Source organism: Plecotus auritus (genome assembly GCF_963455305.1).
Source record: "Plecotus auritus genome assembly, chromosome: 15".
Lineage (NCBI taxonomy): Eukaryota > Metazoa > Chordata > Mammalia > Chiroptera > Vespertilionidae > Plecotus > Plecotus auritus.
In genome coordinates this window covers 7,332,365-7,403,017 of record NC_137781.1, presented here as the reverse complement: position 1 = coordinate 7,403,017, position 70,653 = coordinate 7,332,365, and the positions used below count along the sequence as shown (strand labels likewise).

At 52.4% G+C, this 70,653-nt stretch overlaps 1 protein-coding gene across 1 annotated transcript; it reads right to left on the bottom strand.

Moving 5' to 3' along the window:
* Positions 1–17,871: 17,871 nt before the first annotated feature.
* Positions 17,872–60,164, bottom strand: ST8SIA2 (ST8 alpha-N-acetyl-neuraminide alpha-2,8-sialyltransferase 2). Its single transcript, XM_080651569.1, has 6 exons — positions 59,884–60,164; positions 36,930–36,992; positions 32,899–33,027; positions 30,086–30,343; positions 26,677–26,970; positions 17,872–18,311 (listed from the first exon to the last, which is right to left on the bottom strand). Exons 1-6 carry the CDS (start codon positions 59,979–59,981, stop codon positions 18,026–18,028), a joined length of 1,128 nt encoding a protein of 375 aa, XP_080507695.1. The 5' UTR covers positions 59,982–60,164; the 3' UTR covers positions 17,872–18,025.
* Between the last annotated feature and the right edge of the window lie 10,489 nt (positions 60,165–70,653).

Here is a 70,653-nt window from a genome sequence, read left to right as displayed (position 1 = left end):
GGAGGAGGGAGGGTGTCTTGGAGAGCCCTGTCCAGGAAGTGGGCTGTGGTGAGGCTAGTAGTTGTGAAGATGGAATTAGCTGAAATCGCTGCATCATCACCTCTCCCCACGCACCAGACACGATGGTGAGAATCTCACAGATATTCTTGTCCAATTCTTATAGGCCCTTGTGAGTGTACACATCGATAAATGGGAGCTTCCCAGAGACCTAGGTCACGCTACTAGGTGGAGTCATAACAAGAATTTGAACCTCGATGGCCTGACTCCAAAACTCGCCCTCTCAGTGACTCTGGCCCTCAGGTTCCGCTCTGTCCCGCAGTGGGCAGGACAAGAATGCATAAAAACTCATCTGTTCACTGTTTATTTTTACTCCTGCCTGTGTACCAGACCATGTGCAAGGTGGCCAGACTACAGGGTGAAGAAAACAGTTGGCACTCCCTGTCCTGCGTGGGTTTGGAAAGCTCACACCAGAAAGGTGAAGACTGAAAGATTTAAAAAAAAAAAAGGCTTTATTGAGTAACAGCCGTGACCTCAACTCCCCGAGTCACTGGAAGGACCCCAGGGGTCTCGGGGCGTCCATTCTGAGCACATGGTGTGTGTTGTGTCAGATGAAGGAAGGCGCCAGCTGCAACGGTTACAGCTTCCTTAGGAGCTTGACATGCACGTGGCCAGGGACTCTGAAGAAGACCAGCTCCATCTGCACGGGCCACATTCTTTCCAGAAATATCCTGCTGCCTTCCAGCTCACGCCCTGCCCCCCAGGGAGAGGGTCTTGGGCTGTCCTCACCATGACCACAGATGGATTGCCTTGTCTCCAGCCCTCTTAAGCTTGGATCACCTTCTAAACAAGGTGGAAAAGAAACCACACCCCGGCTGCTGCTGTGTGGTCACCGGAAGGGTGGGGCCGTTTTTGAAGAGATGTTACCTGTTTTGGTCCCTTGATAATTCCAGTCCTTGCCTCCCCTCCTCCACCTTGATTATTGTGCAGCCCCTGGAAGCAAGTAATGTCAAAGGAAACAAACCTACGGAGTCTAACAGGCAGCTGCCCTTCAGGGAGGGCAAGAACCCTAAGCAAGTGGTGGTGTTCATGGAGACATCAAGGGTAGAAGCTGGACTCTGGGTGGCCATCCTCAGCCCCACCTCGAGGGCCGAAAGAGCAGAACCATTCCTGAACCTTCCAATGGGCCTGGGTGGAGGGGAGAGCTAGCCCTAAGGGCATCAAGGCAAGGAATGGAGGTGCTGTTGGCAGATGCCTCAGTTGACAGCTGACATGAAGGCGCAGATGGCACCCCTTCCCTCATGCCGTGGCACCAGATGAGCCCCCAAGATTGGGGCACAGTCTCGGAGGGGAGGAAATTCTGAGTTGACAGAGTTAGAGTTTCCCCCCAGCCCTGTGGCAGAGTAATGGCTCAAAATAGATATAAGCTTGAGTTATGGAAAGATGAAGCAAGTTTTAATACTTGCACACCAAACGGGGGACTATGATGTGTTTACAGCACATGTTACAAGATCTCAAGGCCCTTTGTTCAGGTGGCAGAACTGCGGGCTTGTTTACAGATTGGCTGCTGCAGAAGGCAGGAGGGGCCCGTCCTGAATGAGGAAGTAGGGAGGCACAAGTGTATATGGGTAGGGCAGAGTAGGGACGGGGAGGGGGTACCTGGCAGGGGGGATGCTGTTGGATTTCTTTGTCCCAGGGGAGGGAGTGAGGAGGCAGGGACCAATCTCTCAGCATAACATAACTTAGCCAGGATATGGGCTCCAGAGGGAATTTTCTTTTTGAAGCAGGAGATGGCTACCAGCTGAGGAGCCAGGCCATCTTCCCGGGCCCGAGGTCAGCTCGGCGCATCCGCTGCTTCTCACCATCTCTTTACCCGCACAACCAACGCCTGTGAAGCTCACCTCCGCTGGCAGCCGCTGACAAATAGCTTCTCGGGGGAGAACTCTGCTGGGCGTGCTCTGCGATAGGGGGACCGGAACTAAATTGTGCAAAGCCTCCCAGTGGGTGTCGGAATGAAGACAGTGCCGGAATAAAAAACAAGAGAGGAAAAGAACCTTTACGATTTTCTGGCAAAGAAAGTCCCCGACCCACCTGTTTCAGAAGTCCACATTTTATTCCTTTAAAATAAATACTTTCAGGATGGAGACTGAAGAACTAAAACCATCTCCTTTTAATTTCTTTATACCTTTTGCTCCCATCTGAAAAGCACTAGAATGCACCTAACAGATGCAACAGCTTCCACGATCTTTAAATTAAGCCACAAACGAGGCACAGTCGCCTTGCACGCACCACGTGGCCTGCTACAAAAGAAAGGCTGCTCCAGACCAAAGGGTTCCAGTCGCACTTTCCCTTGGCAATGACTTAGGCTGGGGTTTCCTGGAACCCCACCTTCCGTCGTGGGATACATCACATAATGCATGCAGTTATGCAAATGGCTCTTGTTCACAACAAGCCTGGCTGCTTCCCACCACAATTCTGCATCCTCACAGGCAGCTGAAGGATGTGCCCATGACTCCAGGTCAACCAGGACCCTTACAGGTAGAAGAAAAATGAGTCTAAACTGTGGCTTTCCAGTGGTGATGCGTGGACCCTTTAAATTCCTTTGAGCCTTTGTGGCTTGTCCTTTGGAAGGACACGAGCCTTGAGAAAAGCAAGCCACAAGTTTCCTAGTTTCCCTTCAGACGGGGGGGTTCTGTTTGCCACTGTCACTTGGGGGAGAAAAGGTCTAGATTGCTGAAACTGGTTTGAAAACCAGGTGACGAGAGACAGCTCCGAAGCCGGGCGGACAGAACCTACCTCATGAAGTTACTGTCACAGTGGAATGAGATAACTCACATGTCATGCGCGGCGTGATGCCTGGCACGGAGCAGGCTCTCATCATCGTTATCCCAGAAGCGGATGGACCACAGGTCACGGACAGAGCAGTGCGGGAGCCGCACGCGAGCTCTTTGAGACATTCCAGTGGAGCGGGTGACACAGGAGCACAGTACAATCATTCAAGTCTGAGCTCCAAGTTCTCTCCCGCTGGGTCTGCTGATGACAAGTGGTCCTTGGGGATTTTACTGGCGGGGCATGAACAAGACGACTCCATCAGACAGCTTTTAAAAGAGCGTCTTCTTAAATTCTCCCTCCCAACCTGATCTTGGGGGGTTGGAAGTGGGATTAGCTGTGCCCAGTGTGGTGAACTTTGTGAAATCTGTCCCATTCTAGAAGCCAAAATGCTTAAGAGAGATTTCCTTGGGGGGAAATGGCACAAAATAAGTTAACAGAGAGTGGCTTGAGAGAAGGAAAAAAGGCATTTTGTTCTCTCAAGAAGAATGTTGAACACTTAGTCCAAACACCCCCGTAACTAATTCATTACTTTACACTAAGCAGACATCTTTTAAATTAGGCGGAATACAAATGAGTCTTGTTCTGTGCCATTAATTTCAACAACATTTGAATCACTGGCTTTCCTTGTCCTTTGGAGGCAGACCAAATCAGGCTGAGTCTACGTGCATTAAAAGCCATTCATGGGACCCAGCCAACCCCATCTTGCAGATGGCGCGCCATATGCTTTGCCTCACCCCTCCCATATGGAATAGTAATATGCAGTCCAAGAATAGAACACACCATTTCTCTACATCTGCATTTCCGGTCACCTCTAACCCACAAGCACTTTCCCCTCTGGACAGAGGTAGGCAAGTTCATCTGGCAAAGATTCAGAAAGATGCCGAGGTTCCGAAGGAATGGTGTTTGTTTGCTCTCGCCCCTTGCCAGACTTCAGACCTCAAATGCAACCAGTTCCAAGAGTTTAGTGCATCCATAACTTGGCACTTGGAAATATTCCATTTTCACTTTTCCAAGAATATGTTAGGCCCTTTAACTTGAAAACATAGCATTTGATTTTTTTGTTAAGGTCAGAAGGCTCTATAAATAATGACTTAAGTGGTTCTGCTCCATTAAAAACCATTTAAATTGAATTTGATGCTTCTTGGGGGGAACTCAGAATGGAAAAGCACGAGTACTGTGGCTCAGAAGAGGCGGATAAGTACGGCATGTGGATCACATTTAAAACTAGAATAAGCTTTGAGTGTTTGGAGAGACTTGATGGGAGGGATTAACCAAAGATAAATAAGAGGGAACGGTTCATTTTCCCATCTATCCAGATTGGGGTGGTTGAAAGAACATTGAGCAGGGAGTTGACTCTCTTCTCTGCTATTGACTAGCCCTCGGACCTTGAGCAGACGCTAGGATGATGTTCCTCATCTGTAAAATAAGGAGATTGAGTAGAACTTGGATTGGCAAATGGAGTTCATCTCTCATGCCACCTTGCACTGATAAGTATTTTCCCAGGCTGGGCTGAGTGGGCAGGGCAGTGAAATATATTATATGTGAGCCCAGGATCCGAGCGAGAGTGTGCTCACGACTTATTTGATTCAGACTTGAACGTCTCCACCGTTCCTTCCAGCAATGACATTGTGTAACTGGGGTTCAGTCTGTTCAACCATTGACCTTAAGGAGCCCGAGCACCATTTGGAAACCTGTTGGAGACGGAAGGAAGGCACTTCAGCTTCAAAACCATTCTCGGACACCAGGGGGGCCTCCGTCCAGACGCCCGTGTCCATCTGCCATCGCCGGGAAGTTTTACATCCTGGCTAGGGAACTGTTCTAGCAACACACCATTTGATGCCATGGAAACACAGATCCAGCTGATCTGGAATTCTGGTTTTGATGTGATTGTAAACCAGAAGCAAGGGGCAGATAATGGAATTTCATCGTGCTTTAGATTGCAGTTCTGTACGTTCCAGTTAGCCACAATCACGGCCCTTCAGTTACCAGATGTCTATTTTCTAGGTCCTTAGAGATGGAGCTCTCAGAATCTAGGGCTCTGAAATTGCCTGCCCCTGTAGGATGGCCTGTCCAGCCGCCTGGACCATTACCTGTCACAGCGTATGAGGACAGGACTTTCTGCTTTTTTTTTTTTTTTTTGGCTGAAATATTGAAGGTCAAGAACAAAACACAAGCAGACAAGCACCTTCACATTCCAAAGCCAGGAGCTGGACATCCATGCAGTATCTGCCAAGGGGGTAGACCTACACCCTGTGTGCTGACCTATAGCCCATCACCTGTCTCAGGTATAAAATCATTGAGACTGGCAATTGGACAGACTGGTGTTTTGGTGGAGAGTTGTTGGTATGTGATGTGACCTTCTTCATACCCAGGGCACATGCTGTAGGGGAGGGGAGGCGGAAGAAGTGAGAGAAGTCATCCGGAGGACCGCCTGCAAAGCTGTTCTTCCCTGGAATTGGGGGACCCAGTGGCCTGAGGCCTGAAATACATCTGAGTTAGAAATTAAGGCACCAGCCCTTACTGGTGTGGCTCAGTGGATAGAGCGACGGGCTGCGGACTGAAAGGTCCCAGGTTCGATTCCGGTCGAGGGCATGTACCTTGGTTGCAGGCTCAATCCCCAGTAGGGGGCATGCAGGAGGCAGCTGATCGATGTTTCTCTCTCATCGATGTTTCTAACTCTCTATCCCTCTCCTTTCCTCTCTGTAAAAAAAAAAAAAGAAAAGAAATTAAGGCACCAGAGCTGGGAATACCAGGGCTGCTGGGAGGCAATGTTTGAATTTCCCATGAGTCAAATGAACATAAGGAGGAGATTTGACCTGGGGATTCCTTAAAAGGGATTTTGCCTGAGATGTACAATTGGAAGGGTGATGAACCAGATGTCTGGTTACTCTTGAGTGCTCACATTTTAGCACTGTACCTCAAAATGGTGTGTGAAATCTGTGTGTATGTCTTTGTGTTAGAAGAGACTAGACTTAATGTGTTTTTTAAAATAATATATATATTTGCCCTGACTGGTTTGGCTCAGTGGATAGAAGAGTCCGCCTGCGGATTGAAGGGTCCCGGGTTCGATTCCGGTCAAGGGCATGTACCTTGGTTGCGGGCACATCCCCCCTTGGGGGTGTACAGGAGGCAGCTGATCGGTTTCTCTCTCATCGATGTTTCTAACTCTCTATCCTCCTCCCTTCCTCTCTTTAAAAAAGACAAATCAATAAAATATATTAAAAAATATATATATATTTTATTGATTTCAGAGAGGAAGGGAGAAGGAGAGATAGATAGAAACGTCAATGATGAGAGAGAATCATTGATTGGCTGCCTCCTGAACACCCCCTATTGGGAATCAAGCCTGCAACATGGGTATGTGCCCTGTCCGGGAATCAAATCATGACCTCCTGGTTCATAGGTCGATGCTCAGCCACTGAGCCACACGGGCCAGGCTGGACTTAATGTTTTGAAACAATCTCCAACGCTCAGTGGCTTCACACATAAAGGTCGATTTTGCACGCAGCATACGCCATAAGGTTGCTGTAGAACTCTGCTCCGTCCTCAGGGTCCCAGGTTGATGGCAGTTCCATCATCACTCTGTAGTTGTTTTATCTGGATCATGCTATCTCTTTGGGTACCTCAGTAGGGGACTAGATAGCCAGATGATTGTGTGCTGGTTCTTACATGTTTAATTCCGGAAGTATCTTGATACTTCTGCCTATAGCCCATTGCCCAGATCTAGGACCTGGAAGGGGTTGGGAAGTGTCGGAGAGTAGATGGAATACTTGTTGACCATGGCTGCCTTTGACAGCGTTTTGACTGTGGGCTTTGGTGGACAGTGATCGGGCTGGCTCTTGGTGTCAGTATCTTTTCGGTTTTTTCTCTTGAGCTGGTCAGATTCCAAAATAAGTCTCTTCTAACCCCTTACCTAGAGAGTGAGTCCTAGTAGCCAATGCTCTGGGAGAGGGAAGAAGGCTGCAGAGGGCTAGGGGTAGAAGCATAGAGTCTCCGTCCGTCTGTCTTATCCTTGTGCTTGGTGCCCACAGTTCTTCGGTTTTATCCTCTCCAGGATGAGGTGGGTGAGGAGCCATCATCCACTTCCCCAGAAGGGAGAGGGAATCGGAGGATCTTATCACTTCTTTAAAGTCCTTTCATCAGTTTTCCGGTGTTTAGTCTCACCTTTATTCCCTCATTCATGGGCACCCGGTGCCCCCTCTCCTGCAGCCGCTCACAATGTAGCCGAGTCACTCCCATGCATCCGTGTGCCTTTCATCTTCCAATTTTCTCTTGCTTCCCCGTTCCCCTCCTTTCTTTATGTGCCAGTGGATTTGTATCCCTTTTTATCACTTCAATAGGGTTTCTGAAGGAAGTAGAGGTAAATGGACTCTTTTAACTCCCATCTTGATGCAGGAGACCCGTTCTCACAATTTTTCGAAGCACTCTTGCTTGTTGGCTGACGTTGTGGGTGTCTTACACACATCTTTTCATTTCAAATTGCTTTCCTTAGAACCTGGGGCAGCTCTGTCCCACTGCCGTTCACAAAGCACAAAAGGGCGTTGTACACACCTTGCCTTCCTCCTCCTCTGCAGCAAGGGAGAGAAGTAGAATTCTTAGCCTTGGAGCATTTTTGTAGATGACAGACCATGGCTAGTTCCAGGGAGTTCAGTAGAGTAGGACCATTGACTGCAGAAGGAGCCTTTCTTTCTCATCATCCGGGACACAGTTCTTCTGCTAAGCGTCTTCAGGACCTAACTGTTGTGCTGTGACTGTTTCCATGAACCGTCAGCGGGGAAGACTAGATGCTATGGCTTTCCCGTGAGCTTTTTCAACCCGGAAGAGGAATAGTGTCTTTTAATGTTTTGAGAGTTTAATGGTTTATTTAAAGCTTGATGAGAGCGTACTGTGTTTTCTTTATAGAGAGTCATAAAAGACCTGAAATCCAGAAACACAGTGTAATTTAGCTGTTTTATAATTTATTTATTTTATTCTTGGTGAACATGGCAGAATAAAGGAGACTTGGTGGGGCATGCATGAGGGACATGGGGACAGTATGTCAACGTTGTGGCCTGGAATGGGCTTGTACAGGCTTTATTCTGTTTCCAGCAGAAACGGGCCGTTGTCTGCGCTTCAGAAGGGAGGACAGACAAATGCTTTGTGTTTGGGATTTGGCTTCTGATCCCTGGGATCGGTGTGCCTTTCATCTGGGATAGTGTTGGTAAGATTATGGGGCTCAGGTAATCAACACTGCTTTTCCGTTTACTCTGAGTCACCACACACAGACTTACATGGGACACTGTGCAGTCCCCTGGAGCAGGGCTAAGGCCCTTCTGAATTAAGCTCTGGTGGCAGCTGCCTAGGGTCATGCATCGGAGCCACGGGCTAGAGTTTCAGAGCCGGACAGTCTCCTCCCTGCCACCCAGGCCCGCTTCCTGCCGCTGGCACACAGAGGAGGAAGCTCTTGGTTTGCATCTAGCCTCTGCTTTCGTGTTTCCCTGGAAAACCTCATTTCAATTCTGTAATGAAAGTCACACTGTTCTTCAAATTCTCTCTCAGGGCTGGCAGCGACAACGCCTGAATCCATAGCAGGCAGGGCTTCTCTCTGTGCGCCAGCCTGGACTCCGCAGTGTGCGTGCTGCTCCGAAACAGACCGAGTTCAAAGCCACCATCTGGTGTAGAGAAGGGAAGCTTGTGTCTCCACTCGGGCGTGACTCAGGCATACACTCCGTTGGCATACACGTGGTTGGGTGAGGTTAGAGCCCCCGTAAAACACTACCACTTAGCTCTGTCATGATTACACCTTGCTTCCTCTAACATCTTCTCATCAGTTTTAGTGATTGTCATGTCAATTTAATACCTTAAATATTTAAAAAAAATTTTTTATTGATTTTACAGAGAAGAAGGGAAAGGGATAGAGAGTTAGAAACATTGAAGAGAAACATCGATCAGCTGCCTCCTGCACACCCCCTGCTGGGGATCGAGCCCAAAACCAAGGAACATGTCCTTGACTGGAATTGAATCCAGGGCCCTTTAGTCCACGGACCAATGCTTCAGGGGTGGGCAAACTTTTTGACTCGAGGGCCACAATGGGTTCTTAAACTGGACCGGAGGGCCAGAACAAAAGCATGGATAGAGTGTTTGTGTGAACTAATATAAATTCAAAGTAAAGGAGCGGAGGGGAGAGCAAGAGAACCCTCCGCTCTTTCGGCTCCGCGGGCCGGATAGAACAGCCGAACGGGCCGGATCTGGCCCACGGGCCATAGTTTGTCCACGGCTGCTCTATCCACTAAGCCAAACCGGTTAGGACTAAATGTTTTTGAAAAGGTACCACTTTGTAAAATGGACTTCTCCTCTGTCCTCTAGCCCCACCTTTAGAAATGGTTCAGGGTAGATCCTCTTGTTAGTTTCCCCCCTTTCTCTTTAATTGAGGAAGGACATTGTGAGGCACCCCACTATTTACCATGTTGCATTTACGCCTGCCGTCTTCCTCTTGTAAGTGGGGATGGGATGAGTGTTCTGACTTAGTACCTCGTCACACGTTCCTTCTGCCCTTGGACAGGGTAAGGATCATGCCTTGTTCAGGATGGGAAACAGGTTCTCCGGAAGACTATGGCAACCTGAGTGGGACCCTCACTGATGCACCATTGGGTACTGAGGCCTTTGCTCCTCATCTATAGGAAAGATCCTTTTCCTTCCCGGGCAGAAGAAAAGTACAGGGTCCTGCCAACCCATCCCAATGATGTGTGGAGCTGTTCCTTCTTTCCTTCTCAACTCCCCATCTCTGTCCAGTTTGGGTCGCACTAGAAGGTGCAAGGAATGTCCATTGTCCCCGGGAAAGACCAGGAGAAAGCGGAGCTGCCCTGAACGGTCTGAGCAGTTGACAGTACTCCTGGGCAACTCCGTAGTGTTTCCCGAAAGACGACTGCAGAGCAGGAGACCGTAGAGACCATCCCGAGCAGAAATCACCACAAACTAGTCTTTGTCCCTTGGCCTGGCAGAGTGGTCCAGAGAAGAGGGCAGTGAGTTGCCATGTGTCGAACGCCATCTGTGGGTGAAGGACTCAAGGTGGGTGCCTTCTCAGGTTTAACGACACGTGTCCCAGCCAGACAGGTTTTCTTTCTTCAGCCAGCGGATGGGAAACAGAGATGGAGGTGATGTGGCTGGGCCGGTGCTGCTGGGGAAAAGGTTAGGGTCTGGGTCATCTGGGGTCCCTGGGGTCCCCAATGCTGCAAAGGTGGGCTGGGGGCCACTTCTCTGCTGTAGCCCAGCCTGGTGTGAGTGCCGAATTTTCAGGCAGCCTGCTGGAGCCAGGCTTGGGACCGGGACAGCTGGTGACATCTTCAGGGTCCCCAGGAAAGCACGCTGACCCTGGGAACGTTCCCACCCTGTGTCTCGTACGCGCTCGCTGTTCTTTCATTCTGTGCTCCGTTGGTTTCAATTCCCATTTCCAGGCTGGCCTCTGCCAGAGGGCGACTCCACGTTTCTCTAGCAGCCTGTGGTTTGGCTGTCCCCATGTCATCCCCAGACACTGGGACAAGAGGCCCGGCGTGTGCAGAGGGAAATGTCTCGTCCTAATTTCCCACCGAGTTCCAAAGGCAGAAGCTGCATCCACAGGGCCCGAGGCTGCGGAGCCAGAGCCTGTCACTACACGAATGAGCGTTTCCACTCCATGGGCGTGCGGGTGGGGAGGGGCTGTCGGCTGAGGCTGGTGTGGGAACAGCACCCACGGGACCCAGCTGGGTCACTCGCCCGCAAGGCTCATACAGTCCCCAGGGCCTTGGGGCTACTGATCAAGGTGAAGCTCGGGGCTTCCTGTGCCGCATTGAGACCTGAGGACTAGCTCAACCACTTCCTAGTTCTTAAACATTTGGCAAGTTCATGAACCTCTTCTTTGCCTCGGTTTCCTCATCTGTGAAGTGGAATAATGATAGCATCAAAGGGCGTGCTGCGAGGATTAAATGAATGAACCCAGGTAAAGCATTGAGCTGGTGCTCAAGAAATGTTACCAGCTCTTTTATGGTCCTCTGCCAAGCCCTCCGTTCCCCATCTCCCTCCCACTCGTCACCTGTGCCTCACAGGTGCCGTTCAAGGCCATCACTCCCCACTGCCATCTCTGCTGACTTCCCTAAGATACTGTATGTGGTGCTAGGTGAGTACTTGAATTATCGGGAGGGAACACTTTGCAAAGTATATGATTGTCTAACCACTATGCTGTACACCTGAAACTCAAACCAAATAATATCGAATGTCAACTGCAATTGAAAAGAAAAAAAAATGTTCTCCCAGTGCCTCTGCGTAGTCAGCAGTCTTTGGGGTGGGGCTGAGGTGCTAATGCCTGCTCAGGCCGGGGCTGAGCCTCCCGTCCAGGGCGGGAGTCATGAGGCGTTCTGAGTAGGTGAAAGGGCAACTGGAAAATCGGCTTCCACCAGCTCAGCCGAAGGGGTAACACGCTGGCCATCCACCTGGGCTGCAGGGGCAAAGTATGACCCGTGACAGTTCAGAGCTGGTCCGTGCCTCCCGAGAGTGCCAGGGAAGCGGTCCCATCGCCAGCCTGTGGCCAGCACCCCAAGCAAAGACATTGGCCGCCATCCAGGAGGCTGGTCACTCCTGCCACCAGGGCCCAGGGTACTGCTGTGGAACGTAAGTCTCCACTCCACAGCCCAGCAGGGCAGACAGACAGTAGACCAGGGAGCACCCATGTCAGTGTTTTCCATGAGATCCTGGCTGTGCTTAAAAAAACACTGCTGTCCTTGATCAGTTCCCAGAGGTATCGCTTCCCCATGTCCCCTTGTGGCCTGGGCACTGGGATCTTATATGAAGTGCCTCAGGGTTGAGAACTACAAAACATAAATGAGCAATTCAGGTAGTTTATGAAGGACACCAAGGGCCGTTGGTGTCCTTGTTGGTTGGATATAGCATTTTGGTTAAACCCCTAGCAGGATAATGTGATGTGTAACAAAGCGTGATTAGCTGGGGGTGACCTGGGACCGACTCCCAGGGGTGACATTCAGTCCGAGACCTGCAAGATGAGGAGGCAGCGTGCAAGGAGCCGGGGAGGAAGCTTTCCATGCAGAGGGAACAGCCAGTGCAAAGGCGCTGGGACTGGAATGAGTCTGAAACGTTCTAGGAGAAGCAAAAAGGTCTGTGTGGCTAGAGTGAGCTAGAGGGTTCAAGACCTTGTAAAATCAAGTAAGATGCTTGGAATGTTCTCCTAAGGGCAAAGGAAAGTTAAGCCGGGCAATTGCATGGGCGGAATCTGGAAAATTCAGAGTGCATGCATTTCATTTGCTCTTTAGAACTGAACTCTCCACCTCCCCCTACCCAATTTTTACCCTGTCCTTTATCTGCATTTCACCGTAACTCTATTAAGGAGGTAAGGAGGCATTTTCTCCATTTTGCAATTGAGAAGTGGCTTATCCATGGCCCCCAAGCTCTTGAGCGGCAGGCTCTGTATCCTCTGGTACCCATCCCAGCCCTCTTGCCCAGAAATGCTCACGAGGACGAGAAGCAGCCACAGTTGTTATTTCAGCAAGTAACGTTCTCGCCGACCCTGGGCGTTGGAATGGAAAAGCACAGTCTTGGCTTCCCTTGAGCTTAGCCCAGTACTCTTTGCAACATCCCACTTCCATTAAGCGCTGATTATTCTGAAGAGCCGGTCATCCCTTCAGACACTGTCCGGCAGCTCCATTGTGACAAACTCATTTTAGAAATGAAGGCTCTGTGAACTCAATTGAAGGGGTGTTTCGCAGAGCCAACCCCTTGCCTTGGCTCACCTTGGTGTTTGGCACCTGAGTCTGGGCCTGCCCTGCTGGCGTCTGAGCGGGCCCCGGGGCAGATTCCCCGCCGCTTGGCTGTCACCCCTCATGTTCTACGTTGTTGCCAAGGATTGGCCGCTCACAGCTGCTGCTGGGTCAGTTTCGGAGAAGCCTCTTCAATATTTGGGCATGTGGTCACGGCTGGAGCATTTGGGTTTTTCTTGACAGTTCTTAGAACCTCTCCGGAGCCCCATTTCCCACCCTGTTTCTAGGGGGAGGTGGGAGCTCAGAGGAAGTGCTGAGGAAGACAGCAAAACACCACAAGGGACCTTCGGTGTCCCTGTTGGGTGGAGCTGTTCATTTTGGTTAAACACGACTGGAGCAGTTCTAGACAAGCTGGCTGATCGGGGGCTGGCCGGCTCCACTCACTGCCGGGGAGACTGCCCCACCACCTGAACTACAGGAAATGAAACTCTGACCCTCCCCATGAAGCCCAAAGGCAAGAAGCGTCGCTTCTGGGCAGTAGCCATGGAAACCTCCCATTGTCGGATGGCCTGCCATTAGAACAAAGCCCCTAGTTTTTTCCTGGAGCCAGGATGGCGGAGAGCGCTCCCCACCCACCTTCCTCCTTACCATCTGCCCGCATGCCCCAGCTCAGAGTTGGGGTACCCAAGGGGAGCTGCAAATCTCTGCGATTACCCTGCTCTTATGGATGCCAAGGGGAAGAGCCTGGAGAGGGAGAGCAGAAATACAGGATGGAGGTGGGAAAGATGACATCCAGCGTGTTGGTGAGAGAGGAGGGCGGGGCAGGCTGCCGGTGTCATTCGGGAAGCTATAGAGGGCATTCAGGAGGCAGCATACGCGTCTGAGTCCCATCTGAGCGGCATCATTCATTCCTGTTCCTGCTCCGTCCATTCTGCAAGGGGGGCCTCCTTGAGGCACGAAGAGGTTTATCAAACAGCAACCCGAGGAGCGGCTGGTCTCGCCACCATCTGCACAGACAGTTCCCTCCCCTGTGACACAGCAGCGGGAATGAGTTGTGAGGTCCCCCCGCTCCGCCCCTGAGCCTGTTGGAACCTGAATGGCTTTAGTCCTCCCCCAGGAGGAGTGAGAATGTGTCTGGGTTGATGGGCACAAGAACTGGGGTTCACGCTGAGGTTCGCCTGACGGTGAAGGTGATGCCAGGACCGCGCTTAGGGTTAGTTTTCTGCATACAGTGACCCAACCACAGGACTAACAGAGAAGCCCTGGAGTGGGGGATGGGGTGACCTGGATGCAAATCCTGCCGGTGAGCTAGGTGGCTTCAGTGTCGTTTTTTGCCTCAGTTTTAGGACCTATACAACGGGGATAATAATTTCTGCATCTCCCCAACTCACGATTATTTTGAAGGTTCTTGTGACACAATAGATGCAAAATGACTTCATTGATTATACAGCCCTCACCAGGCATTAAGGATTTAATCCAACAAACGTTTATTGAGCAACTGCTATGTGCTATGCACCACTCTTGGTGCCGTGATGGACACATGAATAAAACACAGGCCCTGCCCTTGGCGAGCTTACAATCTAAGAACGGTCAAAGGACGAGTGCACAGGAGCTATAATACAAGGCAGACTATGGTAAGTGCCATGAGAAAGGTACAAATAAAGTGCTACGGTGGTTCAGCGGAGGGAGCGACCCCAGCGGTTGGGAGATCAGGGAGGGCTTCATGGAAGACGTGGTTTCTGCATGGGCCTTGAAGGAAACAGAAGAGAGCGTTCCAGGAGGCGAGAACATTCCAGGAGATGAGAACAGCAAGTCCGAAGGCACAGAGACAGGAAAACCAGGCACCCCTTCCAGGAATGACAGTGGGTGCTGGGTGCAAAGGAAGAACAGGCCTCATTGGGCGATCTGGAATGTCAGAGTGAAGATTTGGACGTTCCTCTGTGGGCCAGAGAACTTCTAAAAGCGGGCGCGTGACTGGAGAGAAAGATCGCCGTGCATGTTCAGGACGCACGGGAGAAGGTGCAAGCGTGCCCAGGAGCCCTCCGAGGGGAGATGGCTGCTGAAACTGCCCACACGACAGGGAGGCCGGGGCAGTGCTGGTGGAGTCGAAGATGCCTGGAGGGTCTCCGAACTGGGTGGTTGGGAGGATCACGGCTCTTCTAACAGAAAAGGGAGGGGTCGTGGAGGATGGGGAGGCAGAGATAACCAACCTGGCTTCCTGTGTTGAGTTCATGGCGCTGCCAGAGCAGGCGGCGTGAAGGCCCAGCCAGGAATGTGTAGTCCAGGCCTGGGACCCAGAAGGGGCGGGGCTGCAGGGAGGTGCGGAGGGTGGACCCCCAGGAGGGCGCAGGTTGCTGATGGAGGTGCGGGGAGGTAAGGAGAGGGGAATGTCTGTGTTTCGGGCAAGGAGGAGAGAGGGAATCCATGGTCAGATCCACCTCGGCTCCTTTTTAGGCTAAGGGTGTTAATAAATAAACCATAAATACATAAATAAATAAATAGCATAAATAAGGGCCACAGCGGCATTGGGAAGGGAGGAGAAAAACCACAAGGATGTGTGGTCCCAGAAACCAGGAGGAAAGGGAGTGTCCAGGAGGGGTCCCTGGAGAGCTTGGTGGCGAGAAAGGGCCTTTCGATGGGCATCGTGGGCAGTGCCAGGGGCATGGAGGCCGCGTGGGGGTCGGGAGGAAAGGCAGTGTGAGCCTGGAGGCCCCTTCCCAGGTTGGGGGGTGAAGGGAAGGTGAGGGAAGAGGCGGGGGAGCCAGGATGGGGAGAAGGAGCATGTGTCGGTGAGCACAGAGGATGGAGGCCCCAGAGGAGTGGCTAGGTGTCAGGGAAAACGTCGCGGGCTGAGGGCAGACGTGGCTTCCTCAGAAATGGGAGGAAGGCGGCGGGGAAAGGGGAGAGCTAGAGATTCTGAGGAGAGACCTCACTCCAGCGGCTCCATTTCTTTCGTGAAGGAGGAGGCAGACGGCGGGGCGGGGGGGTGGGGGGGTGGGCTTGAGGGAAATGGAGGTCTGAGGGGCTTCAGGGTAAGTTGCCTGAGGGTCCACAGGAGGTGACTGAAAGGGCCCTGTGGCCACTGCCATTACAAGACAGATCAGGGGCCAGGCCAGGATTCCTAGCCCCCCCGCCCCAGGCTAGCTGCTTATCCAGAGGATTCTCACGCAAGCTGAGCTCTGAAGGGACAGAGAAGGGAGCGCTGTGCAGTGAGTGCCCAGATGCAGGACGAGGAGGGAGGGGAAGCCAAGGCCTCTGGAGCCCCCGTCATCCCACGGCCACAGCCCGTGAGCTGGAGGATGGGCACCTGTGAGCTGGAGAATGGGCACCCGTGAGAGCGGTCCTGGGCCTGCAGCCTTTCTCTGGAGGGAACCCGGGGCAGGTTGCAAGGGCTTTTCCCCTGAACTCCCAGGGAGGGGTGCTGGCGGGTGGATGGAGCCCAGAGCCAGCTCCAGGACCTGACATCACGGCCCTCCACGGGAATATTCTAGAACCCAAGACCTTGGCTCACCCACAGAGGCCCTGCTGGCAATCCTGCCCACTCCCCACGGCTCTGCAGGCTTCAGAAATTAAACGTCTCCCAGGGCCTCGGAGACCCTCACCATGAAAGGCCCCGGAGAGGCTGCTAGGGCTGGTGCTTCCTGAAATACCCACTTTATCACGCCAAGCCCCGGTCTCTGGCCTCGCGCACCCACTGGAACAACAAGGAAAGGAACGCAGAGATGTGGAATCGCAGTCACGGGTGGGAGCTGGAGCGTCCGAGTGGGTTAACGGTTCTGACTGTCCTCCCCGGCTTCCTGCCAGCCATTAATTAGGAGCAGGTGTCCTGTCCCGAATTGCCATTGATGAATCCTGTCCTCTCTCCTTACTGGGGAGCAGATTTTGATTAATTCCCTTAACTCCCTTCACCTTCAAGATAATGGTTTTTTACTCATCTTTCAAATATGTTGTAAAACACGCGTTTGTCAGGCAAGAAAACACATCTAACAGAGCAAGCCGGCTAACGCTGGTCTCTGCGGGACCTGCGGTTCCAGCCCCAGGTTATGGGCACCCAGCCCAGGTTTCCCCGGGGAGTTCAGGTCCTGGATTTGGATACTGCGCTTGGCTTTGGGTGTTTTTGTTTTAAAGTCTTAACTCTTTATGTTAACAAAGGGAAAATGGATTTTGCAAAACTTGAAAATCATTGCCTCTGGGCCGAAAGGGAGTGGAGATGGCCCCTTGCCCTGCAGAGTAGAGAACCTCAATGTTGGCGCTCAGTGCGGGCCGGTGTGACCATCAGGATGGGGGAGGGACCAGAAGTGACACTGACCCCGCCGGTCTGGCTGAGAGGCCTGTGGCGTGCACAACGCAGGAGGCAAACGAGAGAGTGTTTGCGGGGAAACGGAGCTGAATACTTCACATTCTTCCAGGTCTCACACTCGGGGGGCTCTGGAGGCACCCAGAAAGGCAACCACATATTTTTAAAAAAGGCTGACGTTTATCTTTGCGGTGCCTTTTCGAGCTTCCGCGGGGGCTTCCCTGCAGGCGGAAGGGGCCAGTACAGTCCCTCATGTGACATTCTAACAGGGTGGGAAGGACACTAACTCTGAGGATGACATCCCTGGTCCCTTCCTCCTGGGTGGACTCAAGGTGCTTTAGAGAACACCCACCTTAGCAATATTTGGGACCCTCGCCTGTGTGTTCCGGGGCGGGAGTGCCGACCCTTAGCGGTAGGTTGCAGTTTTCCAAAAGCACCATTTGTAACAGCCCAGATCCTCACTGTCCTCTGCCTGCTCCGTCCCGGGTTCGTGGTGGATCTTGCGAAGCCGGAGCATAAACTGTCCGTCGTGTCTTCTCTGGCCTTCTCTCCATAGCTGCGGAGGCCTGTCTGGGGCAGGCGGGTCACCTGCGGTTCATCCCTCGAGCATTGAAGCTCTGCGTTCGCGGGAAGGCCTTCAGCTCAGACATGGCCCCTGCTTCTTGGCGTCCGTGTGCTCCTTTGCCCAGCTGATCGCTCCGACCTCCCTCTCCTCCGTGAACAGCACCGTTTAGACTTGGGTCACCTTGTCCCCTCTGGGTCCTGGCTCACCCAGAACCCACATGTCTCAGAGGCTCAAGGCAGCTCCACTCATCCATGAGCCCAAAGATCCCTCCAACCCAGGCGGCCGTTTGTCACCCCAAGTCATGGGACTGGCTTCTTTTCACGTCGAGTCCTTCCGCCCCCCAAAGATGGACCGGGTCTCCATTCTGGTGGGTTCTCCATCCCTTCTTCCTGTGGCTTATCTGCCTAATGCTAGATGAACACCACACAGTTATAAATACTCAGGTCAATATATATATGCAGGTATAGATATATATATTCTGGTCACTGTTTCACACTTTAACAAAGAAAACCACTAGCCTGCTTGTTCTAGAGTTTGTGCCACCCCGACTCCCCTCTGCCCGTGGTGTAGCTGGCAGGAACTGTGAGCCACTGAGTCCCGCGGGGCGCCCGCTTACGTCGCTCCGTCACACTGGCCGACAGTCAGTTTCAAAGCGCCGTGCTCGTGCAGACTCTTGAGGGCCTTGAACTCCAAGGGCATGGTGTGGGGGCTGGCCTGGGAGGTGTAGCCATACTTGAGGCTGTCGTAGTAGTGGTACTTGACGGGGTTCTGGTTCTGATCCAGCGGAAAGGGCCAGAAGCCGTAGAGGTAGATCTGGTTGCAGAAGCGCGTGGCCAGGGTGTACATCAGGAGGCCGGTGGTGGGTCTTTTGATGTGGACCTTGTTGGTCAGCCAGTATCTGGAAACAAGGGACAAAAGAAACAAAAAGGAGACCCGGGGTTAGGAGCGATCCTTTCCGGGAAGAGGCAACGTGGGAGGCCAGGCCGACTTGCCTGGGAAGAGGCAAGCTCCTCATGCAGCCGGTTACAGAGAGCTCAGAGGGCAGGCAGCTCCTCCCTGCCTGCTTCTTGGGGGTCTCTCACCCTGTGGTGGTTCTGGGAGAGTCGGGGCTGGGAGGGAGCTGGCTGCAGCTGCTGGAGACACCACCCAGGGACCTGCGAGCCACCGGCAGTGTCCCCGTGTGAGTGCGTCTCACCGGCTGTTCATTTCCTGAGCCAATTCAAGCCCTAACAGCGGCCGCGTGCCATATTAGGGATTTGCGGTTTGTTTATCTTCTGATAGTAAGGCCTTAGCAGGCTATTGTAGTAGCGGAGAGGGGGAGGGGAGGGAGAATTTAATCAGTGGCGAAACATCCAAGGAGCTCCACAGGTGGGTCTGAGGTTACACAGACGGGCAATGTGCCCTCATGGATATGCCTTTCCCTCACGTGACCCCTGGGTGAACTCCCTTTCTCTCTTTTTTTCCTCCCCAAACTAAATACATGCATCACGTCTTCCTGGAAATGTTCCCTTTGTTCTACCCTCGTCTCTCCAGCTCAAACTGACTTAATCACTTCCACATCATTATCTCGAGCTTTGTTTCTCCTTTCCCCAATGTGCTTATCAACCCGAGCTGACAATCCATTACTGTGTGGGTTGGTCTCCCTCACAAAACGGTACTGTGACCTCTCCGAGAGCAGGGGCCGTGCCTGCCGCCTCTGTGTAGGGGGTTCAACGGCATCTGGTGCAGCCAAGGCTCTGGCAGAGAGCGGCGTTCAGCAGATACTCCATATGCGCCCCTGCATCTCTCAGAATCCCTTGTCATTGGGCTGGGTCATGTGACCAGTTATGGCCAATAGGCTGTGACCACAAATGTGTCCCTTCTGGGCCCATGTTGATCAGAAGTGGGCCCTCTGCTTTCTCTTCTCCTGCATCAGAGGACTTCAGAGTCTCCTGTAAAGATGGTGGGAGCTTAAGATGGGTGATTCCTGGGTCTCTGAATCACTGGTTGGAAGAAAGCCCCCGCCAACAAATGGTACTTTGCAAGAATGAGAAATGGCCCTGATCGGTTTGGCTCAGTGGCTAGGCAGCCTTGGGCAAACTACGGCCCGTGGGCCGGATCCGGTTCTCTTGCTCTCCCCTCTGCTCCTTTACTTTGAATTTATATTAGTTCACACAAACACTCCATCCATGCTTTTGTTCCGGCCCTCCAGTCCAGTTTAAGAACCCATTGTGGCCCTCGAGTCAAAAAGTTTGCCCACCCCTGGGCTAGAGCGTTGGCCTGCAGACTGAAGGGTCCCAGGTTCGATTCCGGTCAAGGGCATGTACCTCAGTTGCAGGCACATCCCCAGTAGGGAGTGTGCAGGAAGCAGCTGGTCGATGTTTCTCTCTCATCAATGTTTCGAGCTCTCTATCCCTCTCCCTTCCTCTCTGTAAAAAATCAATAAAATATATTTTTTAAAAAAGAATGAGAAATGAACTTCTGCCGTGCTAAACCATGAGAGTTCCACGGTTTGTTATCACAGCGCAGCCAAATTGATGATCCTGCCTTCTATTGTGCTCAGCAAATGTTTGCCTCCAACGGAACTGAGAAACGGGGAGAAGTCGGAAAGGAGGAAGGAGGAAGCGAGCAAGGCACGCAGCTTTGTAACTGTGGCCAGCTGAGATGGGAATAGAAACGCCCCGCCTCTCAGCCCTGGTTCCAGGCTTCCACCCAGAATCACTCCCTGGGAAAGGTGTTAACAGCAAATGAGGCTCCGGGTGAAGTGAGAACTCAGTGGCCTGGAGGGACCCACTTATTTCCTGTTCTGCCTCCACAGCTAAACAGGAGCTCCTGAGATGTGTGACAGGGACACGGGGCACCTCTTAATGAGCAGCTTGTAATAGAGGCCGGCTGAGTTCTGCAGGGACAGAACGCACTCTACTTCCTCTATGTCGCCGCAGTCCTTCTGGCCAATTTAGCGACTGCGTGCCTGGCCAGTTCGTTGACAGGTTCTTTCCTTGGGATAACAGCTGGGTGTGAAAACACTAATTAATTTTGCCTTCCCAGTTGAGGTTAGCTGGGTGCATCTGGGACATCGTATTGACAGTGCACCTTTAATATCCCAGGCTTGAGATTTTAATTAGAAGGCAAAGTCATCTCTAAGAAGGCAATAATTATTTTTCAAATTGGTTACCCCAGTTGCTAAGACGATTAAGCACTGTATTTTATGAGTATGGACAGCAATCAATAAGGATTGCCATAATCATCTCAAAAGCACATTCGGCCTTTTCCCTGGGTGCCAGGGCTTGGTTCATGGCAAGAACGGTGGCTGCCAGTTTTGGAAAAAGAGACCAAGAGGGCTTTCTCCAGGAAGCTAAAAGCAGTTGCGGGCTAGAGCTCATTTCGTCCTTACGGGGCAGGAATGCCTCCCAGGGCCACTTGCTGATATTTTGTGCAAGATCAGCAGCAAAGCCAGGAACGGAATTCTTGGGCTCTGGTCTTCCATCATCCACATCATCAATCACCTTTGGCCCTGATTGGGGGCCCCATTGCTGTCCTTCCCTGGGAAACACTGGTTAAGCCTCTACTGTCTGGGGGACACGTCTGCACAAGGCTGCCCAGTGGTGATGGCAGGCTGGGGATTTTGTGTCAGAATTGGGGGCTGGAGTGCAGCGCTGGTCAAGCCTCGGGATGCTCGAAGCTGATTCCTGGTCCCCTACACTTCACGTTTACCCAAGTAAGTCAGCTAACCCCAAGTCTGACCAGGCCACCAAACACCTTCCCAAGACTCCAGAGCTGCTGATCAGTGTCCCACTTCCCGCCGCCATACTCAATTGCCCGGTGTCCTCCCCTTCGGTTGCTCACCTCCCTTGCCAAAGGATGACATCCAAACGCCTCATCCAGGATTGCGAAGCCCTTGAGATCCGGGCCAGAAATCCCTGCCACCCCCTGGTAGGCACAGTCACACTGCCACGAGGACCTTCTTGGTTTCGTCACCATCACCTCCCATGTCTCCTGACCTGCAGCCCTTCTCCTGGTCTCAGCTTCAATGTCACTTCCTGCAGGAAGCCTTCCCGGACCTCCCTGGAGGGTTTTGTGTTCCATAAGCGGTTCTTTCCCTGTTACAGCACGTATTGTGCTACGCTATTGTTTGCTTGTCTTTCTCCTCCCTTACAATGAAAAATTCTGGGAGCAAGTGGGTTAGCTTCTCCATAACCCCAGATCCTCGCATAGCACATGCACAGATCTCCATGAAGCAATGAATGAAAATGAGCAAGCAGAGGCCAGTGGCTCCCTTTGAGGGCGCTGGCAGGGGTGTGGAGGGAGATCACAGTAGCTTTGTGTGGGAGACCAATCCACACAGCACTGGCCTCACCCTAAAACTCTTCCGGGCAGCCACCAGGTCTGCACATGTGAAAGGCAGGCTCACAGCATTCCAGAGAGCATGTTGCCAAAAGGAAAAAGAAACCCATGATGCTGGTTACTTGAGGGGTTCCTCCTGCTTCAGGGTGGGCCCCCTAGGGTGTTGAGATACTGCTGCTCACACACAGGCCCAGCAGGGACCCAACCAGACCATTGCTTGGGGGGGCGGGTGCAGAGGTGCAGTTAAACCTTCTGGCTGGATTCTGGAATTTAAACTAATGCCACTCCCAACTGAAAAATTATATTCAACCTCATTCATAATTGAACTTTTGCAAGGTTATGCGAGATCAGGTATTTTTAATCATAGGTGGGAGAGTAACTTGGCAATATCTATGAAAATTAACAATGCATATATCTGTCTCTCTTTTTAGCAATGACACTTCTAAAAAGCCAGCCTATACACATAGATATATGTGCAGATGTCAGTAAAGGATGGTCACTGTAGTACTGGTTATATTAGCAAAAGATGGAAACACCCACTTATGTCTGCCCCCGTCCCAGTCTCCCCACAGATGGTCTCTGCTTATGTAAACTATGACCCTGACGCAGTGGAAGGCCAGGAAGCTGTGAAGGAAAACAAAGCAGTACCTGTCAGTCTATATAATAAAAGCGTAATATGCTAATTAGACCAGACGTCCTTCTGGACAACCTGCCGACCTTCCAGACGAAGCTGGGGCTGTAAGGGAAGCCCGGGTCCCGGGTGCTGGTGGGAAGCCGGTGCTGACAGGTGGGGAAGGAAGGCCTACTCTTGCACGAATTTCATGCATCAGGCCTCTAGTATAGAATAATTTCCAGAATTTAGCAAGGTGTGGTGCTTAAAACATGCTCCCTTGTGTGTAAAAGATTTTTCTGGAAGGAGACACAGAAAACCAGTTTAATTAATAAGGCTGCCTCTGTGAAGGCGGGCTCGCTTTTCACTTTAAATCCTCTTATGCTATTTGGGATTTTCTTTTTACTATGTGCATTCCTATTTAAAAAGATAATAGAGACAGTCCATTAGAAATGACCCAGCGCTGGCAGCCATCTGTGCCTCAGTACCACAGACTCCCTCCTTCTCTTCTCCATGGAACACACTTCCACACTCGTGTCCCTGGAGGAGACTAGAACCCAGTGCCCATGACTTGGACCCAGTGTCATCTCCGACCCTCGCTGGTCTCCCCTTAGCCTCTGCACTGTGCTTAGCCCCTCACCGCTGGGCCTGCCCTCTGGTCCTCAGTCTCTGCTCCCCACAGACGGGCAGCAGGGCCTGCTTGACCGACATGCTGCTTCAGACCTGGCAGGGGTGCCCGCTGGATCAGTGCCAGCCCGGGGCCTCGGCTCAGCACGCCTGGTGCCTAATTAGGCCCCATTTCACAGGCCGCCTCTGCACCCGGGCTGTGGCTGGGCAGTTGAATGGGCCTGCTTTCTTGCCCACGGGCCCCCCTCTCTGTGGCTCACAGCCTTCCCCGTTGTTGTAATTGAATTAGGGCCACGCGCTACCAGCTGCTGACCAGTGTCCCACTTCCCGCGACCACACTCAATTGCCTGGTGTCCTCCCCCTCGGTTGCTCACCCCGTTGCCAACAGCCAGGCGCTGTGCCACCCTCCAGGCTGGCAGAGCCAGAAGCCCTTTGGAAGAGCTGCTCGGGCTGGGGCAGGGGCTGGTAAGAGTTGAAGGGAAGGCCTTCTCTCAGGGTCTCTGCCATGCTGTCCACCCCCTGCAATGCCCGGGCCCAAGAACTGTCTCCAATGGGCCAGCATCTCGAGAGCACATGGTGGTATGGTGGTTAGAGACGCTCCTAGCACAGGTATACTGCATCAAAGAGTCTGCGTGGGGAAGGAGGCGAGCTAGCCCAAAGGTTCATTACGTTGAAGCCATAACCTCCAGTACCTCATAGTGTAACCTTATTTGGAGATAAGGGGTGGCTCCCGAGGTGATCAAGTTAAAATGCGGTCATTAAGGTGGCCCCTATCCAATATGACTGACATCCTTAAAATCAAGGGACGTTTGGAGAACAGGTGCACACAGGGCAGATGCCATGTGAACATGAAGAGTGGCCACCAACAAGCCGTAGAGGGAGGCCTGGGAAGATTCTCCCCTCAGAGCCCTCAGGAGGAACCAGCCCTGCCGACACCTCGATTTCGGCCTTCTAGCCTCCAGAACTGTGAGACAATGATTCTGTTGTCTCAGCCACCTAGCCTGTGGTTCTTTGTCACACAGAGCAATTCCGTGTGGCGTGGATTTCCAGCTCCATGGCCCAGAAGGGGCATTCGCTGCTGACCTCCCTGAACATCCCCAAGGAGGCTGAATCCACGGCCTCCCGAGAGGCAGCTACGCTCACTGCAGATGATCCTGACTTGTTGGAAGGCTCTTCCCCATGTCCAGATGACACCGACTCCCTGTAGAGCCTCTCCCAGCCCCGGTTTTACTGCTGGAACCTCACAGGCCAAATCGGTGAGCCCCTCAAGGGCAGACGCCTTGTTTCATTGACTTTTACACGGGCCTGGAGCCCGCTAGGTGCCTGTCACTATTCACTGAATGAAGAAAGGTTGCTTTCATGTACCTCGGAGCCTCCTTCTCTCCCCAAACCTTTCAACTTTCCAATTTCTCTGCCACTGTGGTCCCTCTCCAGCCGGATACCCAACACGGAATGTGATTCTCCAAGTGGGGTTTGACCCGGGAGAGTAAAAAAAGGCCATGGCCACCCTCCCTGACTCTCAGAGACATTCTGTGTCCATTGCTGCAACCCAAGAGCATAGATTATTTTATTTTATTGATTTTTTTACAGAGAGGAAGTGAGAGGGATAGAGAGTTAGAAACATCGATGAGAGAGAAACATTGATCAGCTGCCTCCTGCACACCTCCTACTGGGGATGTGCCCGCAACCAAGGTACATGCCCTTGACCGGAATCGAACCCGGACCCTGGAGTCCGCAGGCCGATGCTCTATCCACTGAGCCAAACTGGGTAGAGCCATAGATTCTTTTGAGCGACCACACACCCGCTGATGATTGGCACTGTTCATCTCTCTGTACACTTACTTAGAATGCTGCATTTGTCCATGCTACATTTCTGCCTCTTAGATTAGCTCATTGTGTCAGCCTGTCAAAAATAATTACGATGCAACCCTGAAGCTCTATTGGACCCTGCACCCCACAATGCCCCATGGCCCCACAGAGGGAGAGGGCCGTTGGTAGAAACCCATTCCAAGACCCTGAAGTCCCCTCCCCACTACCTCCTGCCCTTCCCAAAATCAGAGACCCACCCCACCTGCCTCTCCTGCAGTGTTGCCTCTGGGAGTCCCTGTGAAGGAAGATGCTGGATCTAAGGGTTAACACTTATTACTGGTGCTTAATGCTGTTTTGACAGATGAAAATGAGTCGGCTATAGCTGGAAATAGCTCTAGTTGCATATGTTTCATCCAGTTGATTGCCCATTCCTCACCAAGGGACCTTTTCTCTCTTTACCAAAAGGCAGTCCTTTTCTTTCTCTCACGCCCCCGACCACCAAGCCATGTCAGTTTCCTCCTTCTGGGAAGAAACATTGAAAGGATGATCCTGAACCCATGGGGTGGGGTTACTGCGGCAGCCCCACTCTGTGCCAGGGATGAAGGGAAGGGTGCTGAAGGGACCCCTGACAGGTCAACCTCCTGTTTGGCCTGTGTCCACACAGGTGTCAGTCTGCTCCATCAGTATGAATGCGGCTGCCTTTGGTGAATGCATCTCTAGGTCTTCCTTGGTGGCAATGAACTTTGTGTGTATACACACCCTAGAAAGACCAGTGCTGGTCACAGGCTTGGGTGTCACCTTTACGAGGCCCAGAGTCCTTTGTGGGTGGCTCTGGGGGCTTCCCAGCGTCACACCGAGTAATGCTAAGGTCCTTTGGTCGGGGTTGGGGTGGGGGGTTGGGGAGTGGCTGTACTATGGTCTTTCTCGTGTCCCTGGCAGGGTTGTGAACTGCCATGTGGTTGGATGGGCAATTAGATGCAGGGCCTGGCCCCACGCTGCGAGGTCAGGAGTGGGTGGGGTACATTTGTAACAGGCATCTCAAACTTAATATGCCCAAGAAAGAACTCCCTTCCTCAACACCCCCAAACAAGCATGGGCTTCCCTCAGGCTCTCCTGTCATAGGGAGTGGCACCCCCATCCCCCATTTGCTCAAGCTCGAATCCTAACGGTCATCCTGACGTTTCCTTTCTCTCACCCCATGAGGCCCGTAAATAGAATCCATCAGCCAATCCTGCTGCCTCTCCTCCAAAGTTTATATCAAATCTGTTACACATCTACTACCATTGTCCTTGTCTGAGTCAAATGTATTTCCTGCCTGAACCATTCAGTCAGGTTCCCAGCTAATATTCCTGCTTCCATTCTGGCCCCCTTACAGTTTATTCTCAACATCGCTGTCTAGGCGGGAACTGCCAGTTGGTCAGAATTGCCATGGCAGGTGAAACCCACTTGCCAACCCCCTCATTTCTCAGGAAGGGAGGCTCAGAAGGGTCAGGTGACTTGTGGGAGTCATACAGCTAGTGAGTGATCAGCTGAGATGGAAATTTTTAATTTTTTTTTTTTTTGGTTAATCCTCATGCGAGGATATTTTTTCATTGATTTTAGAGAGAGTGGAAGGGAGAGGGAGAGACAGAGAGAAACATTGATGTGAGAGCGACACATTGATTGGTTGCCCCCCGCAGGCTCCTGGACCACGGCTAGGGATAGAGCCTGCAACCAAGGTACGTGCCCTTGACCGGAATCGAACCCAGAACTCTTCAGTCCTCAGGCCGACGCTCTGTCCACTGAGCAAAACTGTCTAGGGCTGAGATGGAAATGAACCTAGGAAAGCAATATTGCCTGCCAAGTACCTCCCCCACTCAGCCACAGCCCCCTTCCCCGGGGAGGGGCCGCTCACCCGCGGACGGCGTGCAGCAGGCGCAGAGAGGGGTAGGCAGTACGCACGTTGACGCGGTGCTTCAGGATGAGCTCGTTGACCCACTCCACGCGCTCCTTGCCGCCCCTGGCCATGAAGGCGGGGATCCACAGGATGCTGCCATTGAGGCTGTGCAGCCGCTGGAGCAGCTTCTCCCGCCACGTGGCGTTGACCAGGTCCTCGAAGGCCCGCTGGATGACCGAAGGGTTCATGGTCACCAGGTCTGTCTTGAGCCCCACGTCCCGGGCGTACTCCTGCACGGGGGCCAGGTTGCACCTGCCAGAGAAAAGGACAACGTGGTTCTTTTGGGAATGCCGAGACACCTCTGCTTGTATCTAACCGGATCCCTCCTTTGCTTCCTTCTCATCCCAAAACAACATCCTCCTGCGCTCGCCGGCGGCTCCCGTCACCCCTCCTCCTGCCACACATATCCACTAGGCTCGCAGCGCACACACAGACTTCGCTGCCCCCTGGGGGTGTCAGGTGCTTGCCTTCTGGAGGTCAGGATCCAGCAGAGGAGGAAGGAAGCAAGCAAGCCAGCCCCCAGCCCACCAGGTGACCGTGACATTGGCACGTGTGACCTGGCCACATTAGGTGACAGAGGGAAGGCTCTGCAGGGACACTCCCAGGTTCAGAATTCAGCTCTGAGACTTGCTGTCTGTGTGACTCCGGGCAACCTGCTCAACCTCTCTGTGCTTCCTGAGACTTCCTCTTGGCTAAGGAACATCCTCAACAGTTTGTCTGGCTATGAGGTTGGAGCAGAACCCTCCCAGGACTCGGGGGAGTCACCACACACCCAGTCCCCAGAACACTGCTGGACCACAGGAAGAGTTCAGTGCATGTTGCTGTTGTCATCAGCATAACGGGAAGGAGGCGCATCAGGCGGTCTTCCCGGAGGTGGTGACCATTGAGGGAAGTCTAGAAGGATGGATGAGCACAAGTCCAATAGTGGAAAAGGCGCATTGGGACAGATCAGAAGAATCACCCCAGGCACCTGTTCAAAGTGCAGATTCTTCCGGCCCATCCCCCAGAGATCCAGATTGAACAGGTGAGCCTAGAAATGATGTTTATTTCTGCAAGCTCTTAGGTTAAGTCCTATAACCAGGCAGTTTAGGAAACAACATTTGTGGTATTTTAGGTACAAGAAATGTGTCCAAAGGCACAGAGGTGGGGAACAGAGTGAGTACTTAGGGGAAGGCAAGTGATTTGGTGTGACTGCAGGGGTGGGCAAACTTTTTGACTCGAAGGCCACAATGGGTTCTTAAACTGGACCGGAGGGCCGGAACAAAAGCATGGATGGAGTGTTTGTGTGAACTAATATAAATTCAAAGTAAAGGAGCGGAGGGGAGAGCAAGAGAACCCTCCGCTCTTTCGGCTCCGCGGGCCGGATAGAACAGCCAAACGGGCCGGATCTGGCCCGCGGGCCGTAGTTTGCCCAGGGTTGGACTAGAGCATGTTCCATGGAGGGCACGGGGCAGGAGAGGCAAGTCAGGTGAGAACAAAGGGCCTGTGTGTCAGTGGCTTGGTTCCGAGAGCAATAGGGAGCCACTGGAGGCTCTTGAGCAGGAGAGGAACATGGACAGATTTGCATTTGATGCAGCAGCTAGACAACGATGAGACAAAGTAGTACTGTGTATTGGCGGGGATGGGATTGGGTATCAGAAGGCAAGCCTGCAGGTGAGAGAGGCAGCTCTTGCCCAAGGCCTGACACTGGCCTGAACTAGCCGTGCGACCTCTGACTTTCTGTATCTCAGTGTCCTCATTGCAAAAGCCAGGACAAAATAGAATGTTCCTGACAGGGCTGTGAGAATTAAGTAAGGTGATACATGCCCTGTGGAAGGGCATTTGTTTATAGGATTCTCCCTAGGAAAGGTTTTGTGTGTGTGCACGCGCACTATGATGTTTTAATCCCCAACCATCTGGGAATGGACTCTGCACGCTTGTGACCCTAAGCTAGGCAATCTCCTCAATCTGGCATTGAAGGCTCATGGGGACCCTGTGGGGACCAGCCCCCCTGTCTGGCCTCAGTTCTTTACAGCACTGTATGCAACCTATGTCACCTCCATGATGCATGAATCTGCCTTCTTATTTCCGTGCTTTCCTCACGCTGGTTCCTCCGCTCCAAACTCTAAATCTTAAATGCCTATCCCATCCTACCCTCACCCCGTCTCTGGCTCTCAGCCAGACAAACCTCGCACACTCTCTTTCCCCGCCCTCCTCAGTCTGTAGCCTGGAGGGCTTTGAGAAGTGGGGCTGAGCCATTATAAAGGCCAGGCTCAGGCAGAACCTGGCAAAAGATAAACTAAAACAGGTTCGGCCGCCAGGCCGCGGTGGCTTTTCCATCCCCGCAGACACAGAGGTAAACACCCTGCCCAGTCCCACGTTCTGAGGTCCCAGGAGCTCTAGGATAGGGCTGCCCAGGACAAGGCTCTCTTTGCGTAGGGACAGTCCCGGCAGAAACACGAGATGCGCTGGCGGTTCTGCCAGGGCTGGGGCCCTGTTTGGGATGAAACTCGAGGCTCCGTGTGCCCTACTTTTGACCAGGGGACAGCAAGGCCTTGTTTCCGAGTCTGTCTGGATTAGGGGTCAGGTGTCAGGGCCCTGGGTAAATATTTCCAGGTGTGTCCCAGGGGACCGAACAATGAGAGATGGTATTTCAGTGAGAATGATGGGAAAATATAAAACCCGAGTTTCTCCATTGCTCTCTCACTTCCCAGATTTTGACTCCAGGATATAAAGTTACTAGTAGCCTATGACCTTCCACAGCACTTAAAAGACTTTTGCAAACTTGGACTAACCAGGAGATTTTCTTACTGCTCTTTCATAGCAGGCTCTATGCAGGGGTCGGTAAACTTTTTCTGTAAAGGGTCAGATAATAAATAATGCTTTGCGGGCTGTATACACTATTGCAGCAGTTCAACTCTTTCCAGCTACACACTTTGTAGTGAGAAAGCGTCCATTGAGGATAGGAAAATGCATGGGTATGGCTGAGTGCCAATAAAACTTTATTGATAAAAATAGGCTGTGGGCCATAGATTGCCTAGCTCTGCACTAGACCAGCAATTCCCATCCTTAACTGTACAACAGAATTACCTGGCATCTTGGGCCATGTACCCCCTACCCCCAGATTGATAACTGGTCTGGGGTGCAGTCTGGACATTGGGACTTTTAAAGGTTCCCCAAGGTTGAGACCAGAGACATCAAGGTGTTTCCCGCGCCCCCTCCCCCCATTTTACACGGATTTATTTAATTCTGTTCACACTGTATAATTGGTACACAGCCCACAAGGTTGTGACTAACCCAACCCGTGTGTCCTGGTTCAACCTCTTGGGACAACTGGCAACACTCAGATACGCCTGCTGCTCTGGACCAGCGCCCCTGCTGCGGTTACCTTATGACGAAGCTGTGCGTGTCGATCTCCTGCCCGCAGCCGCTGTTCAGCAGGACCCCCGAGTTGCCCACGATGGCACAGGTCCGGAAGTGCTTGTTCTTCAGCGGCGAGGCCCTGGGCAGGAGCTCGTACAGGTTCTGGGACACGTTCATCGTGCTGTCTCGGTCGAAGATGTAATGAATGATGTCTCCGGGCTTCAGGGTCCCCTTGAGGACGGAAATGTCCTTTTCAGCATCCAGGAACTTTAAGATTTGTTTCCTACAAAAACCAAACACACATGGAGGATCAGTCTCCCCGGTGCCAGCTGCCCTTTGCCAACCCGGCTTCTCCTGCCCGGCATCGCCTTGCAGGGCTGCTGGCGCCGGCACCCAGGGAGCGCTGAGTTCAGATGTGAAAATGCATGGGTGTCTTCAGAGGTTCTGGGCAGGGACTGTCAGAAATGGCCCAGAGGACTGTCCAGGAGGGGTCCCTGGAGAGCTTGGTGGCAAGAAAATTGGTGCCCCCGATTTTCTAATAGAAAATTCCAGTTACGGTGACGGCCAGTCCGGTTGCTATGGTTATGCCTACTTCCTCCAAGGTGTGCAAACTGCCCCGGGAAATGACTCCATTAGGACACAAGCGAGCTCATCACAGAGGGCCCTGGAAGGGAGGGTGCCCCAAATTCCAGTTTTCCCAGGGATGCCTGGTTTCAGCACGCCCCAGGAGACCCCTCGGCCAGACAGTGGTCACGCTAGTCCCCTGACAGCAAGTCCTGAGCTGGGAACAGGCAGCCAGGATGACACATGTCCCTCATGCCTCCATGGAACACGTCTCCGGGCACAGGGCCCTTCCGGGGGGTGACTGCGAACGTGGTTGCTGTGAGGCGTGTCCATCGCTCTGCCTTTGAGGGACTGAGTCCGTGAGCCGGTCTGTTTTGTGGAGTATGATTTCCCGGCCTCCTAACGGCTGTCTGGTCTGAGGTTTGTAAATAGCGATGCCTCTCTGGTCCCCCAGAGCACGGTTGCTCTGTGTTGTTTTAAAACGAAGGTGATCAAAGGACAGCTGTCTAGGCTGGCTGACTTTGATTTAGGGGGAAAGTTCTAGAATCATCTAGCATAGCCTGTAGCCACAGAATGGATGGGTGTCCTCTACGCATCCCCAGGGTGTTTTACTCAAACCTTGCCGGCCTGGCCCCCAGGAACCTGAGGTTTTACTTAAAGAACTTTCTAAATCACCCCAGCTATCCTTAGAGATGACTCAAGTCATAGAGAGAAGGAAATGTGGTGCCCAGATTGGCTGGAACGAATTCCCTTTCCTGCAGTGGAACTGACGCAATGATGCCCTTTCCAGTACAAAGTCTGCTTTTCCTCAGAACCCCAGAAAGACAGAACCTTCTCCCGCTTTGCACATGAGGGGATTTGCAAGATGGTGGCTGACTGCCACCTGAGCCTGTGGGGTGGGGATGTTCGCAGCCTGTGGTGCACCCTGGCAGGTGCACGTTCCATCACCTGGGGGCTCAGAGGTCCCGCTGACACCTGAGAAACCCCGACTCCGAGCGTGGCCAGGTCTCAGCACGCTTCCTAAAGCTCCCCAGGTGACTTTATTTTTCATATATTTTTTCAATGTATTTTATTGATTTTTCACAGAGAGGAAGGGAGAGGGATAGTTAGAAACATCGATGGGAAAGAAACATCGATCAGCTGCCTCCTGCACACTGCCCACCGGGGATGTGCCCACAACCAAGGTACGTGCCCCCCAACCGGAATCAAACCCGGGACCCTTGAGTCCGCAGGCCGACTCTCTATCCACTGAGCCACACCAGCCAGGGCCCCAGGTGACTTTAACCTGCGTCCAGGTTTGGGCACCTCTGCTCTTCAGACTGCCTATGAGTGGATCGCAGCTTGGCATGCCTGGCCAACTCCTAATCACCCTTCAAAACCCATGGCTCCTTTCCTGGCCAGCCCTCTTGGTTCTCTGACAAAATGAAGTACTCTCTCCTCGGCTGATCTTCTATCTCCACCTCGTTATAAGATGCAATCCTGCCTGCTGTGTGCATCACACCTTCCTGTCCTGTCATTACTTCGATTGTCTCCCCACTAACATGCCTGACTCATGGCAGCACTCCGGGCCCCCAGTGCGATGCCTGGAGACGAATGGCTGGATTATTCTGACTCATCTTTGCTGGGTCAATGGCGGCGATATCAAAGGCAAGTAGCCAAAGTGCTGAAGCTGAAATTCCTAGGTTACAGGTTCCCATTCCAGCAGCTCGGAGCTCTGCCTTCGCAACCAGGTGTCACGCCAGCTCCTGGGCCACCTGATCGGATATGGCTTTTCATTTTCATGTTTTGGAGAAGGCAGCCTACCCAAGCTATAGGACTGTGTGTCTGTGTGTGTGGGGGGAGGGGGAGGGGGAGGGGGAGGTCTCCAAAGCCTCTCCAAGTGGGAGGCACAGATGCCAGGCAGTCCCAAGCAAGCAGTCCTTCCCTGGTCCTTTGGAGAAGCCACCTGTGGCCTCGCTTCCCCCCTTCCACTCCCCGCCCCCCGCCTCCAGGCTCTCCCAGCCGCCCCACTGCTGAGAGCCCACTCCTTCCACCCAGGACCTCCGCTCCTGCCAGCCACCCCGGCCGGCCGAGCGGCTGCACGCACAAGCCGGGCCGCTGGGCCGGCCTTGGGTTTTTATTTCCAATGGACCACTTACAGATGAAACCTAGCCTCGGTGGGAGGTAAACATTTTCTTTCTAAGCCAACTTCTTTAGATGATAGAGAGCGGCAATTTGCCGGCTTGCGCCCAAGAAGGCCAAGCCCGTCTCTGTCCGAGAGGTAATTACCACTACCTGATCTTCAGAGACAGCGTCTGGTTGTGCCTCCACGCGGCGGAGGCCGGCTGGATGTGGTGTTTAACGCTCTCGTTGCTTCTGTCAACAACAGCTGGCGGTGAGGAGCCATTTATTACGACTTCAGCTCTGGAAGGGAGAAGGGAGGGAGGGATAAATATGATCTGTTAGCATGCCAGCGACAAGTCTAATCGCTTTGTTTTGCTGAGGCTTGACTGTAAACTTCTTCAGAAGAGCAAAATTGCAGTTATTACCTGAGAAGGGAAGGACGTCTAGAATGCACAGACGTTCTCCCTACGGTGTATGCTACACACATTCTTGGAAGCAGGAGAGGGGGTAATGAACTATCTTTCTTCCACTCCCCCCTTCCCACCCCAGTGTTTCTTCCCAATGAAACCTAGCAGGCATGGTCAGAATAATACTTCAAGTTACTTTCGCAAAACTCCAAATAGCAGTGGCATTAGCAACTGAGCATCATGGTGTTTTACAAACTTAATGAGGAGAAAACCACAGATCTGTAACACCCCCTCCTTTGTCCCTGAGGTGTCTTGTTCCAGAGTTCTCAATGCTGTGTCTCTCTCTCCCACTAGACTATAAGCAGGGGACCCCCCCCCATTTCTATATTCCCCAATGGTCTCACATAGCAGGTGCTCCATAACTAAGTGTGTGCTGGATTCACATTTGAATTTGGTCCTGGGGGAGCCTTGGATGGATGACGGAGCTGGCTGGCTCTGTACACCGGGGGCAAATCACCATTCTGGGTGCACCCCCTCCTTCCACCCAGTTCGGGAGCCTCAGGCATCAGAGGCCCCGCCTCAGTTCAGAGGCTTGAAATCTATGCTAGTAGGTTTCTAAGAAACTAGGTCACAATTACATCCACAGGCGGGAGCCGGCCCGCCTCTGCCGGCCGCACGCAGACGCATGTGGGTCACCTGCCAAGTTGCTCAGTCTGTGCTGGCGGCAGAGTCTCCCGGCAATGACAGTGGCTGGATTTGGGAGGCCCGATCCTGGAGCTTTGAAGAATCCAAACAAAGCACCTATGTCCCTTGCGTTTACCTTGGAGCAGCCACGTTAAAAAGGGGGTCTATACCCAGTGCTCGATTTTGCTTTTTGCAGGGAGAGAAGACATCCATTTGGGGGTGCACATTGTCTGTGCGCTTTCTCCCCAGACAGCTCCGTTCCTCGGCATTCCTGACTGGTATCGTTCGTCTTGGGTTCACATAAATGTAACTTCAGCAGAGAATCAGAGTCAAGAGTTATTGACCAAGGCCTAGCATCCAGGCTTCACGGAAGCCTGTGAGAGGAACGGAAGACTTGACCCTTTGGAATGTTTGCTGATTTCCCAAGCTGTGTGACTGTGGGAAAATCACTTTGCCTCTCTGAGCCTCAGAGTTCCCGTTTATAGGAAGAGGGTGTAGAAGAGGAAGACGCCAGCGCTAAGGTTCTGGAATTCTGTAGGGACCACCAATGGCCCGTACCCATCGCTGGCTGCCATCTCCCGAGGCTCCAGTGGGAGCTGCTTGTGGCTGCGTTTCTGTCCTGCTTCCACTTCTGTGTGGGCCACAGGTGGGAGCAGGGACCCCCAGGGCTGCTGATTTAGCTGCCTGCCACACCCCAAGACCCCAAGCTTCGCCGCAGCTTACATCAGCCGGCAGTGTGATAGAGACACTAGGAGGCCGGCTGGTAGTCTCATCAGTAACCAGTGACGGGGCCTCTTACGGTTCAATTTAGATTCAATCTTGGGTGGTGCTCCTCAGAAAGGAGCATACCGGGTGCCCCGGGCTCTCTCAGCCATGAAGGATCGGCAGGGGTGTTGTGACAAGGATGCTCAGAAACCTGCGGAAAGGGTTCCAGGCTTCTCTGTGATGAAGGGAGGCAGCCGGGAAATGAAGGCAGGAAAAAGGAAGAGGTGAACGTTGGCATGGACAGCGGTAAAATGCCATTTGTCTCTCCTTCCTGGCGAAAACTGGGATGGGTTCCTGCCTAACCAGACATGGTCTCATTCCACTTGAACCCTGGCTCTGTCGCCATCTCACTGGGGTACCGGGGGAAGTCACTTTGAGTCCCTGGCTTCTGTCTTCCTCTCTGTCAAATCAAGGGACGGATGAGAGAGCCCCAGGGACCGCCTCCGCTCACTGGCTGTACGTGCTGTGTGTCGCACAGATACGGCTGGATGGATGAACCGAGCGTCCTCTTCAGTGAACGTGTCCTCCTGTCCTCAGCACCCCGTCCAGCCCAGCGACACTAGAGTCTCATGTCACGCTTACGTTTCTCTGTCTGCTGATGCCATGACTGCATCCACAGCGACAGGAATAAGCCTCCACTGAGTCCCTTTCACGCATCAGGCCGGGATAGAACCTTACATTTAGAGGTTCGCATTCTTGAAACACCCCTGGGAAAAGATGTGTTGTTACTCTAACTCAGTGGTTCTCAATCTTTCTAATGCCGCGACCCTTTAATACAGTTCCTCATGTTGTGGTGACTCCCAACCATAACATTATTTTTGTTGCTGCTTCATAACTGTAATTTTGCTACTGTTATGAATCGTAATGTAAATATCTGTGTCACGACCCACAGGTTGAGAACCACTAGCAGGGTCGCTTAAGACCATTGGAAAACACAGATATTTACATGACGACTCATAACAGTAGCAAAATCACAGTTATGAAGTAGCACCGAAAATAATTTTGTGGTTGGGGGTCACCACCACATGAGGAACCGTATTAAAGGGCCGCGGCATTAGGAAGGCTGAGAACCACTGCTCTAAATGAATGGGGACACTGAGGCTCAGAGGCGTGAAATCACATGTCCAGGGTCCCAGCTAACAAGCCCGGGGTTGCATCTAGGTCTGCCTGGCCCCCAAGAAGCCCCACCCCCACCCCACGTGTCCACAGAGCATGGGGGGTGGGGGCGGGTCCTGCTCCAGGGGCAGGACCTTCTTTCTGAAAAAGGGGGCCTGTTTCCCCAGCGGGAGGGAGACACATAGTGTATCCACATTTCACCAGGCACAGCATAAGCTTCATCTGGAGCTCCCAGGTGGTGAAGAGGTCCTTACGAAGAGGTCTAGCAGCAATGATGTCAGGGACACAGAGGACCGTGGCCTGAGTCAATCCTCTAGGCTCAGGAATACATACTCAACAGGTGTCATATGGTCAGGAGACCTAAAAAAAACTATGGAAGGACAAATAACAGACCCAACTCTGAATAACTGGACCGCTCCTTCCCGGACTGACCAACATAGAACACTCAGAAAGTAAACCAAGGCCTTCATGTTGAGCGCTGGCCTTCATGGATGTCAAACAGCTTGGCATTCCCTTTCTCTTTGCATTGCCCCGTTAGCTTGGGCTTAGGAGGCTCCGGGTCAGCGCTGCGATGCAGCCATCACTGACGGAAAACGGGGACTCAGTGGCAGGGCCCAGCCATAGCCAGAGGCAAGCCTGGATCTGTTGGCTTGCAACGCGTTTACTCGCCGCCCTGCACCAAGCTGTCCCCTGGCCAAGGACTGTCATGGGAGGAAACACCCTCAGAATATAGAATGTGCATTCAGTTATCAAGGCTAGCATTACTCAGCTGATTCCCTGATATTTGTAAGGGGCCTCAGCAAAGTTATTGAATGCTTTACTTTCCATCCTATTGTCCTCGACGCGAGATCTACAGTGAAACTGGGTGAACGTCCTGATTCCCTTCAGAGTCTCCATTGCTCAGCAAAAAATGCAAGTTATGAATAAGCTCTTTGGCGGCCCACGTGCTTCCAAGTGGGTGGACTCTTGTCCAGAAAGTGACTCTTAGCATCTGAGCGTCCCATCTCTGCAACCTCTAGACCTTGGGCCATTTCATGGCCATTTTATGGACAGTTCTCCCCGTCCACCCCACCCCTTCCCCGCACAAAGTGATTAGGAAAATGCAAAGCCAAAGTGAAAGAAAACAGATCTATTTGCCAAGTAGGAAGGGCACCATCCAGCCAAGAGGAGAAGCAGATTAATAGCTGCCTTACAGCAAAAACAAATGAACACAAAATCTAATTTACAAACCTATTAGATTTGCTATGTAAGCTGTTCACAGCCGATCTGATTGCACCTCTGCCTCCAGAATTCCTGCAAGACAAAGGAAATGCATTATTTATAAACACAGCTCTTCTTTGCAAAGCCCTCTCAGTCCTCGGGAGATCCCGCAGCCAGCCTGGGAGACCTGCCGAGGGTGGATGAGACCTCCCTCTGGTCTCTCCAAGATGGGCAACATCCCGACCCGCCCACAAACCCAAACATCTCTCAGGGACGTGGGCCTCCCAGCTCCTCCTCTGCCTGCCACTTGAACATGGTTTCATCCACACCACGGTTTCCCCTTGGGACTTCCACTTGGGTCCTGAGAAAAAGTCCTTTGGGATTCATTTCCCCTGCGCCACCCCACAGGACACCGCTCCTTAGCATGTCTCCGCATCTGCTCCCCGAGTCTCTGGCTTTCCCTCCCACATGTTAAGATGTTATGCATCACATTCTCTCCACACTCGAGAGACACCAGAAGTTCAACAGAGGCAGCAAGATGGCTCAATGGTGCCTCCAACTGAATGTGGTCGCGGTTTGTTTTCCGGTGACGAGAGAAATAATACTAAGTGGCGTCCCTTTATGGGGAGCAGGAGGTGGGTGACTGACGGGGTCCTTTGCACGTTCCTCTGGGGGATACGTTTTTGGAGTAAAAACATCCTGAGGCCCCTTCCAGCCTAACCATCCATTCAGTTCTGTTGGATTCCATTCTGGACCTGGCCTCCCAGGCCATGAAGTCTCGCGCTGCTTTGCTATCACATGGGCCAAGGGATGGGAGAATCCATCTTACCCTGCTCCCGTGCCCACTTTGTGCCCTGTGCACTGGTTTTAAAAAGTTGTATGTGAGGCTCTTTACTTTATGTTAAACCATTTTTTTTTCTTGCTGATTAGAGAATGTGTGGTTTGAAGACATATTTCTTCGTACTTTTCTCGTTGTTACTATTTTTTTTTTAAAGTTCAATCTATCCCACAAATGAGTGAGATCATGTGGTATTTATCTTTCTCTGACTGGCTTATCTCACTGGCATGATCTCACTCATTTATGGAATATAATGAATAACATAAACTGATGAACAGGGACAGATCCAGAGACAGAGAAGCATCGATCAGACTGCCAAACCTCAGAGGGAAGATAGGGGAGGGTGGGGGAAAGGAGGAGAGATCAACCAAAGGACTTGTATGCATGAATATAAGCCTAACCAATGGACACAGACACCAGGGCGGTGAGGGCATGATTGGGCGGGGGGCGGATTTTGAGGGGTTAATGGAGGGATGAGGACACATATGTAATACTTTAATCAATAAAGAAATTTAAAAAAGAATGATGATAATAAATGAAGGGGAAATAAAAATCTAGATAATTTAATAATGAAACGATCGCTCAGCAATGGATAATGTTTACATAGCTATGATAAAGCACAGAAATCCTAGATATTTTGCTCAGGTTATATTACAATATGACTACACGGAGGTGGTGGGTCTAGGGGAAGAGGTGCATGTGCATAATGGGTAATATCTAGAACTGAAAAATCAAGAAATGGCAAAAACATGGTACTAAACACATGAAGGGAAATAGTAAAATGAATGAATCAATCAATCAATCAATGGAAAAATGATTTGCCTTTGCTAAGTTGGTGAAGGGCAGGGAACTACTGCTTTTCCTGAGACTAATTTATGACATTTTATTTTGAAAACTACTACATGTATGTCTTAGATAAACATAAAACTAATTAATAGAAGTAGAGATACATAGATAAAAGCAATCGCATTTATGTTAAGCTCAAATCTGATTTCTTGGGGGGATGGGAAAACAAAAATAAATCAAGTTCCATCTAGCCTTTCAGTCAAGGTGTTGGTGCACTCCAAAGGAACAATCGAAGTCTCTGGGAAAGCTGCGTATTTTAAGGAATGATGGACTTAATGAGAACACTGGGGGAGGTTGATGCTTATCTCCACAGTGGTCTTAAGTCTGGATTTTTCTATCGGCTTTCTTTAGGCTTCACATACTTGTAGATATCGTGTGTGTGTGTGTGTGTGTGTGTGTGTGTGTGTGTGTAAACACATATACTGTCTTTTCCTGATAGACTTACATGTCTTTTTAAACTATTTGGCAACAGGCAATGTTCTCCCAGTTCACAGCCAGATGACCAGACAACAGAAAGGATGCTGTGACTCATGAGTGTCTCAGATTTGTCACTTCCAGTCTAGTCCTTAATTACCCAGAGTATCATTGGTTCTTCACACTTTAAGTCAATTCTTAGTATTTTTTTTTTTTTGTCTCCCCTGGCTCGCCTGGGGACAGTGGAGCTCTTGACTTCTAACTTGGGGTCTGGGACTATCTGGCCAGTTCTGGCTCCTTAACCATAGCCCACTCGGGTCAGACCCGGGGCTGCCTGGGCCAGAGGAGACTCCGTGTGACCGTGAACATCAGAGCAGCTTCAGCTTTAGAGGCAGCGCAAGTGTTCCTTCTAGCATGGTGCTCGCCCCAAAGTTAGACTTAGTCCCAGCGCCACCCCTGCCTGTCGCCCATGTGTTCATCTTCTCCAGCTCCACCCACTCAACTAACTTCTTGCTCATCAGGTCAGGCCTAGTATCTCTATCCCTGTGCGCAGCAGTCTCCGAGACACCTTTTCCTCTAGAGCAAGTCTTATCATTGCACCAAAGCTCTTGAACTTCATAGACATGGAAACAATGCTAGGCATAGAGCTCTGAAGAGACCAGTGTAGGTTGCAGCCTTGACAGTGGTGTTTCCATGACAACCGGGCTTCCATGGATGCTTCCATAGGTGCCAGCGGGGAGGGTGAAGTCAGCAAGCTCATGGTCATCTCTCTTCTGCCACTGCGCACCCCTTATTGACTGCTCGGCTCCTTGCTCTGCTATCCTCTCTTTCCTCCTGTGAAATATTAGCTTGATGGGATTTAGCCATTTGCTTTGATCTCAGCAACCTTGTGCTTATCAGTCAGCTTCCGTCATGGTACAAAGAGGTGCCGGTTCACTCTGGGTTCTCCCCTCTGCTCAACTTCAGAAAACAGCCGTGAGAACTGAGGGCTTTGGTCATGTTCCAGCCGATTGCGCCTGTCTTTCTATAAAAGCACTTATAGGCAACTGCACATCAAATGCCAAACATTCCCCGCCATACTTATTCCTGATCCTTTCTCACCATGAAGCTGTCACCTGTAACCAGGGGGACCCAATCCTCCTATATAATAAAAGGCTAATATGCTAATTGGCCAAATGGTGGAACAACTGGTTGCTATGATGCACACTGACCACCAGGGGGCAGACACTCAATGCAGGAGGGAGCGCCGCTCAGACAGAAGCTGAGCTCATGGCTGGTGAGCGCAACAGCAGTGGCGGGAGCCTCTTCGGCCTCCATGGCAGCGCTACGGATGTCCAGCTGCCGGCTTAGGCCCGCCCCTTGGGGAGCAGGCCTAAGCCATCAGTCAGACATCCCCAGAGGGCTCCTGGACTGTGAGAGGGCACAGGCCAGGCTGAGGGACCCCCTTCCCCCAGTGCATGAATTTCATGCACCAGGCCTCTAGTAATTCATAATCCAAACCAGAACACCTTCGGAGTAAACAGAGGCACCCGGGTCTGACCACAGGGTGGCCCTGGACAGCCCTCCTCCTCTGGAGGGAATGCTAAGTTGAGGCGTGATGAATGACTCCAAGGGATGGGTTCAAGTCCTCAGGGCATCTTTAATATTCCTCTGGCTCAGAAAAGCCATTATTTAAAATCATCTCCTCTCAACACTTTATGGTTCCATTTGTAATGACATCAAGTCCCTCTCTGAGTCTTCCTGTTCCCCTGGCGAAGGTTGCCCCCATTGGAAAACCGCCATTTTTCTCTCTCTCCACGCCCAGCAAGATTCAGATTTCGGTCTGAGTGTAGCCAGGTCTCCTGCGCCTGCAGAAAGCGGGGCCCTGCACCCTGCCCTTCACCTGCTGCAGCGCGGAAGGACTGAATATACAGTCAAGGAGGCACCTGAGAATTAAGCGGGGGCAAAGGTCACTCAACAAGTAGCTGTGAGACAGTTCGTGAGCTAATTGGAAAACTGTCCATGTGAGATCCTGTAAGGGAAAAATGCGATCCAGCCATTAAAAGCTGTGCTTGGGAGCGGTTTTATATGGAAATGCATTGAATTCTCCTGTGTTCGTTCGTTCGTCTGCGCTGCTAGAACAAAAAGCCATAGGCTGGGTGGCTCATCAGCACCAAAGACTTTCTGCTCACAGTTCCGGGAGCTGGGAGCCTGAGTCGGAGAACCAGCATGTTAGCGGTGGGTCCTCTCCCAGGCCGCAGACGTCCCCTAGTTCCCTCACTTGGCAGCAGGAAGAGGGAGCTCCAGGGGGTCTAATCCAGTGGTCGGCAAACTGCGGCTCGCGAGCCACATGCGGCTCGCGAGCCACAGTTCGCCGCTCTGTTGACTAATGAGTTTGCCGACCACTGGGATAGGGGCTTAATCACAAGGAACAACAACAGCCTGTAATTATTGGAATCGAGAGTCTAGTCCAGGGGTGGGCAAACTTTTTGACTCGAGGGCCACAATGGGTTCTTAAACTGGACCGGAGGGCCGGAACAAAAGCATGGATGGAGTGTTTGTGTGAACTAATATAAATTCAAAGTAAAGGAGCAGAGGGGAGAGCAAGAGAACCGGATAGAACAGCCGGATCCGGCCCGCGGGCAGTAGTTTGCCCAAGGCTGGTCTAGTCAGTGGTCGGCAAACTCATTAGTCAACAGAGCGGCAAACCGCGGCTCGCGAGCCACATGTGGCTCTCGAGCCGCAGTTTGCCAACCACTGGTCTAATCCCATCACAAGGGCTTCACCCTCGTGGCCTACTTGCCTCCCTGAGGCCCCCGCCTCCTACCGCCACCACATTGGGGGGTAGGTTTCTAACATGACCTTAGAGGGACATAAGCATTCAAACCATAGCACCTCCACTGGCCAGTTACTTAGTATCCACCTTTTTTTTTTTATTTTTTATTTTTTTTTTATTTCAGAGAGGAAGATGAGAGGGAGAGAGAGAAACATGAATGATGAGAGAGAATCATTGATTGGCTGCCTCCTGCACGCCCCCTACTTGGGATCAAGCCCGCAACCCGGGCATGTGCTTGACTGGGAATTGAACCCTGACCTCCTGGTTCATAGATTGATGCTCAACCACTGAGCCACCCCGGCTGGGCGAGTATCCATTTTTTAACCTTGGGTGTCATTTTACCTTTTATTGTATTAGATGTATACTAGTGCAAAGCCTTAGCCCCGGGCTTGGCAGCCTTGCCAACTTCTCACTTTGTTCACGCGGCACGTGAATAAACCCACGGTCTGTAAAGAGGAGCAGAATGCCCGTCCACCACGCTTCGCTCTTGAACCCGCCTCGCCAGGACTTGAAAGGCCTCTGCCTTCAGCCAGCCTCTCTCCCCTTCCTTTTGTTCGTTTCTTGAGGGACCGCGTTCAGACGCAGCGTCCCCATTAATGTCAGCTGCCACCTTTTCCTGAGAAAACCCCCGGAGGGGACCCAGGAAGGGGAGGCCTTTGAAGTTGCTTCTCTTCTGTGCCTTTGAAGTGTCCCCCTCCCCACTCTGCCCGGTCCTGGATAAGTGTCCACTGCCCCTGCCCAGCGGTGGGACGAGGACAGCTGGGGCCACCAGGGCGGGGCCTGGGGTCCTGGCTCCTGACCAGGATGTGGCTGTGCCGCCCTAGACTTTACTCCCCAGGTTTTGATGTCCATCCCTGGAAAGCAGGGTCCTGTTGTGGGGACACACGTGATTGTCAGTGTGGAGTCGTTAGTGAAGGCGATGGCTACTGCCCTCCCTCCGGAGCAGAACAAGCCACTGCTGCCTGTCCTGTGGACTCTTCCAAGCCCCCCCTCCTCCCCCCCGAATAGTTGTCCTCAGGGAAGTGGCATTTCAACGGGGCTGCCCACGAGGGAGCAACAAGGAGCAGTGGGTGGAAGAAAACAGAATGTGTTAACAGATAGAACCGTGATTCCAGCCGCTCCACGGATTCGTTTATTAAGCACCTACTATGTGCCAGGCCCTGAGCTGGGCTCTGGGGCGGGGGGGACAAAGCAGGGATGGAGACAGATAGTCTCCCCTGTGAAGCTGCTTAAAAACTGAATTTGGAGGCAGGAAACCCTCACAAGAAAGACAAACATCCCAACAAAGGGACTGAATCACGAGCACCCACCCAGGCCTTGGCGCTGAGGAAACAGGAGTGGGAGCAGAAAGTCACAGGTTCCACCCTGATCCTGCCGCTTTCAGAGAATGTCTTTCTGGTCCCCGGCCCTTTCTGGGGACACTTTCCTTGGGGCCCCTACAGTACGAATCGTCAGCATCGTTAGCACAGTATTGCCATTTTTTGTTCTTATTACACAGCGAGGCTCACACCGAGGACAGGGACTGCCACCGGGCTGATATACTGGACACCCCAGGTGTTTGCTGGAGAGAAGGAACCTTTCTGATAACCCAAGGATGAAGGCCTCCCAAGTCCCCCAGCTTAGCCGTGTTTGATGACAGCTTTCCTATATTTGATTGCACCCGTGTGCTTTTCTAAAACCTGGTCTACCGAGCGTAATTTACCCGGAACATAATTTACCCGGAACACCAATCCCGCTGTAACGCCACCATTCTCCTGGTGGTGCCAAGAGGCGGAATCGCAGTGCCCTGGAGTCTGTCTTGCGAGTGTGAACGCCTCTATTGCAGGGCCTGGCCTGGAGCAGACGCTCAGTGGGTGAGCTTGCCTTCCTCCTCGGTTAGTAGCGCGTCCCCCCCCCCCCCCCCGCCTTTTCAATGTAGAGCAGGTGGTGGATGAAAATAGATCAGCATCTGTTTACTGCCCGGCTTTAAAATTTCAGAGCAAGGAAGTTAGAGGCAAAGCAAAAGGATTCGCTATTTCCAGCGAGTCTGCACTCGCCTTTCAGCAGGGAAACGCATGGAGGGCGGTGCCCAGTTGTGATGCCTTAGAGAGACCTGCCCGTTCAGCTAGCCCTCGTTTCAGAGATGGGGGCCCCTGAGGCCCAGAGAGCTAGAGCTTGTCCTTAAGGTCACACAGAAAGCCCCGATCCCCGACTCTAGACTCGTTTCCCATCATCACACGAGAACTCTCCCCGAACAGCCCGCAAGCTCCTCGGGCACCTTCTCTGGGCTGCGGTCATCTTTGCGTGTCCCTAGCATCTAGCACAGAGCTTGTAAACCCCTGTGCACGGCGAGGCAGGTGCATTTCACGCAACCAGCTTTGTGATGACCGCAGGCGCCCACGGACCAGTCCCAGAGGCCAGGCTTTTTCTCCAGGGGCACCGTGAGGGCCTGGTGCGGCGGCACCTCCTCGGAAACAGACCTGCTTTCCCAGCGGGTGCTGGCTACGCTGAAACGCTGCCCGTGAAGAACAGACATTGAGCACTTGGCAGGTGCCATGCGCTGGGTATACGGCGATAAACAGGGCACGAGAGGGTCCTTCCCTTATGGAAAACCATCTTGTATAAGATGAGAAAATACTAGAACAAGAGGCAATACACCAGCACTGAGTCCTCAGTGGCTAACCTCCACCTGTTTCCAAGACAGAAAATAAAAACAGCACTACACAATGGGGCTCTGATGAAGACCCCAAATCCCAAAGTCAGTGCATTTTACTTCATTTTATCTCAATTGATCTCAACTCCCCAATGTTCCAGCTTCAAAAGGTAAGATTAGGTACATTAAGCCAGCGAGACCAGCATTGATTTTAAAACCCTCCGTGATGCTATGGGAGCGGGGAGCTTGCGGACCCTGATGAATCTCCTTGTTATCAGCTTGATTGCGGCCGGCCAGCAGCCAGCTTGGCTGATTTCCCAATTCTGGCCACATCCCTCCAGTCCTCTGGCTTCTGTGTACCAGGCCATGGAGCCTGTGTAGAACCATGAATCACCTGCTAACAATACATACTTTATCTGTGGACTGGGCTTTCTTTATTTTTTAAAAAATATATATATATATTTTTTTATTTCAGAGAGGAAGGGAGAGGGAGAAAGAGACAGAAGCATCAATGATGAGAGAGAATCATTGATTGGCTGCCTCCTGCATACCCCCCACTGGGGATCAAGCCCGGAACCTGGGCATGTGCCCTGACCGGGAATCAAACTGTGACCTCCTGGTTCATAGGTCGACATTCAACTACTGAACCATGCCGGCCAGGCAGTCTGGTCTTTCTCTATGGAATGAGGCAAAAGAAAAAAACGGCGTCATCTATAAATAAGAGAGAACTCAATGGATTTCAAACCTGGCAGTTACACGGGAGTTTGCATAACCCACAACAACTTCTCTCCATGGACCATGGGGAGAAATAGTTGACCCCTGAGCAGCCCCGGTTGGAACTGTGCGGGTCCACTTATATGCGGATTTCTTTTCAGTACTGTAAATATGTTTTCTCTTCCTATTATTATTTTAATGGCATTTTCTTTCCTCTCGCTTACGTCATTGCAGGAATATAGTGCATAATACGTAGAACATACATATAACAGTTGATTGTGTTCATCCGTGTTTATGTCAACAGTAGGCTATTAGTAGTTAGGTTTTGGGGAGTCAAAAGTTATACGTGGTTTTTTCGACTGCACAGGGGGTCATGCCCTTCCGCCCTGAGCCGTCCAGGGGTCAAAACTATATGAACAATTGCAGATTGTACATGGCAGGGGCCTCTCTGAGCCTCCAGGAATTACGTCCCTAGTTCCTGCCCTCCCTCCCTTCCTTCCTTTGTTCTCCAAGCCAGCACTTCCTCTCTCTGCTGGGAGCTGGAGGCACAGCGCAGCCCAGATCCTGAAATGGTCCAGCCCTCTGAGGGGTACAGTTTAGCAGGGCAGACAGATGCCATGCAAGAACTAGGAAGTGTGAGGAATGGTGCAAGAGAAGTAGAGAATGCCGGGGGGCTACTGGATGGGGGCTAACCTCATGGTGTTGCTGGGTAGGGAGCCTTGGAGCCGAAATCATCCTTGTCTTGTTTAAAAAATATTTTTTTACTGATTTCAGAGAGGGAGGGAGAGGGAGAGAGAAATATCAATGATGAGAGAGAATCACTGATCAACTGCCTCCTGCACACCCCACACTGGGGTTTGAGCCCACAACCCCGGCATGTGCCCTGACTGGGAATCAAACTGTGACCTCCTGGTTCATAGATGGACGCTCAACCACTGAGCCACGCCGGCCGAGCCATCCTTGTCTTTTAAGTCATCCACAAGATTGTTTGATTAGAGCAGGGGTCCTCAAACTACGGCCTGCGGGCCACATGCGGCCCGCTGAGGACATTTATCCGGCCCACCGGGTGCCGCTGCCTGTCCCGCTTAGCAGCCGACGCGTCCCGGGCCCGCAGTGCGCATAGGAATTTGTTCATAGTTTTTTTTTTAAACTATAGTCCGGCCCTCCAACGGTCTGAGGGACAGTGAACTGGCCCCCTATTTAAAAAGTTTGAGGACCCCTGGATTAGAGGATGCTGTGTTTGTGTGCTGGGCAGTTTCCCAGATACAGTGGGAAATTATATCTGGTACTTTTTCTGGAAAAGATTAGCTCACTCTGTGGAAGTTTTGCAAGGAGTTGTCACAGCTTCGCTCTCTCGGGCAGGTGATGCCGTGTGGAAGAAGGAAGGCCGTCCCATCGGCACTGAGTAGACCTCAGTCATTTTCCCGGTCTGCCTTCACGTTTGCATAATTTTACTTTATTGACTTAATACTTGGCTTTAAATCGACTCACTTAAAAACATAAATGAATTTATCATAAAGGAATCTTGATATCACTATCCTAAGTAGAATACCACTATCCCTTGCCCTAAATAGAAAATAATGGCAAAAATAAATACAATTACATTCTTGGCTTCCATCCCGCCCGGAGGCTGTCTTTACCCAAAGGGGCAGATGGGTTCTAAGAGGCCCCCCTACACTCACCTTCCATCACCCCTGGAGGCCTCCCCTCTCAATTCCTCCATTTTTCATAACTGGGAGTGGAGTTTGGAGTTAGACCGGAGGCTGGGCAGGCCACTCAGACCACTCAGGAACCCCCAGAACTCTAGGGAACTGTTACTGTGTGTGCCATCTGTGAAGGGGGGCCTTTGGCTGTGGAAGTGGTCACGTCTTGTCCAAGCTCACGAGGGGCTCAAGGCCAAGGCCAAGGAGTGCTGTGCTGACCAGCTTCTCTGGAGATTTCTCTCCGTGTTTCAGCCCTGAGTCAAGGTTGTTTCTCACCCAGGCACACTGCAGCCTCCTTAAACATCTTCCATAATCAGTTCAGCCTTCGATAGGATTCCTTCTTGCTGTACCTCACGCCTGGGCCTCATGGGGAGAGGGACAAAGAGAGAGAAGCATCTCCGTGCTCAGGGCTAAATCCCGGCACCTGGGAAACAGTGGGCAAACTACGGCCCGCGGGCCAGATCCGGCTGTTCTATCCGGTTCTCTTGCTCTCCCCTCCGCTCCTTTACTTTGAATTTCTATTAGTTCACACAAACACTCCATCCATGCTTTTGTTCCGGCCCTCCGGTCCAGTTTAAGAACCCATTGTGGCCCTCGAGTCAAAAAGTTTGCCCACCCCTGGGCTAGACCTTGATAAACCCAGCTCTTCCTTCTCTATTTATTAAGCATGTAATTTACTGTCTCAATTTACTTGTCCATACAGTGGGCTTTGCAGGGGCTTTATAATAAAGGTGTGAAATGATATTTGAAAAACTCTGGTGCACACATAGGCATTCAGTATGTGGCTGTAATAATTGTCACTGCTTTTTCTGACATCCATTCGAGGGTCACTGTAGACACGTGGTCGGCAAACTGCAGCTCGCGAGCCATATGTGGCTCTTTGGCCCCTTGAGTGTGGCTCTTCCACAAAATACCACGGCCTGGGCGAGTCTATTTTGAAGAAGTGGTGTTAGAAGAAGTTTAAGTTTAAAAAATTTGGCTCTCCAAAGAAATTTCAATCGTTGTACCGTTGATATTTGGCTCTGTTGACTAATGAGTTTGTTGACCACTGCTGTAGACCAACGCTGTGATGGGCACCAGAGATCCTCAGACAAGTTTGCCCTGGTTTGAGCGGCCACGGTCACTGCCTTGGGCCGGGGCTCTGTACAAAGCTGGGAAGTCAGTTACGCCCACCAGTATTGGGAGGGTGCATACAAATTACCTAGGGTCTTATTGTGATGCAGAGTCCGTTCCATTAGGTCTGGGTCTGGGTGAGGCCTAAGATTTTGCATTTCTACCAAAACTTCAGATGATGTCCATATTGCTGGTCCAAGTGACAAGGGCTTGAGCCCAGTGGTCCTCCCAGTGTGGTCCTCACTTTGAGTGACAGGCTCCGTCCCAGTGGTCCTCCCAGTGTGGCCCACACTTTGAGTGACAGGCCCCATCCCAGTGGTCCTCCCAGTGTGGTCCTCATTTTGAGTGACAGGCTCCAGCCCAGTGGTCCTCCCAGTGTGGTCCTCACTTTGAGTGACAGGCTCCGTCCCAGTGGTCCTCCCAGTGTGGCCCTCACTTTGAGTGACAGGCCCCATCCCAGTGGTCCTCCCAGTGTGGTCCTCACTTTGAGTGACAGGCTCCAGCCCAGGGGTCCTCCCAGTGTGGTCCTCACTTTGAGTGACAGGCTTCAGCCCAGTGGTCCTCCCAGTGTGGTCCTCACTTTGAGTGACAGGCTCCAGCCCAGTGGTCCTCCCAGTGTGGTCCTCACTTTGAGTGACAGGCTTCAGCCCAGTGGTCCTCCCAGTGTGGTCCTCACTTTGAGTGACAGGCCCCATCCCAGTTTTCCTCCCAGTGTGGTCCTCACTTTGAGTGACAGGCCCCATCCCAGTGGTCCTCCCAGTGTGGTCCTCACTTTGAGTGACAGGCTCCGTCCCAGTGGTCCTCCCAGTGTGGCCCTCACTTTGAGTGACAGGCCCCATCCCAGTGGTCCTCCCAGTGTGGTCCTCACTTTGAGTGACAGGCTCCAGCCCAGGGGTCCTCCCAGTGTGGTCCTCACTTTGAGTGACAGGCTTCAGCCCAGTGGTCCTCCCAGTGTGGTCCTCACTTTGAGTGACAGGCCCCATCCCAGTGGTCCTTCAGTGTGGTCCTCACTTTGAGTGACAGGCCCCATCCCAGGGGTCCTCCCAGTGTGGTCCTCACTTTGAGTGACAGGCCCCATCCCAGTGGTCCTCCCAGTGTGGTCCTCACTTTGAGTGACAGGCCCCATCCCAGTGGTCCTTCAGTGTGGTCCTCACTTTGAGTGACAGGCCCCATCCCAGTGGTCCTCCCAGTGTGGCCCTCACTTTGAGTGACAGGCCCCATCCCAGTGGTCCTCCCAGTGTGGTCCTCACTTTGAGTGACAGGCCCCATCCCAGTGGTCCTTCAGTGTGGCCCTCACTTTGAGTGACAGGCCCCATCCCAGTGGTCCTCCCAGTGTGGCCCTCACTTTGAGTGACAGGCCCCATCCCAGTGGTCCTCCCAGTGTGGTCCTCAGAAGAACCAGAGGTACCAGCATCACCTGGAACAGGTGATGCAAAAGCTCAGGCCCCACCCAGACCTGCTCCGTCAGAAACTCTGGAGTGGGGCCAGCTCGGCGTCTGCCTTCTACCTCAGACAGTCCTGAACCACAGCTCTGCGCATCTGCCCCTGGAACCCACAGCACATGCTGCACCCAGCTTGCTTATGGGAACTGAGCGGAATGCGCCTAAAAGAGAAGGGACAGCTGTATCTGAGCGCCTTCCCGCCGAGCAGGAGCCACATCTCAGGAAGAGTATTTTGGGAGCCCCTTCTCTCTTCGGATTCACCCTTGAACCACACCCTAAAGGAGGCAGGTGGTGAGGAAAGGGGCAGCGAGGACCCTGGATCTGGGAGGGAGGGGTGCCCTGGGCTGTCGGTGCCCTTGGCCTCCAGCCTCCCTGCCCCACCATCCGGGTCTTCCCTCCATGTGGTTTCGGCTCTCAGGAGACCGATGGGTCCCTCCACTGAGTGGGGACAGGCAGGCAGGCCAACAGCATTTACAGCGGACCAACAACAAAGTACGCATGTGCACTCCCCAGTTCCAACTTCCAGGTGTCGGCTGCTCGGGCCGCTTCCAGAAAGTGCGTTCAAGTAGACGCATTGCAAAAAATGTGATTATTTCTCTAATTCCAGGTTTGTGTGCTTCCCTCTTTTTCTCCCTCCACTCCGCTCCCCACCCTGCCTCTGGGTATTACACAATTTTTTGAATTAAATAATACATTGATGTTGTGTTGTTGAAACCAAAATTCCACTCTTAAATCAACGTGTCTTGGGCACCTGCCAGGTGCTCTTCATGCTGCTTCGGGGACAGTTCAGGCATTATCCAGAGTCCACGGGCAGTAACGCCCGAACTTCTGGAAGCAGAGGGGCGGTGGGAGGAGCCTGCGGCTTACGGCTTACAGAAGAGCAGGCGAAAGTCGCCGCCCTATCCGTTCACCCACTCATTTTCTCTGGATAGCATATGCTTCCTCCCTTCATTATTTAAGCTCTGCTGACATTTACTGAGAAAGGTGTGAATTAATCCTGGCTGCCGCTCCTGCGAGCACAGCCAATATCCTTGTTCTTGAAATTGGAGATGGGGAAACCCAATAGCAAGCGCCCACATCTCAGTGGGCAGAGTCCAAGCGTGGCCCCCCCTTCTTCAACATCCGCTGAAATATCACTCCCGAGGGCGATTGTGACTGGGAGGCTCCTTTGACATGCCATGCGTCTTTTTTTTTTTTTTTTAATAATATATTTTTATTGATTTCAGAGAGGAAAGGAGAGGGAGAGAGAGAGAAACATCAATGATGAGAGAGAGTCTCTGATCAGCTGCCTCCTCCTGCACACCTCGCTTTGGGGACTGAGCCCGCAATCCGGGCTTGTGCCCTGACCGGGAATCGAACCATGACCACCTCCTGGTTCATAGGTTGACGCTCAACCACTGAGCCACACCAGCCAGGCCTGCCGTGAGTCTTTTCCATCATCTCCAATGCTTCCAGCTTCCCTTTACAGACTGTGTGGCACAGACAGTGAGACTGAGCGTGTAGGGGGCTGGGGAAGCAGCAGAAATAAGAGCAGGAAGCCCAGTGACTTCAGTGACAAAAGTAGCAAAGGGTCAGTAGTGTGAGCCATGGCTCAGGCCATCCCAGTAGACATCTGAGCTCCGTGTTTTCGAACTGCGTGACCTTAGCAAGTCCCGGAACCTCTCTGAGCCTCCGTTTCCTGTCTGCCAGTGGGCAAACAGGGTGGTTACGAGGGCTGGGCAGTGGCCCATGGAGCTCTCAGCAGAACTGCGGGCACAGCGTCAGCCCTGGGCCACGGGGCTCTCTGTGTCTGCGCAGTCTCCCTGCAGAAGTCTGTCCCCTCCTGGTCACGTCCTTCCTTTCTCACCAGGCTCCAGGCTCCACCGGACCTAAGGAAGCTGACTACACTAGTCCTTCTCTTTGCCACAAGAAAATTCCTCTCTCTCTCTCTCTCTCTCTCTTCCTCTCTCTCTAAGATAGTCAAACAAATGCAATGCTCCAGAGCCTCCGATTCTGATGAGACTCAGTGGGGCCAGGGAGCAGAGGGAAAGCGAGAAGAAGGCAGAGTCCGTGTGTGGTGAACACCATCCACAACTCGGTGATCCCGAGCAGACAACCCTACATTGTATCCATCTCTGGGGGCTGCCATATTCCATTACAGCCTGGGCTGTAGCACCGCCCCCTTCGGCCTCTCAGGTATTCTTCCAGGTTTCTCTGTCCCACAGACCTTCGTGTTGGCAGGCTCCGTCCTTTGGAAATCCGAGCATGCGTGTTTCCCCACTGGATGTCATTTGTGGAGAGCTCTTATCCTTTGGAGCCTGGGTTTAAACCCCAGCACTGCCACTTCCTTGCTGTGTGGCTGTGGCTGAGTTGCTTAACTGCTCTGGGCCTTAGCTTCCTCATCTGCGTAATGACGATGACAATAACTCAGACCCCAGGGGGGCCCCTGGGGAGGTGACAGGTGTGAATATAGCCAAAGGGCTTAGGCTATGGCCTGGCACACAGCAGAGAGGACAAAAATGACCGCTGTAATTCCTGCTGACACCAGCCTCCGTGGGGAAAAGATGCGTGAGGTACTCTTCAAGATTGACTCAGAGCCAGACTATTGGATCTCAGGGGTCAGTAATATTTCCAGAAAATTGGGGTCGGGGAGTCATAGGCTAACCAACCTCTTCCGCTAACAAGGCCATCACAAGATTTATCTGCCATCTCCCTCTTTCAGGAAAGAAAGAGCATCAATGCCTTCAAAGAAACAAGAACAGCATCTCAGAATATAGAGCAGTTCTCAGGAGAGGCCGGTTGGCAACTTGAAACTAACATAATTGCTGTTCGCTGCACTGTGCCTTTTTCTTTCTTCTTTTTCCTTTGCGATCGCCCCCCATATGCAGACCAGCATTTGGGAACCACTGACCTCAGGGTCATTCAGCCTCCAGCCGTTGACTGAGGCCGGGACATTGTAGCTCGGAGCCTCACAAAGGGACCAGGAAACAGAGCCGAGTGCGTTCAATAATAACAAGAAAAAGTGCTCGGGGAAACTCTGTGACGGCGAGAGCGTCATTCTCCCAGAGCAGTTCCAGAACTCAAACACACCCCCACCCGCCAGGCGGGAGCTGGGTTTCCAAGAGCAGTGAATCAAGACTCCTCGCCTAGCCATGGCGGGCGGAGCCGCTTCCCTCCGACCTCTAATAGACACGTCTTGTCGGGGCCACTGCTGTCTCCCCAACCGGAGCAGTCCCCCTTCGCCAGCCTGAAGCCTGAGACAGCTGACGCTGAGAAAACCCTGGGACAAACAGGTCCCGTCAGGACACCAGGCAGCTTCCTCGCCGAGTGATGAATTGCAGGCCACCGGGGAGCATTTAAAACCAGCCCAGCTGCCACCCAGGAGAGTGACTAATCCCAACACTTAAGGACAAGCCCCAGACCAGCAGTCACTCAGACGCAGGGGATGGGGCTCCCGGGCACTGATGGCACCTAGGCATCTCACCCGGGGCTTCTCTTGGGGAGATGGCTTGTCTCCTGACGCTCCCCCCACCCCCCCGGCCCGTGGCATTCAGGTCCCTGCCCCCCCCCCGCCAGGCATTTTCACTGATGTTTCCATCTGTCTGTCTGATTTACTTCTGCTGAGAGAGATGAGGTTCCTCAGTTGGTCTCGGGGCCACACAGCTGCCACAAGTCTTGACCGACCCACCCCCACCCCCTGGTGTGACCAGCGTTTGAAAATCAAAACGCAGCTTGCCAGTGCTATTTTAATAAAGAAAATCTTTGCAACGACACACACAGACCTGGCCTCCCGAGTCTTATGCCCTCAATATTTCAGACACACGACTCCCAGCCTCCCTTCTGGGGACCAGCCCTCGCAAGGAAACGATTGGCCCCAAATTCAGTCTGCTCTTAATGCCAGCATGGGGGCGGGTCAGGTGATAAAGACAGAGCGGGCACTTCGGCTCCAGGCAGGAGGGTGGTGGCCGGGGCTGTGCGGGCTAGAAAGGACTCTCGGAGAATGAAGAGCTAGGGTTCCACCTCGGCTTAGAACTGAGCCGGCAGTGGGAAAACGGGGTCCTCCTCTTTCACACACCAGAAGGGCCTTCCATTTCCACGGGCTGCTCCCCAATGTGCTGTCCATGATCAGTGCCCTTCCTGGGCTATGCTGCTTGGTCGGGGGCGGGGGGCGTGGGAGAGAGGGGGGGGCAGTGGGCGTTCTGAGCAAGTGCAGGGTGTTTAATTGTTATTAGAATAGCATCGCCTTGGGCTGAATGCTTATTTTTGCCGTGTCCTAGGCCCGAGTTCATTCAAATGGTATTTTATGGGCTTCATTTAATAAGCCATATACTTACCACCAGGGGCTGGGGATAAGGAAAATTAACCATAATTGTTGAGCCCATCTCCATAGGATACTGGCATGCTCAGGGTATACACTGGAGGGGCAGCTACCCCAGACATTCTGAGAGTGGGGGGGTCTGAGAATGCTTTGCAAGGAGGTTGTTTCAGAAAGAAGAACGCATGTGCCAAGGCCCCGAAGCTTGAAGCCACAGTGCATTCTGGGAACTGGGAACCATGTGGCATGGATAGCTGGAGCCCAGGAAGATGGAACAGGGAGGCAGGGGCTAGATTGTGTATTACCCGTGCTCAAAGCAAGGGGAGCCCTTATAAAATTCCATTGTCTCTCAGAAGTATTTATAATTCGCAATTTACAACATCCCCAATTTGTAAGACCTAAATAATTTAAAAACCCAGCAACCCTGCTCTGTAACAGGAGAGAGACCACGAGTGGTGAATTGAGGTCTAAGCTGAACCCCTATTTACAATTTAAATGTGATGCTAGAAACCATTGGCAACAAGGACTTGGAACAAGCGAGTTAAAAGCCAGAGTCTCTTTCCATCCTGTTTTATTCTCGAATCGTGTTTCTATCTGAGCGAAGTATCTGGGACTGAAGAGAAGAAGGAACTTTAGGGAGAAAAAAGTCGCATCGTCTTGAACAGATATGTATGCTCCTTAGAGAGTGCCTGGCTGCCATGACTCAAAGAAAAGGTCATTTCCTTTCACATCGACTGGACTCGGCCTCTAAAAGGTGCCCCTCACCTGGCTGTCAGCTGTCGGCCGTGGCTGCTGCCGGCTCAGGGAGCTGGTCACGGCTGCCCATCACAGCTCACCCCTGGGTATCTGGTACTTCCCTAGATTGGGCCTGATGATCGGCTGGGGCACCAGGACTGCTGGCCCCGGTATACTGGACGGCCTTGGCTCTGATTGGTTGGATGTCCACTCTTAACAGATCAGTGCATAAGAGGGGCCCGTTGTTAACTATCTTTAGTGTCACTCTCGGTCCAGACCCCCAGGGGCCTAGGCAGGTGGCATGTCTCAGCGGGGAAGGTGCCTTCCATGGACATCAGAGTCAGGTGTGCAATGGGATGGGAGCGTTCCCTCCCCATGCAGCCCAAGGGCACACCTGTGAGCCTGAATTGCTCATACCCACTGCAGGTGAGCTTGTCTGGAAAGCCAGGGGACAGGGCCGTTCTGTCCTGTCGCATCACGCCGACCTTGACTGGACCAGAGGGACACTGCAGGGAGACGAGCCTGAGTCCTTCTCCAGGCCTCCTCATTCACCCGGGGCCGTGGGAAGAACCCTGGGACATGAACGAGGAAGGCTAGTTCTGAGACCTGTTCTGTCACAGTGCTCCAGGGGGGAAAGGAATGCAGGGACAGGGCGGGCTAGTAGGCGGTCAAGTGCATGTCTTTGATTTCTTGTAGAACTAAGGTCACTTGCTTTATCACTAGCAATTTACACAACCTCTCCGAGCCTCCGTGCCCTCACTCCTACACGTAACGTAGCCACAGAACTGCACTTAGTGAGGTTGGTGAGGACCGAGTGAACTAGTACTTCAAACCAGTGAGCACAGCCCTATCCAGTTTGGCTCAGTGGATAAAGCGTTGGTCTATGGACAGAAAGGTCCCGGGTTCGATTCCGGTCAAGGGCGTGTGCCTCGGTTGCAGGTCAGCCTTGGTTGGGCGTGTGCAGGAGGCAGCCAGTCAATGTGTCTCTTTCACATCGATGTTTCTCTCTGTCTCTCCCCTTCCAGTCTCTCTAAAAATCAAAGGAAAAAATATTCCTGGCTCCTCAGCACAGCCTCTGGCATAGAGCTCAGAAGAGAGTAACTCTCGGTGCCACTGGCAGGTGGCCATTAAGCGGCCAGGAGGATGGCAGGTGCTCATGTCTACAAGACACTTGGAATAGCTCTTGGCTCATAGCAAACACTCACTGAATCACTGAATCAATCAGTGATAACAGCCATCATCATCTTCAGCTTCACCATTATCTTCATTACTTTACTATCACTAGTTACCTCCTCTTTAACCAGAGTTCTGTACCTCCTCTGTGATCACAGGGGACGAGGACATTGGGTGACAAAGGAGGAGACCTGGGCAGGCGTGCCCTGTCCTTAACCAGAGCGTTGCTTCTCAGGGTCAAATTTACCTAACTGCATAAAAAGAGAGGTTTCTTAGAAGGAACCCCACACCCCCTGCCTGTCCTAAGGCTCCGAGAGTCCCAGCCCTGGCCAGGGATGGTGTGTGCCGTCTGCAGGATATTCATCCCACAGATGTTTACTGAGTGCCTTCTGAATGCCAGGTTCTGGGACACCACGGTAGGCAAGCCGTCATGCCCACACCCCCCTCTTGGAGGTTCCTCTCAAAACTGAAGCCCAAGGGGCAATCAGAAAAAGATTTTAGCTTATAACTTGGTCCGGTTGACTCCAGAATTTGGGGTGCATTAGTTAACCAGAGGTGGTTTTCCCAAAGCGCCACTGGGCCCCCCCCCCCCTGATTTGTTTGGGTGCTTCACAGAGAACTCATCTTTCTACAGTTCCTCTTTCTCATTCAGCCTCAGGGAGGTACTGGTATTTCCACAAGCGGGTGAGTTAGAAATGTAACTTTCTTTTTCTTTTTTATGGAATGTATTGGGGTGACATTGGTTGATAAAATTATATAGGTTTCAGGGGTACAGTTCTATAATACATCATCTGTATATTGTTCTGTGTATTCACCATCCCAAGTCAAGTCTCCTTCCATCACCATTTAAAAATATATATATTTTTTATTGATTTCAGAGAAGAAGGGAGAGGGAGAGAGAGATAGAAACATCAATGATGAGAGAGAATCATTGACCGGCTGCCTCCTGCACACCCCACACTGGGGATTGAGCCCACAACCCGGGCATGTGCCCTGACCTGGAATCGAACCGTGACCTTTTGGTTCATAGGTCGACTCTCAACCACGGAGCCACGCCAGCTGGGCTCCTTCCATCACCACTTCTCTCCTCTTTACCCTCTTCTGCCTCCCCCACCCCCTTCCCCTCTGGTAATCACCATGCTGTTGTCTGTGCAGAAATGTACCTCTGAAAATCATCACTTAGGAGTAGGAGGTGTGTCTCTCAGAAAAGCCCCTTGGAAGAAAGCCCCGCCCCTCACCATACCGTCTGCGCTTCCCAGGCCCTCCGAGGCCACTACCTCAAAAGCCTCGTTTTCTAAGAAAGAGAATCAAGAGCTTAAGAAAAACATATCTCAGTTCTGTCCCTCCAGACAATACAGGTGTCATTCTTCACTCCTCTTTCACTCCTCATGCCTTGATCCTTGAATATTTACTCCGAAAAGAGGTTCTTCCTTTTCTAACAAATCACAGAGTCCCACTGTTCATTGTCTTCCAGCTACAGCCATCCTTTTACAGAATCGGTGCTATATCCCAGGGGCTGACCCGGGCAGAGGATGTGTAATCCTCCACAGCACAGGCTGAGAGCGAGTTGGGGAAGGGTGGGCAGGGCTGGTACAAGGGCACCATGGTCTCCAGTAGGATCTGAGGTCTCCTGGAAAGGCATATGGTGAGGGCGACAGAGCTGGCACCCCTCCCTGACACTGTGCCAGGACACTCACCGCACAGAGCGCCCTCTGGCTGCTCAAAGTTGGGGTGCTTATGAGGATCAAATAAGTGACTGTGTTTGAAACCTGGCTTACAAGTAGCTCTAAGGGGCAGCTGGGGTTCTCGTCCTCCGCCTCATCTCCTTCCTTCCCCAGCCATGGCAACTCCCAGATATGCCTCCACTCGGCTGAGTTCAATGCGTTCGGGGCAGATGTGGGGTTCCTGGGGAAGTGGGTGTCTCACGGGGGTCAGCCTAAGGACAGGGGCACCAGAGTGAAGGACAGTGGTGTGGAATATAACACATCTGACTTGTCTGACAATTTTTCCCAGGCAGGGGACCTCCCCCACAATGAAATGGGGGACCCCCCCCACCACCAATGAAACAGGTCCTGGGGGCATACTCATAGCACAAGAGCTCTGTGTTTAGTTTCCTTTCATTTTGTTTTTAATATATTTTTATTGTTTTCAGAGAGGAAGGGGGAGAGAGAGAGAAACATCAATGATGAGAGAGAATCATGGATCGGCTGCCTCCTGCACGCCCCCTACTGGGGATTGAGCCCAAAACCTGGGCATATGCCCTGACGGGGAATTGAACTGTGACCTCCTGGTTCATAGGTCAACGCTCAACCACTAAGCCATGCTGGATGGGCGGGTTTTAAATATACATGTAAGCACCCTTCTTAGCTCAGGCCTGGGAGCTTATGGCTGGCTACCCTGTTGGAACAACCCGATGTGGGGAATGGGGGCTTTACAACACAGGTGGCAGGAAAGTGCAGCATTATGTGCAAAGTGATGCCCTGATGGCACTTAAAACATCACAAGTCCCCACATGTAGAAGGTATTCGGCAAAAGTTCAGTGAATGGACGAGCAAGGGATGCCTGAATGAACACGCAGCACTGCTTAGGATTTTACAGCAGAACAATGGGCAGCCGCTGGTCCCGCCCTCACATGCCAAGGTCAGCGAGTGGTCTGGGCCAGGCAGAGCCCATACCTGGGAGGAGGGGGGGGGGGGTTAGAGAAGGCCCTCCCCAGAGGGACCTCCATCATCCCAAACTTGGCTAGCCCATTTCCTCTCCTACCCACGCGATGGAGTTGAGCAGTGACAGAAAGCTCTTCCCTGTCTGTGTGGGAGCTGTTGGCGCGCTTGTATTAACTCAACAGCATTTGTGAAAGTTTTCGGAGCTCGTGGGGGAAACCTAGGGTGATGGGAGAAAGAGGCAGAGAGGGGCCTTGAAGGGCGGTGGGGCTCACAGGAGGAATGCTGGGGTGGCACTGATGGATAGGGGCAGGGAGAAAGGGGAGAACAGGAAGTGGCGCTGGCCCCAGGTGTGGATCCTTAGGGCCTGGGCATCCTCGGCCTAGGACTGGCATTTCCCTTTCCAGGAAACTGTCCACCTAAGGGCCCGCAACTCGTGCTGATAGGATGAAATGACAACTGGGACAAAGGAGGGGCGCACGCGGCGCGGGAGCCTGGATTGGCACTAGCCCCATGGAGGAAGGGGCCTTCTGCCCGCTCTGAGAACTCACCTTCTCAGGGCCCAGGGCCCAGGGCCAGGAAGCTCTGCTCTGGGCCCCTCAGAACCCTCGCTGCCTCCCCACCTGCCCACTGCGGGTTGGAGGCTTTGTGTGGCGCGGAAGCAGAGAGGGGCCGGGCCCCACGTGCGTGCGGGAGGCTGCCAGGCAGGGTGCGAGTATCAGCCTCTGGGACCCACGGCTGGTGTGTCCCGCGCTGCGAGTGCGCGCTCCTGGGAGTCCCGCGCTAGGGCAGGGGCTGGCCGCCCCGCCCCACCTCTGGAGAGATCCGAGAAACGCTAGGGCGAGACCGCGCGCCAGGGGGCCCCGAAGACCACCGGGCGGCGATATAGACTTTCCAGAAAGGTCTCGGTCTCCGCGGTGAGAGCGCACGGGAACTCGGGGGTGCAGGGGCGCCCTGGATTCGCTGAGCGTCCAAAGCCAGGCGAGGGCGGGGGTCTCAGCCCAGCCCCGCGCGCTCCAGCTCTAGCGGTTCCAGCGCGCACCCCAACGCCAGGCTCTCGGGGCTGCGGGGAGAGCGCGTGTGTGTCCTTATGTACTGGGGACACTCCCCTTCCCGGGAGCCCGTGCAGAGCCCTCGTCCTCCGCTGGGTCTGGGGATCCCTTCCCCCAGCGCAGAGATCCCTGCGCGTCCCTTGCCCACTTTGCCAAGGCGAGAAAGCGGCCGAGCCGGAGACAAAGAAACTCCTACCTCCTCCACTCTCGGCCCCTCCGCCCGCCCTAGACACTCCCCAGCGCCCTCCCTCGACCCGGCGACATCGCGCGTGGACACTTCGGAGAAGGGAGGGGGACAGGGGTGCGAGTCGGCTCCCAGATGCTGGCCGGCTGGAGGCTGCCCGTGCTCCCCGCCCGGGGACACCCCACCCGCCGCTCACCAAACCGTCCCGGGCCCAAGGTGCGGCCACCCTGGCCAAAACCGCCCGCCACCTCTCCAACTGAGCGATAGGGGGGCGCGGCGCACACAAAGCGGATTGGGGTGTGTGTGTGTGGAGAGTACGGGAGGGAGAGATCCCGCCGGGGCACAGCCCGGCCGGGCGCAGCTATTTACCCGATTTCTTCTTCGATCTCCGAGATGTCTGCGAAGATGAGGCAGACCACCAGCAGCGTGAGCGCAGCCAGCATCCAGCTCCGGAACTGCAGCTGCATGGTGGCTTCGCGCCCACGGGACCGTGAGGGCTGGAGCGAGGAGCGGGGCTGGAGGGCTCAGCGGCGGGCGCCCGAGCCTCCGCGCGCGCGGTGCGCAGCAGGGCAGATACCCTGCGCTCCCGGCGAGTCTGGGCCGGCGGCGGCAGCTGCGACAGCGGCACACAGGGGTTGCTCAGGCGCGGCGAGCCAGCTCTCCCCCTCGGCTCCCGCCCGCCCCTTCTCTCCCCCTCCCCTCCCCTTTCTTCTCCTCCCTTTCCCCGCCCTGCGTGGGGCTCCGCGCGCAGTTTGACAGCTTTGCTCCGCGCCTCTGCTCGCCTCCGCCCACCCAGTCCACTCCGATGTCCAGCCGCCCGCCTTGGCGTATCCCGCCTGCCTTCTTTCGGTTCCCGGGGGGGCTCTGGGACGTGGCTGGAGCCGGCCACTCCCAGCCTAGGGAGGCTGAGCTGGGGAGCCGCGTGCGCCCAGGTACCGAGCACCGCCCCGCGTACCCCGTCGGCTGGCAAACGCCCTCCGCCGCCCGCTCTTTGTCCAGCGCCTCCCGCTTTCTCTAAAAGTTTTCCCGACACAAAGACCCGCACCTGGGGACAGCCCCCAGCGCGCGGCCAGGAGGCGGTTTCAGGCCGCCAGACGTTTCAGCAAGATTCAAAATCGGAGCGGAGGTGGGGGAAGAGGAGGGGACAAGAAATATCCAAGACAGGCCAACTTTGACTGCGGTTTGTGGGTAGGTGCTGAGCCCGGAGACACTCCGCACCTCTCCGCCGCCCCCCACCCCCTCCCCGCCAGGCATTCATCTTGGTCTCCATTGATAGCTGGAGACTGGGGTTCAGAGAGGTTCCCTGAGTTGCCTGAGGTCACACCGCCATGGCTGGAACCCTAGGCTCCTGCGTGGAGTGGCTGCTTCTATCCAAAATGTCAGACTTAGTGCCCGCCCGCCCGCCTTAACCCTTGCAGTGCCTCCGGGCTGGGCTGCATTGCTTCAGCTCTCGCCCTCTCCTGGAAAATCAGTAGCCCCCTCCTCCCACTCCAGACCGATCTTGATCTAAGGGCCCGCTAGAAAATATGGCTCCCCCAAGAAGTAAGGTTGTCCCCCATACCCCCACCACACACACCTTCATACCTAATATTTTATGCTTCCCCAGTCTTAGATAGTTGAACTCAATTTTTGCACCAACCCTTAGCCTGGGGTGAGAAGGGCCCCATTAAGTTTTACTGAAATTAATAGTTTCCTTTTTTTTTCTTGCACTAACTATAACAATCCTGAAATCAGGAAATGTAACTCCCCAGAAATCATCATGTGGTTTCTTATGACAGAAAGGGTCCCTGGGGTTTGAGTTTGCGGGGAAGAGTCCTGTGTAGACGCTGTATGGAATGTCCTAACTGCCTGGAAAGGACTTCTGAATGAATGGGTGGGGCAGATTGCCGGGCCCCCCGGGGTCGCCCATACAGAGCCAGGCCTCAGAGGGGCTGGAAGTGGCGAAGTCCCTTCAGGGGGACCCTGGGGAGGTAAGGGGGGAACAAAAGCCTTCCCCAGAGTCCTTTTGCCTGTTGGTGTATAAGAAGGATGGGCAGGAGGAAGGCTTCCCAGCCAGGGGCTGCGGGCCAGCCTGCAGGAGGAGTTCCCATCGCCCTGCTCGGAGAGCAGGAGAAGGAAGCAGCACAGAGAAACGGGACGCTCTGAGTGTGGGGAGCAGATGTTTTTTCCCCAGAGGAGGGTGCACCCATTCCCTTGTTCGCATTTCATCTCTCCCCAGCCCCTTGCAAAATGCTGCACGATTACAGCGAGCGCCTTTAAATCGCCACTTATTTGTCTTGGGGGGAGACCGTTGGATGCCACACGTCCTGTCCCTTAGAGGTGGTAACAGGCACCCCAAGAGGGTTTTCCAGCAGCACCCCAGGCCATGTGGTCGAACCATCGTGTGTCTGAGTTTTCTGAGCGCCTCGGTCTTCCCCTCTGTCTTGCGTGATGGGTGGTTTAGGAGCTTTGGGCTGTGTTTATCATTTTGTCTTGTTTTTCTGAGATGAATGGTTGGGATATCTGAACAGGGAACGGTACAAACAAGGTGCAGCTGTGAATGCTGCTCAGTATTCTAGTCATTCATTCATTCATTCATTCATTCACTCCCTCCATCACTCAACAGCATTAATTGTGCACCTACCCTGTGCCAGGCTCTGTGCTAGGGACTAGAGATACTAAGATAAGAGACACACGTTTCCTGCCCTCCAGTGGCTCACAGTTCAGGAAGAAGACAGATGTGTAAGTGCATAATGATGGTATGGGATGTGAGCGACAACCCAGATGTGGCCTTCTGAGTAGCTTATAACCTTATATAATATAAGGCTAATATACAAATTGTCCCCTTGGGAGTTTGACCGACTGGGAGTTTGACCGCTCGCTATGATGTGCGCTGACCACCAGGGGTCGGCATGGAACAAAGGAAGGCCCCGGCTGGCAGCCGGCAGCCAGGGGAAGGAAGACCCCAATTGGCCCTGATCACCGGCCAGCCTAGGGACCCTCCCTACCCGTGTATGAATTTCGTGCACCAGGCCTCTAGTTGACTAATAAGATCACCCAAGAGCAAGAAGAAGCTGGCTAGCCTCGCTGGCCTCTGCTCTCTGCTTCTCTACCGACACCACTCTTACTATCATGGGCATCATGGGGTGATTGTGGCGATCCTAAATTCATAGCTACAAACCTCATAGCTACAAACACTGTTACAATGGAGTCTATTTGCATATCCTATGAGGTGACCTGTTATCACCCCGGGCTCAGAGTCTCCCTCCTTGGGAGCCACTTGTGAAGAGTCGTTAAGAGTAGTCAGGAAAATTGGAAACGTATTGAATAAGTTTCCACTCCTCAGAGAGAAATCCTTGTAAGCAGACCCACAGAGCAACGTCCCTCAGTACATCATCTGGGAAAGAGAGCTAGCTTTGCAATGTAGAAGCTGTCCTTACGAGTCATTGAGATGAGATTCTACTGGGATCGAGCCCACAACCCAGACATGTGCCCTGACCGGGAATTGAACTGTGACCTCCTGGTTCATAGGTCGATGCTCAACCACTGAGCCACACCAGCTGGGCCAGAGAGGGAATTTTAATTCAGTCATCCTCCCCTGACCTCAGCAACTTCTACAACACGGGATGGCCAAGCTCCCCTGCAGCACTTGGGGCAGTTTTTTTTTAAATATATATTTTTATTGATTTCAGAGAGGAAGGGAGAGGGAGAGAGAGAGAGAAACATCAATGATGACAGAGAATCATTGATGGGCTGCTTCCTGCATGCCCTCCACTGGGGATGGAGACTGCAACCCAGGCATGTGCCCTGACCGGGAATCGAACCCAGATCTCTTGGTTCATAGGTCGACACTCAACCACTGAGCCACGCCATCAGGGTGGGCAGTTTTAAATAGATTTGTAAACAGGCACCTCCTTTGATTCTGACTGTATCCCCTTAGTTCCAGTATGTCAGGATTCAGGGAATGAGTTTATCTTAGCTCGCTGCACACCCTTCACTATCGGTGAGACCGTAATCATCAATCTCAATTTTCATCTTTCCACATGGCAGAGACTAGTCTTTTCAGTCAATCCAACTTGGGGGGTGGTGGTGGGGGGAAAACTCAATATTTAAATAATAATTTTCTTATCTAAAATTCTGACCCAGTACCCAACACCCTGGAACTTACTCAGAGAGGAGTTTAGAATGTTAACTACAAAGTGGTAATGCCCTCTCTTTCTCTGTGGAGGGGGAGCGGTGAATAGTTCTACGTCTGTCCGGGGTGGGGGTGTCAGGAGGTAGAATATCATAGTTGGAATAGACTAACAGGCTATTGTGTTCCTGCACCTCCGTAATGGAGAGAACCTGCCTTCTCGTTTGAAATTGACGCTAAATTAGAATGTTCTCACAAATGCAGCGTTCTCCCCTTGCGATCAGAATCCTAGCAGTATCGGCACGGAAAAGTAAATGGACACATTTGCATTCCATTTGTAGCTTTTGTAAACAGCAAAATTGTGTATTAGCTAAAGAAAGGAAAGAAATATGCCCAGACGATTGCTTTAAATGTTTCTGGGATTAACAGTAAGAGATGTCGGGAGGGATGTGGGCATGAGCTCTGCCTGGAGTTGGAGGTGAGAGCAGAGGAGGGGGAGGGGGAGATGTTCAATTGTTTTTTGCTGGGATTTTTTCCAGACTTTAGCCAGGGATTCAAGGTGGTTTGGAACCCAAGCACAAAGTCAGGTACCAGATGGCAGAGATAAGGAAGAAGGACTGTCCCCTCAGGATGCCCACCGTGGAAAACCCTGGGACCCAGGGACCAAGAGACTTGCCCACAGGAGTTTCCGAGCTGAGAGCTGTCTGTCTGTCTCCTGGTCCAGTGCAGTGCGGCTTCTCCTGCACGCACACCTTTTCACGACACTTCAGTGGGATTGCAAACTCCCATGGGTGGGACACCTTCTTCCCCTCTGGTTCCACATTATCTAGTCTGGTCGGAACCCAATCAATTACCTGTTCCTGCCATGGCTGATTTCAAGACACCCCCATCTCACAACTGAAGGCAACCTTGGGAAGAGGTGGGCACTGACGCACCGAGATAGAGTATTTCCATCACATACACACAATATCTGTATATATAAAAGCTGAGTGACCGGAATGACCAGTCACTATGAGACCAATTGGCCTGATGGGGGTGAGGCCAGCCAGCCAACCTCCTGCAGCCCCTCCCCGCAGCCGGCCCACCATGATCGGCCTGATTGGGGCAGGCCGGCTGGACCCCACCTGTGCATGAATTCGTGCACCAGCCCTCTAGTATGAAATAATCTCAAGAGCATAGATAATAGCAAAAGGCAGAAAATGAAATGAGGAAGTGATGAGTTCTGAGTATGCATTGCCTATGCTTTTCATAAACTCTATTTACTTATACGTTTAATTTTTAAATATATTTTTATTGATTTCAGAGAGGAAGGGAGTGGGAGAGAGAGAGATAGAAATATCTATGATGAGAGAGGATCACTGATTGGCTGCTTCCTGCATGCCCCTACTGGGGATTGAGCCCACAATCCAGGCATGTGCTCTGACTGGGAATTGAAACATGACTTCTTGGTTCATAGGTCAACACTCAACCACTGAGCCACGCTGGCCGGGCTGTAAGTTTCATTTTTAATGAGGGCTCCATTGAACAATCAGCATGAGTCATCTCCAGCACAACACTGGTGACCAGTGGCAACAGGAAGTTGCCACAGTCACAATGAACTTGGTGAGCATGCTTGGTGAAGTACTGTTTCTAAAATAAACTCCAGAGTCATGGCCACACTCACCAGAATGTCCTCCTGCTGGGATCTTAGCACAGAATATTCCAAAGGAGAGGGACCCTTAGCCCCAAGTGGATTTCCTGTCAGATGATGCCAGGAGCCAATTCCAGCATGTCATAATTGCAAGAGTTTCATCAAAGGGTTGATGGAACTTGGGGACTCAATAAGGGCTGAGTCACATATATTATCACCTGTTGGAATGGCTAAAAGGCATTTCCCCCAAACCTGAATAGGATGATTGTTTACTGCCAGACAGCTCAGGGCATCTTAATCTGCATGTTATTGCCTCCTACTGGCCAAACACCTGAACAGCCGTAGGCTATTCCCCACTCTGACAATGCTTCTGTACGAAACCCTACCCTTTGAAATGTAAGTCTCCACCTTGCCTTAGGACAAATCCTGTCTAATAAGAGCGTAATATGCAAATTGACCGTACCTCCACTACACCCACAAGCCACGCCCACCAGCCAATCAGGAGCGAATATGCAAATAAACCCAACCAAGATGCTGTGGCCACAGAGAGCAGGAGGGAGGCTTGGGTTTCCCTGGCAATGGAGGAAGCCAAGCTTTCTGCCTGCCCTTGCCGGCCCAGGCCTCCACTCCAGGCTACAAAATTTCAATTATAGAAGATAAATAAAACCCAACAAAAATGGTGGCAGCCATGGAGCTGGAAAGAGCAGGAGGCTAGGGTTGCCCCCGGTGATGAGGAAGCCAAGCTTCTGCAGCCCTGGCCTGCTTTGGCCTTTGCTTAAGGCTACAAAGTTTCAATTATAGAAGATAAATAAATCCCAGATACCAGGGCCTCTGCTTGGGTCACTGGGGGGCGTGGCCGGCCTGCAAACCACCACAGGCCCCTTGTCCAGGCCGCCCCATGCCCCAAGGGAACCCCCACCCTGATCCAGGACACCCTTCAGGGCAAACCAGCTGGCCCCCACCCATGCACCAGACCTCTATCCTATCTAATAAAAGAGTAATATGCAGATTGACCATCACTCCAACACACAAGATGGCTGCCCCCATGTGGTCAAAGATCCTGCCCCCATGTGGACACAAGATGGCCACCACAAGTGGCCAGCAGGGGAGGGCAGTTGGGAGGGACCAGGTCTGCAAGGGAGGGCAGTTGGGGGCGATCAAGCCTGCAGGGGAGGGCAGTTATGGGTGACCAGGCCGGCAGAGGAGGGAAGTTTGGGGTGACTGGGCCTGCAGGGAAAGGCAGTTGGGGGGGACCCAGGCCTGCAGGGGAGGGCAGTTGGGGGGACCAGGTCTGCAGGGGAAGGCAGTTAGGGTGACCAGGCCTGCAGGGGAGGGCAGTTAGGGGCTGGCAGGGGAGCAGTTAGGCATCAATCAGGCTGGCAGGGGAGTGGTTAGGGGGTGATCAGGCTGGCAGGCAGAAGCGGTTAGGGGCAATCAGGAAGTCAGGCAGGCGAGCAGTTGGGAGCCAGCAGTCCTGGATTGTGAGAGGGATCCCAGATCAGAGAGGGTGCAGGCTGGGCTGAGGGACAGCCCCCCATGCATGAATTTCGTGCACTGGGCCTCTAGTTGTGTTAATAAAAAGCAAGGGGTCCTGAGACAAGGGGAACTTAAAACTTGGCTTCTTTAGCCAGCCTTCTCTGACCCCCAATGCCTTTCAAAACTATCTTTCGTCGTTGGACTCCGACTTAATCTATGCATAGCCTTTCTCCAGATTGCTGAACCCTTCTTAATGCTGGAACAAGAACCCCGGCAAGACGTCCCTTTGGGAGTCGAATGACTGTATCTCAAGCACTTAGTAGAATGGGAGCATAAAAGTAAGTGATCATTATGTATGGACTTTTGTTTGTTTTTAAGATAATGCAAAAGTAGAAAGGGTATATCTAAAATGCAAACAGTGGTTATCCCTGGATGGTCACATTGGGTTGTTCTTTATTTTTCTTCAGGCTTTTCTCCGTTTTATAAATTTTCTACAGTGATCATAAATTACTCTGGAAATCAGGGGGAAAAAAAAAGTCATTAACATTTGTTGTGCCTATTTTCTCTGCACAGAATTTTTTTTCTGCCAGAGTTTAATATTCTTTCTCAATAACCCAATATAAACACACATATTTAGTGTAGAAAATTGGTTTTGCAAACAATTTCCCATCTTTCTTTGATGTTTCATAAGTATCTGCCTAATATTCGTAGTGCAGTTTCTGATGAAGAAAAACAATCGACCCACTTTTGTCCCATTGGTGTTAGAAGTTTTCCTGGAGAGGCATCCTCTCTTATTCTTCTCACCTGAGCCTGATCGGCACCTAACCTGGACTTCTCTGATGCTCTGGGCACAGCCAGATCTCAGATGCTGCAGCAAAGGGGCCATTCAGAGATGCATGTGCAGGGAGAGGAGGCAGTGGTTTTATACCCACGTGGCACCCCAAACCCCAGCCCTGGTCAAACTCTACTGCCCATGTTCAGGCAACAGTACCAAGGAGGGGTGGCCCTGACCAGTTTGGCTCAGTGGATAGAGCATCAGCCCGCAGACGGAAGGATCCCAAGTTCAATTCTGGTCCAGGCCACGTACCCCAGTTGCAGGCTCCATCCTCAGCCCTGGTTGGGGCGCATGTGAGAAGCAAGCAGTCGGTGTGTCTCTCTCACATGGATGTTTCTCTCTCAGTTTCTCCACTCCCTTCAACTCTGGCTTAAAAAAAAAAAAAATCAGTGGAAAAATATCCTCAGGTGAGGATTACCAAACAAACAACAACAATAAAAACAAAAACAGAATGTGGGGTCGAGGAGTCACATTAACCTGAGGATCTTAATCAAGACATCCTTTCCTAAAAAAGAGGTGGAGGAGAAGGAGGAGGGGGAGGAGGGGAAGGAGGAAGAGTGGGAGGAGGGGGAGGGGGAGGAGGAGGAGGAGGAGGAGGAGGAGGAGGAGGAGGAGGAGGAGGAGGAGGAGGAGGAGGCACCCTTTCTTTTCAAATCTTCACAAATGAAGTCCTTGGCCAGGCCTTCAAGTCATCCCACTGTACACAGCTCTCTTAGAGAATAATCCTGATCTTGGATGCAGGTATACGACCACTACATTTTTTGGAATATCTCCTCTTTTATTTTCTTTGTAAGAGGAAATTTATATAGAGATGAAAAAGTTTTCCTAGACAGTTTTTTTTTTAGAGATTTATAAAATTCAAGTTGTCTCAATCTCTCCCCAACTCTAAGAGGGCATTATTACTCCTTAACATTCATTAGAGTTAGCATTTTTTGGCAAGACCGCGTTTACGACATAGTAGTATTGCTTGTTTTTGTGTCGCAAATATTCTCCACGACACATTAGAATCCCATGAATAACTGAAGCTGCGAGTAAAATGCTTACGAACGGGGAAATGATGTTGACAGTTCTTAATCATAATAGAGACTTGTAGCTGCCTACCTGCCTTTTGTCAGCACATTGCGGGTAATAGCTGGGGTTTGTTAGCTTCCAAGCCCTTGGTCAGTAACAGACTCGCACTTACTGCCTGATCTGGTGCAGTGAACGCAGTCTGTTCGCAGGTTTCTGGAAATTCATCGAGATGACAAATGAGTGCTGGGTCACTCTTTTGGTCTGAAAGCAGTTCATTAAATTGGTCCTGAGTGGCCCTGGGAGTGGGCTTGGTTCCCAGCCACCTGCCATCCCTGGGAGGTAGATGGGGCGCATAATGGCAACACCTGTGAGCACTTAAGTTCCTCACGTACTGAGTCAGACAAACGCCACGTGATTTTCCCCGTCTGGCTGCACACGGGTCCCACACGGGCCCCAGAGAGGTCAGGAAGGCTAGCTTGAATTTTTTTTTTTTCTTTCAAAGGGAAAAAGCAAGGGTCTCAGATCTGGAAAAGGCCCCACTGTGGGTTATTATAGGCCTTGAAGGGCCCATAAGATCCTCAGCCAAACTCTACATTTTACCAGAAGGACCCACTGGCTCAAGTCCATGGTCTCGGCTGTTCGTGTGGCTATGGTTCTGGAGTTGTAGGGAAAGGTTATAAAGGAAGGAAGGACGGGTGACCGCTCAGGACTCGGGGGACCTTCTCCCAGGGCCCTCGCTTCCCCTGCTCCTGTGTGAATAACCCCCGTTTGGCCCATCTGAATACTTACTTTGAAGTTTTTCAGGTCTAAGGGACTTCACCTGGCATTTTATAAGGACCCCTCTCCTTCTCAGCCTTGTCATTCTACTTGAAAACCTGGATCGCTAACTCCCTGATTCTCATGCTTTATAAAGTTTGTTTTGTTTTTGTTTTTGTTGTTAAGCCTCGCCCGAGGATATTTTTCCTTTGATTTTCAGGGAGAGTGGAAGAGAGAGAAACATCGATGTGAGAGAAACTCACTGATGGGTTGCCTCCTGCACGCCCCCTGACCAGGGCCGGGGGAGGAGCCTGCAACCGAGGCACGTGCTCTTGACCGGAATCGAACCCCGGACCCTTTGGTCCGCAGGCCGCCGCTCTATGTTTTTGTTTCCCGCGGTGCAGCTCATTTCCAAAGACCATGTTCTGTTATGGCTCCAGGCCTAGCAAAGGGGGCCGCATCGTCTCCTCCCCTTCCTTATCTGGTGTTTGGCAGCCGCTAAGAGGGCCAGGTCCCTTCCCAAGGGGCGAGTACCCAGCGCTCAAACCACAGCTGGCCTCTGGCGGAGGTGTGCCAACAAAGGACGAAAGCTAAAGCGAAACTGCCTTCATTTCAAGCTCCATTAGGGGCATGTGTTGGCCGGGCCAGGAAATCAATGGGAAAGATGAAGCTGGCAGGAGAAGAACTGATTTTTCTCCGTTTCTAGGGAGGAATTGAGCACAAATAGTGATGGGGCGGGGGGGGGGGGGGGGGCGGGGAATCACCAAACAGCACTCATTTTTAAAAAACAGAGAAATGTAAAAAGCATATCCAACCAACATTTTTGTTGTCGTTTTCCACATTTTCAGCTCAAATAAAGATAATGGGCGAAAACACATAATTACTACTTTGTTCTTTCTCTCTCCCCTGGCATAGCCCCAGGCAGGACCCAGCACCAGAGCACGCAGCTAGCCACAGGGAGGGCCACGTGCCGGGTATGAAACAGCGGTTGTCATTCCGAGGTCGCTCCAGCCACTTGGAGAGACTCTTTAAGTATCCATCGTATCGATGGTTCATCACGATTTGTTAGCTAATAGCAAATGGTTGTACAGTTTTGCTCTCAGTCAAGAGAGGGCTTCCGAAGGGAGTTGTTAACCACTCAAAAGTCATCCCCGCCCACTGACAAAAGGCAACACGGGAGGTATTTTCGGGGAAGACGTGAAGAGGAATAGTTTTGATGTTTGTAAAACGGTCTCCACAGAAGCCGTCCTTATTCCGCTTTTCTACAGCTTTTGAAAGCACGCGCCATTCCACGAAGGAGGAACTCCCCATCCATCATTT

What these genes read in the sequence shown, in the direction of transcription:
- ST8SIA2 (XM_080651569.1), bottom strand. Translation starts at nt 59,981, where the DNA reads ATGCAGCTGCAGTTCCGGAGCTGGATGCTGGCTGCGCTCACGCTGCTG. An exon ending in GAGATCGAAGAAGAAATCGG is followed by an intron (nt 36,993 to 59,883) that starts GTAAATAGCTGC and finishes TTTGTCTTGCAG; the next exon opens with GAATTCTGGAGGCAGAGGTG. An exon ending in ACGCACAGCTTCGTCATAAG is followed by an intron (nt 26,971 to 30,085) that starts GTAACCGCAGCA and finishes TTTCTCTGGCAG; the next exon opens with GTGCAACCTGGCCCCCGTGC.